Source organism: Poecilia mexicana, unplaced genomic scaffold, assembly GCF_051168715.1.
Source record: "Poecilia mexicana isolate PSO_F unplaced genomic scaffold, ASM5116871v1 scaffold_8, whole genome shotgun sequence".
NCBI classification, from domain to species: domain Eukaryota; kingdom Metazoa; phylum Chordata; class Actinopteri; order Cyprinodontiformes; family Poeciliidae; genus Poecilia; species Poecilia mexicana.
In genome coordinates, this window is record NW_028263377.1 from 2834647 (window position 1) to 2895594 (window position 60948).

Below are 60948 nucleotides of genomic sequence, written 5' to 3' on the forward strand. Positions count from 1 at the left end.
CACTCTAAATGGTACAGATGAAGAAGAGAAACGGACGGAGTGAAAGAAAAGAAAATGACGTGAGACATTAAAAGCAAGAGAAGGATGGAAGAAAATTCGTGCTCCAATGTGTTTGTTAGATGTGGACATTTTGTGAGCCCACCGCTCCATTCGTTTCTGTCTGACAGCTCAACCGTGTGGATCACAAAAAGGACCAAGATGCTTTAGTTTCTCTAAAATGAGTCACTAAACGTTGTATCAGTGAAAACAACGTTTTGACCCACTTTTGATTTGGAGCTGCTTCTTCTTCTTCTTCTTCTTCTTCTTCTTCTTCTTCTTCTTCTTCTTCTTCTTCTTCTTCTTCTTCTTCTGCTATACTTTAAAACAGAAAAAAAACACACTCTCCTAAATCCTACATATTTACTAAATGCTGAAACTTTAGGAGGGTAGGCAGAGTGGCAGCAATGAAAAGTAGATAATGCAATAAAGAAATAGAAATTGCCAGGGACGGCACATGAACGAACAATATATATATATATATATATATATATATATATATATATATATATATATATATATATATATATATATATATATATTTGTCGCTTCTGGCTCTCAGATCGCAGTGCTGATAAACGGTGGGTTATGGCGTGGATGGTGTCTCAAAAAAAAATAAATAAATAAAATAAATAAAAAAACGTGATTTGCAGCATTCCAAAAACTACCTAAGTTATAGAGATTTTTTATTTTTTATTTTTGTTTCGTTTTGTTTTGTTTTTATATCTGCCAGGCACTTGCTTTGAAGGAAACGCTTTCCGGTTGGTCCTTTTTTCTGTTGGCTGTTATACTGTGTGGTGTCTTCAGTTCAACCTGGGATTGTGTTCCACACGTACTAAAATCACGGAAAGGGAAAGGAGTGGATATATGTCATATGGTATTGTACATATTGTAGCTAAAGTATACAGATTTAGTCAAGGACATGTTCTTTTCGTATTGTGACAATTATTCAACTTGGAAGGTCTTAACGGTCGTTTTCAGTTATTATTTTTCCACTTGGTTGTACAAAAAGTGCGCGGAGGTGTTGACCTACTGATTTTTTTCTCCAAACTACCTAAACACCTTCAGGGAATTGTAAATTTGATTAAATTTGTTGCTTTCTGTTCGTTTTTTTGTCAAGTAAGTATACTACCTATGAGAAATTTACAATAAACTTTAAAGAAGTGCATACAATGTTTTTTTTTTTTTGAGTATAGGGATGCATGCTTGCAGATTTATTAACTAACTCTAACAAAGTACTTCCATACTGTAAGGTTGAAAATAGGTTTATTTCAAGATTTAGTGCTTTTTTTTATGTCGGAGACTAATAAACCTTTTAGCCTTTTTCATGTAGGCTAAGTGTGAAACATGCAACACATTTAAGGTGCGGGGGTAACGCTGGGAGTGGTGGTTCTATTGCCGGGGCTGGAGGTCCGAGGGTACTCTGTGCAGGGCCAGTTAGGTGAAGGGCTCTGCAGGAGAAGTGACGGCGGCGTGAACTAATTAATGAGCAGAGGCAGGCAGAGAAAGCTGACCTGTCCTTAAGCAGGCCAGCCAGACACATTGAACATATACACACACACTGCACCCAAACAAAGTGGACAATGTCCTGGTGACCTTTTCAACTGTGCGTGTCCCCAGAGTGACCGGCGAACGGACCTCCATTTGAGTTTTGCTGATGCAGCACATCGTCAGAAATAAAGCAAACACTTTCTGTCTTCATCTCATGTGACGCTTCAGCATGGCTGAACAGAATCACACAGATAATCAGTATGCATTCAGTTCCCAATTCCACTTTTCATTTTCTCTGACATAAGACTTTTTCATTGAATTATATAATAACAGTAGGATTATGCACATTTTTATTGCAATAGTCACATACCTAGATGAGAACAAATGAGTTAAAAAGTGTTTCACCTATTGCATTAACATGTTTTAACATGCAAAAATGTATTTGTTATGGTTCAGTTTTTATAAGTGTTTTTAAAATATTGTCATGTTTACTACAAAACATATTATAATAGCAATATCATATAATAAACATCACAGCTAAATAAAAGATGTTTCACTGTCTGTGAGAAGAATGCCAAAATTAATAGCCACAGATAGCTGCTGTGCCTCCCCCCTTTAGGATGAGAACTGGAATTTATTGCTGTTTAAATTCGACAATCCTTTTTAATCTTACTCATGCCATCTTTGACTTTGAAAGTGAACCATCTTAAGAGGTCCTCAAAAACAATAAGACAGCGAAAGACATCTGCCCGGTGTAAAACAGAAGCAAAACAATGTGAGTCAAATTAAGACATGCAAAGTACATCACCAGTTGGATGTTGAAAACAGGGTTTAGCATTGGCTTATTATAAATTTCTCCCATACCAAATTAAAAAAGAGTTTGTAGGAGTAAGCGTGTATCACAAAATGTTCATTAAGATTCAAAATTACAGTTGGAGTTAAAACAATTCTAAAATGGAATAGTTGTCAACATATAAGAATGTTACAGATGTGGAGTTTGTCTTCAGAGAAAAGTTGTCCCCAACTGGCAATGTGCCTAAGATATGGTGATATGTTGCTCTATGAAGATTCAGTAGAAGTGTTGGAAGACCTTCACAATTTGAGAAAGATTAAGAAATTAAAAGTGAGAATAACGTGTAATGGTAAAATTGTGTGAAATTGTGCTAAATCTGTTTTCAGCCTTTTTTTAACTGCCTGACCTGAAACTTCTCAACTTTGAATTCCTTCACTCTGTTGTCCAAAAAATATATAGATCAACTAAAAATAATTGATTTATTATTATTATTATTATTATTATTATTATTATTATTATTATTATTATTATTATTATTAAGCTTAGACAATAGTAATCATTCATCCATATTTACATTTTAACATTGTCTCAAAGCAGCTGGGTGGGTGTCTGGAGTGCAGCCTATGACTGTCTATAATACAGGATAAATTTTTGATTTCCATTCAAGCGGAAAAAAACTAGAATTTCTGATCTTCTCTACTCTAACCAGTGTGTCAGAGTTGCAAGAACGCATGAACACTGTGCATGCTGAGGCCAACTCAGACGCACACAGGCACTGTGGCCTGTAATACATCCTAACACAGGAATCAACAAATCATAAATCAGGAGATTTCTACCCGGTGTGGTGAGCAGAGATCAGGTTTAACATTCCACGACTGCAGCTGAGGAGAAAGCAGAGTAAAGCTTAGAAAGTAGGGCACCATATAAATGGTACTGGAAAGAAGGATGGAAAAAAAGATGACTAAAAAATATTTTATAAAGTTATGTGAATTACTATAGTGAATATGTTTTCCTGTACAAGTCATGGAAGAGATTGGTTTATTGCTCATGCACGACCTGATTCTCTGGTACACTAAACCATTTATGGTGTTTTTTGTTTGTTTGTTTGTTTTACTAAGAAAGATACATCATGAAAAAGTTATGAATACCGTGTGCAGCTGACCTACAGATGAGGAGAATGTTGCAATAATTCATAATAAAGGAACATGAACGTCCTGCATAAGTCACCTGCTGACTTACATGTTTATGTTACTTCAATAGTTTTCTAAATATTCATTATTATTATTATTATTATTATTATTATTATTATTATTATTATTATTATTATTATTATTATTATTATTATTATTATTATTATATGCACGTCATAGTAAAGCCACAGTTCTAGTCGTGTGACCTAAAAAACTGGTATTTCGATTAAGTATGCTGTTCGTGATTATTGTGATTATTCCGGTTGTTGTTGTTGTTATTATTATTATTATTATTATTATTATTATTATTATTATTATTATTATTATTATTAATACTAGACTGCAGCGTGTGGTCTTTGGTCCGTGTGTATATAACTTATTGAGTATTTTTGTTTCGTCTCGCCTCTAATTTGCTCCCTTTATAAAGGTCAGATAAGACTGGTGGAACTCGTTCGATGGTTTGTCAGTATGGTAAGATGAGGGTACCTGTAGAAGGAATTTGTAGTTTTATGATGGCCCAATATGACCCGTTTGAATGTACCTTTAGTTTTTCACTCTGCTCTTCTCCCAGTCCTCCCAATAAATGCAATAAATTATATTTGCAGTAGGTGGCGCTCTTAATTCACCCCAGCACCTCTTTTATCCGAAAAAAGGATGCGCGAAGAGGGAGAAAAGGAGCGACAGCTTTCCCCCGCCCAAGCCTTTATCATTAGAAACTTCAGAGCATGAATTACCTCTGCAAAGTCATCTGCGAGAATTTACGAGTGGTCTGCAAAATCACGTGACCACACCCCCTCCTTCTCTGTTTCTTTCTCTGACTCCTCCCTCACCTCACCCCTCACCTCCCCCATGACACACACACACACACACACACACACACACACACACACACACACACACACACACACACACATTTAGATCCAAGAAGCACACACAATCGCCACCCCACCCCCATATTTGGACGGCGCATAGCTAAAAACGAAGTACAGTGTAACGCCATAATTCACTAATACATCATAAATCGTTGAAAGTACCCGCGTTATAACGACCTAGAGAAATCTAACAAATCAAGCCCCCCTCTTTCTGACTTCTCAGTTGTTAGCCTCTACTCTGTAAAACAACTAAATGAGTTCTTACTTTGTAAACTCGTTCTCAGGGCGCTACCCGAATGGCCCCGACTATCAGCTGCTAAATTATGGAGCCAGCAACAGCGCAATGAACAGCGGGACGTACAGGGACTCCTCCTCTGCCACAATGCACCATGCGACTGGCTCTTATGGCTACAGCTACAATGGCATGGATCTGACCGTAACCAGCCGAGGAGGGGGGGGCAGCAGAGCCGCAAACACCGGAGAACACTTCGGTGGAGGCTCAGCGGTCGATGACTCCAGGGGCTTCGGCTTCAGACAGCCGGTCAGTTGTTCGCTTGCTTCCCCAGGAAATTCTCTCTTGGCAGGCGGTCGTGAGAACAGCAAACTGGGCACACAGAGATCGTCTCCCCCCTCAGAGCAACCAGGAAGAAGCAACCTCAGCTCTCCAAACCTGTCTTCATCCACGATGGCCGGCGGCGCGGCTCGGCGCTTCACAGAGATTGAAGACGCTTCACCAGACAGCGAGGACCTGCTCCTTCCTCGGGAAGCCAGTCATGGGAGTAATCCACGGCCCCAAACCGGGCACTCACAAGCTATTCAAAAACAGGAAGGCAGCCCGGCCGGATCAGCTGCTGGCAGTATGGGCAGCGACGCGCAGTCACCCCAGATTTTCCCTTGGATGAGAAAACTGCACATTAGCCATGGTACATTCTGACTCTTGGCTTTAAAGTTTATACTTTTTGTATATTAGAAGTTGACACTGAAACATTTGTTGAGAGCATGTAAAAGACGTGAAGTTAGATTCCAGCTTGTGGCGCTTATTTAAGGAGTCACTGTTTCTTTCCATCTACGCAAAATATTTAGCAAGAGAAAGCTTTCATATAATTTGAGTACAATGAAAATTATAAAATATTTGACAAGCAGCAAGACATTTAGACAACACATTTTGTCTGCGCCTGTAGGTATCTTGGGCCTACGCTGCGCGGAGAAAAAAAAAACAGTTATAAAATTACAAAACGGGCCACGGTTATTGGTGTCTTCATTTTGCAAGATTTCATTTTCCCGCTAACTGAATTCTAATTGAAAATTGCAGTCCAACTAACGAGGACGGGTTGCTTTATCAAACACAAAATTTTTGCATGTTGACCCAACTCCCTTTTACCATTGCACCTTGGAAGCTTTACTCGGACTATTGTTCCTTCTATCTTTTCGCCTTTTTTAAGTCTCACAAAAACGTCATAAATCTGTCAAATGTAAGTCGAGTGGGACTGCAAAGTTCAACATGCCGGGGAGCACACACAGTACCCGTTGAGGAAAAAAGCAGCAGGGAAACAAACAATGAGAATATGCTATGGCTGCCCTTTTAAAAAGTCGGCCTTTATTAGTGTGGAAACTTTATTAAAGAAGTGATGCAAAGGAAGAGGCAATAAAACCCTTAAGGGATCTGAGGGGAGTTGAAGGGAGGGACGTGTAAGGTGAGGGTAATGTTTAAAAAAGTAGGCAGATTTAAGGAAAAATTTAAGTGTGGAATAAATATACTTTAAATTGAATAAATAGAATTCATATGAAGGGAAGATCATTTTCCGGCTCTTATTTAGTGCGCTTTTTTAAATAACACTTTTGCCTGCACTTTTGTCTTTGCCTGCTGTGCTCTTACTGTTTAGTCCGCCTATGCACAATGATGCAGTGATGACCTGTAGCTACAATCGCAGATGCAGTTAAACAGACTTTTATGATTTAGGGCCACATCTTGTCTTTACAAAGCTGCTGTGTAAAACCAGAGTGAACCTGAAAAATTGTGCATCCAATAGGCTCTAAATGTTGCCTATTGCCCCTGACATGTTGTCTGACGATGCTCGTTTTGTGTTTCTTTTTTCTTTTTGTCACACGTGGGGCCCTCTGTCCTAACAGCGTTGTGTTCCTTCCAAACCCCTCAGATATGACGGGCCCGGACGGGAAACGGGCGCGGACAGCGTACACCCGCTATCAGACTCTGGAATTGGAGAAGGAATTCCACTTCAACCGGTACCTAACGCGGCGGCGGCGCATCGAGATTGCTCACGCACTCTGTCTCACGGAACGACAGATCAAGATCTGGTTTCAGAACCGGAGGATGAAGTGGAAGAAGGATAACAAGCTGAAAAGCATGACACTGACCACGGCTGGCAGCGCCTTCCAACCGTAGGAGTAAAATCCCTTTCAAAGAACCTGGTCATTCAGCTCGATGACTTGTTATCTAAGACTGGAGGGAGGCAAACAGGGCAAAAAGCGCAAAAACCCGAAAAGAACAACATAGAAATTAAAGAAGAAGGCTTACGGGACTGGAGTAAAAAAAAGGGCAATGAAGAAAATAGTCCAGGATAAACCGAGACGTTAACTTTTGATTTATAAAACAATGTTCTCAGATTAGAAGCTGTATACAGTACAGCAGCGCAGCACTTTTCATTCGAATGCTATAGCGGTGTTTCAAGGCCACAGGGGAATACTGACTGGTACTCTTATGAACTGGCAGCCAACACACAACTAATATATATATATATATATAAACATAATTTTGTGCGTGTGTGTGTGTGTGTGTGTGTGTGTGTGTGTGTGTGTGTGTGTGTGTGTGTGTGTGTGTGTGTGTGTGTGTGTGTGTGTAGGTGAGTGTCGTTATACAAAATACCAATTGCAATTGATCGACTTTAGGTCTTCTTTCCCAGCCGTACTTTCTGGCCATGGTGTGTCTGATATTATTTCATTTATCCTGTGGATTATGTTGGTAATGTGCTTTCTATTGCAACTTCAACTCTTGAATAGGTCCTCTAAGTTATTTCCTCCCACTGAAACTCAACCCCTACTTGTTTAAATCTGCATCCCCCTCCCGTCCACTCACCTTGCCACAGTGTTGTTACTACATCACTGACATCTGCACTCATATTTACTGTGGAAGAAGGAGAAATGTTTGCGCGATCGTGTTTGTGATTGAGAGTATGTGCATATGTGTATTTGTTTAACAAAATGGCATTCACGTCTCCATCCGTTCTTATTGCTGTATATATAATTGAAATAAGTACAACTGTGCCATACTGTTATTGTAATTTGTTGATTTGTTGGAAATGTCATATTTGATGTACACAGATATAGCGACATTTTGACTGTTTTACTGTTTGCGGTTACTTTATGTGAGTGCGTGGATGTGTAAAATCTGTGTGGTATTGTGTCCCTGTAAACTTTGTCAGTGAGGTTTTTGTAGTTATTTGTAACATTGAGTAAAACAATTATGAATAAAGTTTCTCACTGCAATCCAGATCGACAGCATAAGGCCTTGGTTCACAATGAAGAAAGGGAAATGTTATGCAGTATACTGTGGTTCCAAGCTCTCTCCGAAACTTTTTCACCCTACGTTATTTTTACACCAAAACGTCATGGTATTTTACATAATCGATGTCTGATATTTTGCGTTCTGCTAAAATATTATACCTTTACGTCGAATTCTCCTAACAGTCTTCTCTATTTTGCAGCCCTGTCTTGAACCCTGTGCCTAGAAAGTCCATGGAAGCATCCTCATGGCTAAAGGCGGTATTCTAGCACAAAGCTTCCCGGTTGCAGAAAATAAACAGCAAAACACACAACCAGCTGGTCAAAACGGGACAGTTTTCTTCTCTGTTGCCCTAAGCGGATACAATAACAAATGATCGGCGGTGGACAAATGCGTCACGTTTCAGCCTTTTCCGGCTTCAACGGATGCTGCTCCCAGAGAAATTAAGTTACCTTCTCCTGGTTTCCACTTGTAAACAACCGAATGAACTTTTAAACTCACCGACCGCTGGTGCAGTTCCCCTCCTTTTCTTTCTAACCTACTCGGTAGTCAAATGGATCCTTCTCCGAGGCTCATCAGGACACAGACTCCTGGCTCTTTTTCGTGTCTGTATGCGTTGGTGTATGAAGACATGCATGGATTTTTAAACTAACCCTTCCTGGTTTGGGTCACACTATAAAATGGAGGAAGGATTGACATTTACGTGTCAAACAGATGAGGGTTTTTATCTCCAAGTTAGATCGTAAAAGTCTGTTCTGATTCCTCTCACTGGCTCTCCTCTGGTCACGTGGGGTCCATAAAGTTAGTTTTATGGTTTAGGGGAGTTGACAATGTACCATGTATTTCACATTCTAGAAAGCAAGTGACGGTTTAACGGCTTTGTGTGGATCCTAAAGGGGTCACTAAAGTAGAGACAGAGGCAAAGAAGCAGTGTGTGTGTGTGTGTGTGTGTGTGTGTGTGTGTGTGTGTGTGTGTGTGTGTGTGTGTGTGTGTGTGTGTGTGTGTGTGAGTCTGTGACAGTGAAAAAGAGAGAGAAAGAAAGGGGGATAGAGAGAGAACAGGCCTCTATTAGCCGCAGCTGTTCTTGCTCTGGTTCACACTTGGAGCCCGGAGATCTCTGCTGTGGTCTGCTGTGGACTCTGGGAAAAGCTTGGGGAAGGGGAGTCAGGACGCACAGTGAACGCCTCCCGGTAAGTGGGAGCTAAGTAGAGAGAGGGGTGTGTTTGGTAAAGTGGGAGATGGGGCTGTGTAATTAACGTGTCACTCACTGTGAGCAGTAGTCCTGTTTGGCGCGGCCACCAGCTCCGGTGGATTTCAGGTACATATGACACCTTCTGATGAGGCTGGTGGTGGAAAGATCCTGAGGATACAGATAGAGAAAAACTGAAATTGTTTGAGCACTGTTATCCGAAGTCACAGACTCATGTGTCGCTTTAACTTGTATCTATAGCCCTGGTCTGTAAATGCAGCCACCTGTTTGAGGTTTTAGACATGTATTATTTTTTTTCTTTCTTCAATTTGTAATGAAATATTCGGAGATCTAGTTCAAAGTATTCGTTTAAAGGAAATAAAGTTAAACAGAACAAAAGCGTAAGAAGATGATCACATTTTTGGTGGCACAAAACAAATATTCTGATCCCTATCTTCTTCTTGCCCAACCTGATCAACAGTTTTTTTATGCACAATCATCTTGTGCGGTAAACTGTTTCAGATAAGAATGGAGAATTGCAAAAGCATTCACATCTTCATAAAGATCACACTATGTAGTGACATGCCTCAAAGGGTAGAAGCGAACCTGTGTATGACATCACTCTGGTGTTTTCCAGGCAGTCTGGGTGGAAAATAATAATAATAAAAAGAGAACTGGACTTAAACATTTCAAAGTTCTCCATCTGAAAACTACGTTTCTTTCATTCTGAACGGATGAACACATTCTAAGCCACAGTAACACAAACCTAAACACACATCCGCAAATACAACTCTAAACCTGGCATTATTTTTGTCTTTATTACAAAAACAAAAAGTAGAAAATAAAAATTAATGATGTTAAATTCTTCTTCATTTGTACAGCCGGGATTTCAACCGCATTTAATGTCAAACTTAAAGGAATAGTGAGAACTTGAAGAACTGCAGTAAAAATAGACTGAGTTAATTTCATGTATTTACCAGCAACATGTGTTTCCATTATATCAATTGCAGATATCAATACTTCAAAAACATTGATAAAATGTTATCTCACATTTAAGCACGTTTGCGAATGAAATTGATCCTGCCTTGGCGCACAAGCTCCAGAACTTCAGCAAATCTCCTGCTTTTAGCAGCAATAATTTAATTTCTCTACACCTGACAAGTTAATTGATGATCATTAAGTAAAGACGATTAATATAACCGTGTGTGTGTGTGTGTGTGTGTGTGTGTGTGTGTGTGTGTGTGTGTGTGTGTGTGTGTGTGTTACTGTTGCTAAAGTAACACACGCTTTATAGATAGATAGATAGATAGATAGATAGATAGATAGATAGATAGATAGATAGATAGATAGATAGATAGATAGATAGATAGATAGATAGATAGATAGATAGATAGATAGATAGATAGATAGATAGATAGATAGATAGATAGCTGATTGCTTCAACAAGGACTGAAAGGTGTTAAATCCTTTGTATTTAACACAATTGTTGCGGCACCAAACATACTTTTTTGGGGGGTTAAGTTACTTTAGTTACATTATTTTTTCCTGTTGTTACTTTTTGATCACTACTCTGCTTCTGTTGGCCTTTGGATATAAAACAGAAGGTCCTTTGTTTATAATGGCAAAATTAAGTTGTAGATTCTGGACATACAATTATTGCAATTCAATTGCAGTTATTATAATTATTGAGAATAATATATTAATGTTAATATAAACTAACGGGTTATGAAATAAATTAAATGAAATGAAATAAATTCATGATACAATATTTAGTTTTGTATGTATGCAATCTAAAATAGGACTTTTGATTTCCATGTAAAAATGTTTGAGACTCTTTGAGTTGGCCCTTAAGTACGTAGCGCGTTTTGGGGCTGGCCTGGGTCCTTGAGGAAGTTTCAGTGCAGTAAACAGGAAGCCAAAAAAACCTCCCTATTTCATTTTTCATCAGCTTCCTCCCTTTAATGATGATACAGGACCGCGGTCCGCGGCCTCCAGCCCCTGCCGCTTTCCTCCCACACAGCTCTCCTCACACTTACAGTTCCCCGCGGCGCTCAGGCTGGTAGAAACATACATATCTCTCCATTCCGGGAGACTTAGGGAAGTTTTGGAATGGACAGGGAGAACTGTGAGCTCCTTTTTCCTTTTTTAATTTTTTCTTTTGCTCTGTGTGTGATCAGTTTGTCGTTTATGTACATAGGGCAGTTCCACTCAAAAGAGCCGCTTTTAACTGTTGTGCATTATGTACATTATGCGTATGGGCTTGCTGCTTGTTTGAAGCTGTCAGACGGGCTGGGTTTGTGTTGGTGATGAAGAGTGGAGTTAGGAACTAATGAAACTGACCTTTTATTGCCAGGCTTTGCAGAAGGCGTGTGTTTGGTGTGTTAGGGAGAGTTGTGGGCTTCCTGTGGGATGCATCTTGTTGCGTTTAACTGCTTTAGGGCTTCAGATGAAGTGAAACAGGTAAATGACCGGGATTTGTCATTCGCTTTGTGTTTTACAAAAAGCGTACTCTCTTCAAGAAATCTTTTGAATATAAGAAGTACTTTCGTTCATTTTGGATACAGATGTCTGCTTCACTGCAGACAAAGGAAGTTCAACGATTAGAGATTGGTCAGTAGTCCCCTTTTTACCTCACCCTCCCATTCTCCTTCTTTGCTGCTGTCTGTCTCCTGGGTCAGAATCTCTTGTCACTGTTTCAGCCCTGCGTTTCATCTGGCATTTAACAATATTCTGTTGATTCCGAAACGTCACAGTTCGCGTGCTCAGAGACCCATACGTCAGGCGTGATGGCCTTTGGACACTGATAGGGGTGAAAAGTTCGGTCAAGACTCATGAATAATGAACGAGACGGAGTCACCGCGAGGTCAACAGACAGGCTCGAGCTGAGCAAGACAACGAAGACTCCTGCGCAGGCGCAAAGTCGAGAGAAAACTTCTCTCGACATGGGGGAAAGGTATTAACAATTGGCTGCTTTCAGAAGTGCCCTCTATTTCCGAATCAGATGTCAGGAGGGTGTGAGACAAATAACAAACTTCCTCTTGTTTGGCTGAGTAAACATTGTCAACAACGACTCAATCAGGTCTGATAGTAAATAAAAAGGCTTTTGATCTATTTTTGTGACAATTTAATGAGCCATATTTTAAGTCGATAGATTTAATTTTTGCATAAGCTTCAGAAAGAATACATGTTCTTTCGTTCTCAGAGGTTGGGTTGACAACGATATGTAGTCCCTTGTCTCATATATATATATATATATATATATATATATATATATATATATATATATATATATATGCATCTTGTGTTCTTACAAGATGCAGCTCTTCTTCACCGCCACCAGAGCTCGCTTCAGACCACGAGGACAGATGGAAGCAGCCCAACCAGCTCTGCACCACCTTCACAAGGCGCCACCCCACCCCACCCAACCCCACCCCTCCAATCCCTCGGACACCACCATACCTTTAAGCCACCCACTGGCATTAACTTTAAGCTCCGTCCGGTCTTTCTGCACCGTTTATTATTATTTTTATACTGCTTACCGATTCATTGCGAAGTCCAACGGTAGTGTTTCTCTAATGCCATCAATTAGAAGGGAAAAAAGTCGCATAAGCTGGTGAATAGTGTGTTTCATGTTGATCAATCTGAATCTGCTGAGAATTTTTTAGAGATATGTGCATGTGGATGTCTGTCCTTTACTATCACTGTTTCCTCTCTATTCCCTTCTTCCTGCCCATGGTAAAAAAAAAAAGGGGGGAGCTGTTATCAGCAGGGCTACATGACTCGCTGCTGGGGCTACCAGCAAAAAGTTCAAAGTTGAAGGGTCAAAAGTTCGCCATAATGCGGTAGTTCCACCCTCACCACTCTAACTGGCTCCACTCTCCACCACTCGCACTATGTCAAAGGCAAAAACAGGAGGAGGGGGAGTCAAGGAAGCTGAAGTATACCTCCGCTCCCCTGACTCCCCCTCACTATAGTGAGGGTTTACTCATGACAGAAATAATAGCGGGAGGCGAAGTAGAGGTGAAGGCCTGACCTTTCATTCCTTACCAACATAGTGACAAAAGCAGAACCGCTCCTCTTGATGCAGTTAAGACAGGAAAGACAGAGCGAGACAGGCTGGTGGAGGGAGGGTATTCAGTGACATGCAAGCAGGTACAGGTGTTAGGCTACATGTCCTGTTCACACTGTCCAACATTTGTTTTATATCCACTCAAACTAGAATCGGGTGATTCCCAATTTTCAAGACATGGTCCTTAGAAACATGTATAGATATACTCAATGTTTTTATTTTATTATGCATGATCAAGCCACTGCTCTGATGTACTATGCATATTTATATTCTAAAGAATCCCAGCACTTTTCCCTTTCCTCCACCCCAAATTTACTCACCTTGTATCACCTGAAAGCATTTTCAGGCATAGAGGACTAATGTCTCAGCAAGATCTAGAGAAACTCATCAAAGCGTGTATCTTTAGTCGCATTTATACCTGCAGCAGCGTCTTCACAGGTCTGACTAACAAATCAATCCTCCAGCTGCAGCTGATCCAGAACATTGCTGCTTGAGTTCTTATTAAAACCAAGAAGATAGAGAACATCACCCAGTCCTACAGTCCTTCACAGAAAGAAAAAAAATTAAGATAATGTTAGTTTATAAACCACTGAACGTTTTAGCACCACAGTACATTAAAGTTCTGCTGTTGTTGTATCAACCTTACAGACCTCTCAGATCTTCTGGTTCTGCTTCTACTTTACTTCCATGGAGAAGCAGCATTCAGCTTCTATGCACCACACATCTGGGACAAACTTCCAGAAGATTACGAAACAGCTGAAACACTGAGTTCCTTTAAATCTAGAATAAAAATCAACGCAATATATTTGATGTGTATTTTCTTGACAATTTTGATGATGATCTCTCTCACTCATACATTTAATTATTTCATATTTCAGCAGTTATTTTATATATATATATATATATATATATATATATATATATATATATATATATATATATATATATATATATATATATATATATATATATATATTAGAGGATTTTTAAATTGATCAGAGAGCTACAGGTTCTCACACCATTAGAAACAAGTTCCACTACTTAGCAGCCTTTATAGAATGAAGAGATTGTAGGCAGAATGGTATAGTACAATCTCTTGCAAGCAAAAGCAGCTATTCCACTGTTGTACTGCAGTGAATATGTATAGCCAATTTCATATTTGTTGCTCTCACTATTATTATTATTATTATTATTATTATTATTATTATTATTATTATTATTATTATTATTATTATTGAGAAGTCCAGCCAAAGTTTTCAATCTGATCGTCCTGGAACTAAATGCTACAATTTAGCACTGAATTCCAAGACTGTTGTTTAGGTCTTCACAGTTACTCTTGACCCCTGACCACGTGACTGCTTGGATGAAATTTGAACAATGTTGCACTTACACCAGTCACTGCAAAAGATGAATCCGAAATTCAGAAACGTGCATAAAGCTCGTTGGTGACGAATAAGATTATTTAATTACTGTAATGTGAAAACTGTTGCAATCAATGCATTTCCATAGATTGTTTAAAAGGGGATGAATAATTTTTAAAGGCAATGTTTTGTTAAAATATTTCTGAAATGTATGATGTTGGAAAATTAAAGATTATACCCCTTTTACATCATTTTGTTAAAATGTGGGTGCTGCTTATTCCTGTTAGTAACTTGGTGTTTTATTAGTTTGTTTTTGGCTAAAATAATGGTGAAATGTGAAGTTTAAAGCAATACTAATAGAATTATGTAAATATTGTGGACAAATGTTTCCAGTTACCCCGACAATATTTTTTACATTTTAGACAATATAGCAAATCAGGGCTCTGTGCATTGTCGGCATGGAGTTCACTACTGATGATATACAAACTCTAAAGTCCTATAACAGATTGATTTGTTATAGCCTACTCCCGAGTCTTTCGATTCGTTCACGTATTACCGTTCATGGGTGAGTGATTTATATTTATACAACAAAAGTAAAAGGACAAATGATTGTGGAAGAAAAGAATAAAACCTGTGAAAAAAAGACCTTCACTTCCATGGGTCATTTTTCTTGGAGTAATGACTCCAACTCAATTTGGTATGGCAGAGAAAGCGGGAGAGGGAAGGTCTGGAAGCAAATGACAGAAAGACAGGATGAGGGACAGAAGGGAGTGCAGAGAGGTGGACGTGTCAAAGAAAGGGTGTGGAAAAAAGAGAGGAGGTGAGTGAGGCACAAGGAAAGGGGAGAGGCTGGCTCTGCTCAGGGTGAACGGGAGGTCATCTCGTCTCACCAACATTAAAATGTGGATCAGGGACGCGGGGCGTCACGCCTCGCGCGTTAAACAAAGAGTGTGCCAAACTGGCAGATTAATTTGAAAACTTGAGTTCGTACACTTAATGCCTTAAAGAGACCACAGTCTTCACAGCAACCCCGCTCTGCTCTGTCTACCTCTGTCCCAAAGCCTCCACTTTCCACCAGGCGCTGATCTCTGCGGATCCTCCCGCACCGACGGCGTGGGACGGTAGCGATTGTGTCCGGTTGTGCGGGTTCCTTCCTCCCTCTGGAAGATTCTCGTTAAATCAGTTAAATTTGACAAGAATCGCACTTAGAGGACCGTGTGAAGCATGCTACCGAAGAGTCATATTTTCGTTTTCCAAGTCGGCTGAAAGCGTGCGTGAAGGAGCTAATCTTCGGAAATGGCAGCCTCCTAGTTATGACCTATTACTCCTTTAGAAGCTGCAAAACACACCGAAAAACCCAGTGCTGGAAGATCAGAGCGGGGAAGCGCGGATTTAAGTCGTGACAACTGAAGGAAAACGAGCCTTGTTATGCAGAAAATACATGACGGCGTCCAGGATTGTGTTGATGGTGTAAATTAACACAAAAAAGAACTGATATGACATGGTGGAATCAGGATCAGAAACATGGATCAATTCGGTGGCAGCGACGGAGGAAAGCCAGGTGAGCTTCCCCGGAGTGAGTAGCCTGCAAGGAGCAAAAATACGCTGCATGAAAGAAGGAGATGCTTCGTTTGCATTTCGCTTTGTGTGTGTGTGTGTGTGTGTGTGTGTGTGTGTGTGTGTGTGTGTGTGTGTGTGTGTGTGTGTGTGTGTGTGTGTGTGTGTGTGTGTGTGTGTAGCAGGTGCGTTGCTCATGCTGAGAGGAAGAGGAAGATCACGTGGAGATCCCACCTCCCCTCCTCCTCGGTCTGTTTTTAGTACAGTTCCCTTTTTATTGATTCATCTTTTCATTGATCAGCGTCGCTGTCTTATCGGCTGAGTGGAATTTGCTTTCTGTTTTCCAGTACCATTTCCGCTTTAGTGCCCCATGTCTGCGTTAATTATTTACTTCAACTCAGTCAGGAGACTGTGCTGCAGATAGATAGATAGATAGATAGATAGATAGATAGATAGATAGATAGATAGATAGATAGATAGATAGATAGATAGATAGATAGATAGATAGATAGATAGATAGATAGATAGATAGATAGATAGATAGATAGATAGATAGATAGATAGATAGATAGATAGATAGATAGATAGATAGATAGATAGATAGATAGATAGATAGATAGATAGATAGATAGATAGATAGATGTGAAAACGAAAGTTCGATCATTGAATAGCGGTTTGTTCTTTCTTTCTCCTCTTGGGAGCAGTGATGATGGTCGGAGTTTCTGGACTGGGAGTTTGACATTGCAGGTTCAGCTCCACAGCTTCGAACTCTGAATGCAGCACAAGCAGTGTCAGACGTCGGCGGCTCTTCATTTTTCTCCCTGTTCTTATTTTACATAACAATAACCGCCGAGCTGAGCAGGGTTTAGTTTTTCAAACTGCACAATGGGAGAAAGTAACATTTCTCCTCTTCTTCATTGTTTCTGCAGCTTTTTCACATTCGTAATATTTCAAATCATTGACAAGACCGCTGGCTGTAGATAATGGCTTCTTTAACCCTTCAATATGCTCTGTTTCATTTTCATCTCGTTGCGGCCCTCAACAATATCTTAAAATTCCTTCGTTTATATATTTACGTTTTTTTTTAAAGAAACACCTTATTAAATGGGTTTTTCTTTGCTTTGCTATTATTTTCAGTGTTTTGTTCTGGCCTTTTATTAAAAGGCATGTACATTTTGGAAATATTGCACTTTGCTTTGTCCCGAAGAAATATCGACGTTCTTCTTGAATTACACAATTTAACTACAGTATAGATTATTTTTTTTATCACTCATGATGGACAAAGTACTGACTATGAAAATAAATGCTCCCGTGAACAATGATATATATATATACACACAAACATTTTTATAGATTTTGTTTGCCTGAGGTTTCTTCTAAGTGTTGTCCTGTTTGACTGCATATTTCTGGGTACTTTGACCTCTACAAATTGCGGGGGAAACAATGAATCTGCCATTGGACTGAAAGGTTTGTGCTGACAAACTTGACAGAGAGAAAAACGAGTCCTGTGGTTAGATTCAACATAACTTGATCGATACCTGGAATGACCCCCAACTGAGGGTCAAGGTAACAGGAATATGAGCACATATAATATAATAGAATAGAATAGAATAGAATAGAATAGAATAGAATAGAATAGAATAGAATAGAATAGAATAGAATAGAATAGAATAGAATAGAATAGAAAGCAGCAGATTTTACTCCTTCTCATTTCAACAATCCACGTGTTGTTTGTTCTTTTGAGGAAACATCGAGCTTAATGTATGAAATTCACTGCGTTCCTCTTACATAAATAAATAACACTTGGACTAAATATTATCATCAACAAGGCACAGTGTTATTTAATACAACTGAAAGAAAGAAAGAAAGAAACAAAGAAACAAAGAAAGAAAGAAAGAAAAAAAGAAAAAAGAAAGAAAGAAAACTATGCCATTATGCATTACATGCCTTTTTTTAAGAACGAATCCTAAAATCACTGTTTAATTCAGTTACATCAGAGTTTGCAAGACAGACAACTATGCATTTACTGCGCCGAAGCGGTATTTATCCATTCATTCTCTGCTCCATCCATTCTCCAGGCCGATCTCTCAGGACAATTTTGATAGGACAGGCAGGGTCTCTTCGTGCCAAGTGATTTGTCTTTTCTTTCAAGAAAATGCGTTCATTCTTTAAAAGCGGCCGCTATTGCAGGAGCCAAGATATTATTTTCTGACTCAGCAATTTTTGATTCGTTACAGATGTAACCTTAACCAAATTACTGTATAATTTGATTAGGATTAGCCTGAAGAAATGTACATTATATTTGTTTCACATTACATTTTTAATGGAAAAAATACATCCTATGTATTAGGTACGTAAATAAGTAGTATATTTTGAAAAGAAAACAAACAAAAAACAAAACCAGACTGATAAAGGCCTAAATTTCCCTCCATCGTGGACAGATTCAAATTATCAATATTGTTCAAATAGCAACGTCTCGAAGTATATATGAAATACATATTTAATAATCCTGTCATGTCATGTGCTAAACATATTTTACATATGTACATGGAATTTAAACAATGAAACATTTCGTCATGCTTTTCTTAATCCATTCGTTTGAACAATTAATAACATATCGTTAAATAAATAACACATAATTCCAGTTAAATAACCAGTTTAAGAAATCCTATAATACCTTCCCACCAAATTAAATATATTCGTGTGAGTTATATTTATAGCTTTGGAAAATACGTAGAAAATTGTATAAAGTATTTCTGAAGCATTTTGTGCAGCCTACTCTCCTTCTCTTCTCAAAAGAGCAAAGAAACAAAAGGAACATGTTCAATAGCTGCTCGCTTTTATTGTGAGGCATCGACCTGCAGGAAGTTAGAATAGCGTTAAAATTCCACCAGATCTATCACGTGGTCCGGTGTCAATGACAGATTTAGAGAAGAGAAATCAGAAATTATAAAAACAATACAAGTTTCACCTTTACAGAGTCGATGTCTTCTATATCTACCCTGTAGATCCGGATTTGTGTCAAAATGTCTAAAAGGATCACAAATTCGCTTCTAGGGGAGTATATAGTGGATTTACACACGACGGATTCACCATTGCTACCTTGACCCTGGACGACCAGCAAGCGGCTGCTTCCTGTTCGAAATTGTTTGAAAAATTAAAATGTGATTTTAATTTTGCATATATATATATATATATATATATATATATATATATATATATATATATATATATATATATATATATATATATATATATATATATATATATATATATATATATATATATATATATATATATATATATATGTATGATTTATTAAAATATACAGCAGCTGTTTGGTTCTGTTTACTTAATGTTTAAAAGTATGACATTTTTATGTGAAAAGTATGATGACGGGATAATTTGCTATTCTCTCACTCTCTTTCTCAGATTTTCTTTTGAATGTTTTTTAATTAATTAATTAATTAATTATGTCATTTTATTTTATTTTTTAGAAGCAAATTGTTTTATATGGGCTATGGGTGTTTATGTGTGTCCACTCAGCGTCCTCATTTTGATCGGCAGCATGTTGTGTACACATATTTAACTTTAATAAATAGCAATTGTGATTTAAAATGAGCTATAGTTAATTTCTATTTATTGTGTGTGTGTTTGGTGGGGTGTTGTACTGGGCTGATGTGGCAGGCTGTTGACACCGGAAGGGAGAAAACTAAACCTTGACCGTCTCTTGATTGTGTAAGGCTGATAAAAACACGTGGAGGTTTATATATATATATATATATATATATATATATATATATATATATATATATATATATATATATATATATATATATATATATATATATATATATATGTGTGTGTGTGTGTCGGAGCATATATATATATATATATATATATATATATATATATATATATATATATATATATATATTATATATATATATATATATATATATATATATATATATATATATATATATATATATATATATATATATATATATCCGACTGAATCAGTAAGCGAGGGTTGGCTGATTGTTGGCTAGGTGCCTGGTGGAACCGCGTTTTAAAAGAATGACACCGATGCGTTCCTCATGCAAAGGTTTTCTGGTGATTTAGGAGGCCGCTGAACCTGAATTACTTGATGAATTTTCTATCGATCCTAAACACGCCAGATTAATCTCTGACACTGCTACTGGGTGGCGGTGCAGGAGCCGGCCAGGCCACTCTCCCAGTCCCCGGTATTAGCGCAGAATGAGAAGAATAAGGGGGAAGAAAGTTGGCAAACAGCCTCTGCACACACCCTGTATGTACATAGAGGGAGGTGCAGGCGCCATTAACTCCCCAGAGTACTTTCTTCCTCTACTTATTTTATTTAATTTTATTTTATTTTATTTTATTTTATGCTTGAACTGCTTAGTCAGGCACTTAAAAGAAGAAAAAGCGATAGAAGATCACTGCAAAGAATAAGATGTCGCTCATTTTTATTGTTGTAAGAATATCAGTGTTTGTTTTTTTTTTTTTGTCTGAGATTCTTCCTCTTTTACAAGCTCCGGGTCTGGTAATAAGAGCAGTCCGATACGCAGAGCCAACAGGGGAAATGATTGAGGCTTAAAGTGAGAGCATCTAATCAAAACCTGAGGTCATATGATCCTGCGCGTGCGAGAACGGAGTGTATGTTTAATTCCATTTCCTTATCCGGGGGTCCGTCTAAGAGGCGTGCAATTGGCTGCTTTCAGTCACGTGGAATCCCAACTTTGTTCACTTGACAGAAAAGAAGGAGGGTTTAAGTGAACAGGAATAACCGAAGACTAAAGGGATGACATATAAATTTTAGTTATATTTCTTTTCAAGCCGGTGCAATTTAAGAAAAAGACTGAAATTAATGACCATGAGCTCCTATTTGATCAACTCCAACTATGTGGATCCGAAGTTTCCACCTTGCGAGGAATACTCACAAAGCGACTATTTGCCCAGTCACTCCCCGGACTATTACGGCTCCCAGAGGCAGGACCCTGCTGCTTTCCGGCCAGTCTCTGTCTACCACAATGAGCACAACCCGGCTCATCACCAACACCGACTCGAGCCGCCGTACACGCCGTGCCAGCGTGCACCTCAACCTGCTTCAGAAGTGACGTCCCCCCAGGGTCACGCTATTCTCCCCACCGGGCTGCACACCACCCCTGTGTCGGAGCAAAGCCACCGCTGTGACTCGGTAACACCGAGCCCTCCTCCCCCTCCACCCTGCGGTCAAACACCTCGCAGCCAAAGCGTTTCTTCCCCCGCCAGCAGCCGAACGGACCCAGTAGTGTATCCGTGGATGAAGAAGGTGCATGTAAACATAGGTAAGAGCTGCATGGGAACTTTATCCCCTCTCTCTTCCACTGTCTGCAGCTGAGGTCTGGCTATGCGTAAAGCTTGGTGTCCACAGTCTGAACCCATGTTGCGTTAGCAGCAGAAGAGAGGGCTCGCTGCAGGGTTGAGATTTACGGTTGTCTGTTTGCAGGGTCAATATAATTACACCCTCCATAAATTTTTATTACACCTCTCAGCTGTGGTGTCTTTTGAAGTCTGATCTCAGGCTGCTCTGCCTTATGACAACTCAGAGCGAGCCCATAAGTTAGCTTTTATGCGCTGGTAATTCGACTTTAAGTGGTGCGGCTTTATAAACGGTGGACTCCAGCCTTCCGTTCCTCTCGTTGTTCCAAGGAAAGGGAAGTTTTATGACAGATGAAATATTCATGTTTATAGAGTCGGTCGTAAAACACTAATGTGAAAGCGAATAGCTCCAGTCTGGTGTGGATTCTCTCTACAGGCTTGCAGCCTATTGCATTGCAACCGAAGCCTTCATCAGCCTTAATATCAGCTTTGCAAAGTCACAAGAATGAGCTCACTCGTTATATTTGCGATGAACGAACGACCTTTGCTTCGTTTTTTATTTTTTGTTGTCCTACAAATGATCGATTCCGGTTTTACAGTCAGAACGACCGAAATCCGCCGCGTCATATTGTATACAGATGTCTGTAGTTTTTCAAATTTGTCGAATCATTACTTAGTCATTCTGTGTCATCATGCCTGCTGCTCCACCACTCCTCTCCCCGCCTCCGCCAAAACCACCGCCTTTGTTTTTCACTAGCTAGAAAACAAAGAGAAGAACAGTATCCATACTTCCAGTTAGTGCCATTTGCTCACGAAATCACCGAAAATAATGTGCTCTGGATGACTGATTTATGTTGCAGACAAAGTTATTTTATTTTTTAAACAAGTCGACACAAAATACTATTGCGTCTGCGCGCAAGACAGGCGCTCACACAACGCCATCTGGATGTGGAGTGTCACTGCCTCGGGCCCGGCGCGTCTCCTGGCAACATCTGCATGTCTCTCAGCATGTGGGCAACCAGATCATGTGAAACAACACAAACCACAAATAAATGAATAAATAAATAAATAAATAAATAAATAAATAAATAAATAAATAAATCACATCTTCAATCATTACATGGACGTATCACTGTTGTTTTCTTGCTGTCTCTTAGACCACTGAGATGAGAGACTTATTCGCGTTCTCGAATTTTTTAAACAATACTCCAGTTAAATATTACTGCAACAGTCTTGTTCATTTCTCAACAATTTACGTATGTCTGGTTTGTTTACTATCTTCTTACTTTATTTATTTATTTATTTATTTATTTATTTATTTATTTATTTATTTATTTATTTATTTATTTATTCATTTATTTTTGACTTTTTAATGCCTCGTCCCTTTGTTTTTCCACAGTAAATTCCAGCTACTCTGGTGGAGAACCTAAACGCTCTCGGACGGCCTATACCCGCCAACAGGTTCTGGAGCTGGAGAAGGAGTTCCACTACAACCGCTATCTGACACGCAGGCGTAGAGTGGAGATCGCGCACACTTTGTGTCTGTCAGAGCGGCAGATAAAGATCTGGTTCCAGAACCGGAGGATGAAATGGAAGAAGGACCACAAGCTGCCCAACACGAAAGTCCGCTCCGGGACTAACAGCATCTCAAGCTCTCAGACTGTGTCCGCGTCTCAGAACCGCTCTTCCGGACCTCTATAGCACGGTTCTTTGAGTTGTGGCAATGTGGTGCCCGTCCGTATTCTCCCGTTTTCAGATTGGAAACTGAAGATGTGGTGAAGCAAACCCTCCGGAATGTGCACTTTGGACCAGAGTAGAAACTTAACGCTTAAAAAGCGGACCAACTCCACTCGTGGCAGACTCCAGGGCCCGGACTGTTCCGTTACAAATCTATGACTTTGTGAATGGGGGTTTTGTGGGAGGACTTGTAAAATCTGACTTAAAGAATCCAAAAGGGAGGCATGTGTTAGAATTAAAAACACAGAGCTACACAGTTCGTCGAATAGATTTCCGTGAATCCTAACATTTCTGTACTTCTTCTCCTCTTTAAATGTTCTTCTGCTGTCTAGACAGAGCCTCTCACTTACCATATTTTACTTATAGTGGTGTGTGTGTGTGTGTGTGTGTGTGTGTGTGTGTGTGTGTGTGTGTGTGTGTGTGTGTGCGTGCGTGCGTGTGTGTGTTTTAACACAATTTCCTTTAGCTGTTTTTTATTATTTTGAGAACATCCTAGCTTCTATGTTTAATCACACCAAACCTGAGAGCCATTATTTATGTCTTCTGTATGGGGTACAAAGCAAAGGAGTGAACCGCGCGGCTCTGCCCATAACCCCGCCCTCTCAGACCACTACCCCCCTCACACACTTCTAAAAAATTGAACAGTCGTGTCCTCCATAGCCCCCACTCCACCTCCACACAAGCGCGCGCGCGCACGCACACACACACACACACACACACACACACACACACACACACACACACACTGCATACTGCATAAAAAACAGTAGAAAGCATCATGTAGCCACGCTCGTACCGCAGCACTCAAACAGAACATATACCCGCAGGTCGAACCCAGCAGGCGGTCTGATTGTTAGCTGTTATTGTTTGAACTCGGCTTTCCTTTTGTTCTTGATGGCAGAATAAAGCTTTTGAATATGCTATTAGAGCTATTTTTGAAGTCAGTATTGATTGTAAAGCCGTACTCTGCGTTGACATTGCTGAGAGTGAAGCGGAAGGTTTATGTGGTCCACTGACTGCTCATGTTCGTATGTCATAAAGGCTGCAGAGATATACAATTATTTTCCAGCACTTATGAATCGTGGATGCGGTAAAACGTTTCCCACTGGACATTAATAATCACACCAAAATCGTACAAATAGTACAAAACACAGCACTAAATAATGTATTTCTTATTACCTCACGTGTATATATATATGAATATAAATATGTTTTATGACATCCTGTTGTCGCTTGCTCGTTGATGAAGTGACAGGTTTTCAAGCTTTTACTGACATGAAGAGGTATATTTTTTCTTCCAACAAAAGCTCTATTCTTTTGTTCTATGTTGGAATGAAATCGTTTGCAAATGATAGAGGTTTTAGGATACAAGGTGTTTACGGACCAAGAAAAAATTATTTCTCTTCCTTTTTTTCGTCATTTCATGTTTTTCTGTACATTGAATCAGAGCACGTTCCTTTTTCTCAAGTGTCTGATTTTTTTTATTTATCCGTTCTGAATTTGCAAGATTTTTTTATGATATTGTTTTCGTTATAATCCAAGTGCCACAGCCGCAATGATAGTATTTGTTGAACCTGTGTTACCTCCCAGAAATCTATATGTTCCTCATTTTCCATAGTGTCAATTTTTTTTTTTTTTTTAGATAGCCCAAAAATATAAATAAATGACTGAACGTGTAATATTTCCAGTGTTATCCTATTTTATTTTTTTATTAAATATTGTTTCCACCTGTTTTTACATAAAGACGTGAACAATTAATGTATTTTTAAGGTTTCTTCTCATTGTCAAATTGGACTTAAAATATTCTTTCTCTAACTCTTTTGGAAAATTATAATGTCTTCTTTCATTTTACTTTGTGGTGTCTGTAGATTTGTCTCCCCCATCGGGATTTACCGCTGGAAGAAATATTTGACACACAATAAATAATAACATATTATCTCGGTGTTGGTTTTGCCTACAAAGCCACGGTAAGCTGTCTTCAGAAATCACGAGGCTGCGATGATTAATCTGTCCCGGCCAGGAATGATCCTGGTACATTACATCCTGTAATCTCGTTTTAAATCACAAGCCGTCCTTCCGTTTCTCTCCCTTTCTCTCCTTAATTTAACGGCAGCTCAGATGCGCTGCTTGCATCGGTCCTATAAAGATTGTGCAGCTCCCTCCCCCATTCACCCCATCTCCTAAAGACCCCCAGTTTTAAAGATAAAAAATCTGATACTTTAACCCTGAAACAAGTTTAAATTTCATACATTTTTCTCGCCAATCTATATTTTGACCAGCATTATGTGCACATGTGTTTTCTTTCTTTCTTTCCTTCTTTCTTTTAGATATTACGGAAAGGGAGTGGGCCGGCGCAATAGCTCAAGCCTTGACAACCAAATAGATAATCAACAAGACGAATGGCTTCTTTTGGGAGGTGCGGCTCTCGTATTAATTTTCATTTTCTTTTCTTTGAGCAGGTATCGAAAAATAGGGAACAAGAAGAGGGGAACTAGAAATAGCATTCCTCTCGATAAACTTTAAACTAAAAACTGTGCCCCCCAAATTGGTCCATTCTTGCACAAAGAAGACTCCACGATACTCTATTTGTTGGCTTATTTCTCCCCGGACAACTTGTCATATAAATCCCTATGTTTTATATATATATATATATATATATATATATATATATATATATATATATATATATATATATATATATATATATATATATATATATATATATATATAATAAACCGTTATGAGGGACTTTGCAATTTGCTATGTCTCTGAATGGAAATAGTGGATGCCCCCCCCCCCCCACACACACACACACACACACACACACACACACACACACACCATCTGTAAGATCGTCTCTTGCCATTATGTACTGGCCAAGGCAGGAGGGACAGTTCCGCAAGAAAAATGCAAAAATTATTCAAGAACAAATCATTAATCACTTGCTCTTCTTTAAACGCGCCTTCTTTTTCTATTGTCATTCAGCAGTTCCAAACAAGACCCCTTACTCCAGGAGTGAGGGAGGGCAAAGAGCACATAGACACAGGAAAAAAAGGAGACGTCTTGCAAGACACATGGAGGATCGCCACCCCCACCCTCTTCACAGCTCTTTCCCCTGCACACACAAGCGCGCGTGTACTCATGCATGCGCAAAAACACACAAACACCTCCTCTTGCCAATCATCAGCAAACTATTTTTACATCCCACAAATGGCCTGTCTTCCTATAAAATGATACAAACTGTTTTGTTCCTTAGTGCTAAGAACTCAAGCGCCGAAAGGAAACAGTCAGGAGTCCTCACAGCACACTGAAGATGGCCTTGAGTTTACTGGAAGTTGTGACAAAGGTAAGAGGCATTGGGGGTGTTCACTGAGACTTTTCTGTCTCTGGGCATCCCGCTTCTCCGAGTCTGAGGCGCTTTCCAGTTTCAATGTCCTGTGAGCGTTTGGTGAAATCAGAATGCCACTCAGCCCTGGAGAGCCTTTGATTTGTGGCGCAATGTTTATGTATATATGAGTCGGGGGTACATGGGTTGGTGGTTTTGTGTGGGTGTGTGTGTGTGTGCCAATCAGAGCTTGCGCACACTTCTATGCGTTATGTATTTTTACCCATGAGGCTGTTTATGTGATTCGTCTGTCATTTATTTCTTCGCGTTTGTTTATATGAATAGTCCATCGTTAGGAATTGTTCATATTCATTTGAACCAAGAGCCGTTATTTTGTTCGTGAAGGTTGTTGAATGTGAAAAAAAAACTCACTTAAAACTGCTACCAGAATAAGTCACAGAGACATTCTAAGCCTTGTGTAGCTGTTTGGGTTTCTCTAGAACCCACACGACCCTGCTGCTTAAAGTATTATTTCATAGTTGTGTATTTTTAGTTTGCTTTTTACCCCAACAGGTGCAAACAGGTCCCCGATTTGTTGAGTTTATAAAAATGTTCAGTCGGATAAAGGCTAAAATGGGAAGCGCGACATTTAAAGTAATGCAGCGAGCTCTGTTAATGGTAACTCGTATGGCTGCACGTTAAAACCAATCTAGCTAGATAACAAAGGATCTATAAGCCTTCCCAAATGATTTGACTGCTGTGAGCTTTCAGGCCTTCTGTTTATCTGCTGATCCGAGCAGCAGCCTCGGGAAGCACACTCACTGCTGCCTGACCTCTTCACAAATCAATCTTAGTGGAATGAAAAACCAAGGCAAAACGGTTCTCTGCTGGAGCTCACAGGTGATGCTACACATCGAAAAGAGAAACAAACTGTAGAAATATCAGTGGTGATTGCCAAACAGAAGAAGATCGTGAAAACTTGAGCTATGGGAAGAAAAACATCAATGATCGTGCAGTGACAGTAACGGCGGTTCACCCAGGGGACACGTTTTCCTGACCGATGAGGTCCAAGAGCTCTGAAGCCAGTGGCTGACCTGTCCCATTCCTACCTTACCTCCCCCTCACGCATAGCGTACCTACCTCCGCCTCTCCTGGTCCCCCTTGACCTCATCAGACTGTTGGACCATCCGCAACCTCGGACATTCCCAGACCTCTGGAGCCATAGGGCCAGTTTGTCATAACAGGCAAAGTTCAGAGCACTGGAACTCAGGCTGACCGTGGCATCTTTCCGCCCACACACAAGAAGAAAGACAGACAGACAGACACACAGACAGACGGACTACATTCACATGGATGAGACACTGTAAATGCATTCTATAAGTTTCAGATAATCACTTAGAAGACTGAGGATAACAGATTCGCAGGAGGAAGAGTCTCTCTCTCTCTCTCTCTCTCTCTCTCTCTCTCTCTCTCTCTATATATATATATATATATATATATATATATATATATATATATATATATATATATATATATATATATATATATATATATATATATATGCCTCGTTATATATATATATAACGAGGCAGAAAGTCAGCTAACAGGTGATGGGAGTGCGCTCTCCGTCTGTTCGGATGATCTGGTCCAAATGACGGGACTGACGTTTCAAGGGACAGCTTTTCGAAATAAGCTGCAGACCACAGGAACTCACAGGACGCACACCAATTGTCCTAAGAGTAATGAGAACATAGCAATAGGGAATACATCGGGGTCTAGGTAGGCATTATGAATTCAAGGCTGGGACAAACACTGATCTTTGGCCCAGAGAGTCTCGTAGTGGTTTGCTAATTATCAGACAAATCGCCCACACATTTTTTTTCACTTTGGCTCGTTGCATCCGCGGTGTCAGAGAAATTTATTATTCTAGAGAGCGCGGAGAGATGTGGAGGTCACAGTACAGGCACGCGTGCTGCAGGAGGAGGTCTACACTTGAGATATGTGGCAACAACAGTGTAGTGTGTGTGCGGGGGGGGGGAGAGGGGGGGAGCGAATCTGTGTGTACCATTCATTAAGTATTTAAAAGCCAGAGCCAGATAATGGCTGCCAAGTGCAGCATGCGCGTGCACAGTTTCTTTGAAGTGAACCCGCTGTTGAGCGTTCCTTATATATTTGTCAATATTTCTAAGTGATTAAAGAGAGTTTAAAAGGTCAGCTGATATAACTAAGTAATTCCACAACAGATCCCCGTATATAACTGAAGACTGCATACTTTTTAACTTTCCTGTGTTTTAGCATGAAGCACTTTTTAATCCTGCTGGTCTGCTGTTACCTTCTAGAACCTGCGCTGTTTTTATGTCATGTACACATGAAATAAATACAATACAATGCAGTACAATACAATAAAGTGAAATTTCCAGATCAGGGTCATTAATGCGGTATTTTAGAGAACTTTGGGGCACAATCAGGAACTAACTACTCTAAAATAACCCAAAATAGCTGAAAAATATACCCTAATTAAATCACAACAGCTAATTTCAGTTAGGTATAATTTCCATACGTTTATTGTGATTTTGGTGTGGCCCGTTAGCGGGTTAGTATTTACATTTCACCTCATTACTTTCTCGTAATAATATTCTTCACGCAATCCACGAGAATAGTCATATTGATGCTGGGACGTGAAATTGCAATTTGACGATGGGCGTAGAGCGGTTGGAAGTGAGTTCTGTTGTTCTCTGCTGAGGCCTTTATTATTAATAGTGGACCATTAGGCCTCTACAAGAGTCCTGGTGAAAAACCATCTCTTCCACTCATTCCATCCATTGTCTGACTGAAATGATGTTGTCTTTATTAGATTGTCTTTGGGTAAACATTGTGGTGTTTTGTGATGCATTGTCTTTACCATGACTTTTTAATTATAATGAATAAGTTTGAGCATGGGCTGCACAGTGGAGAAGTTGGTAGAGCTGTTGCCTTACAGCAAGAAGGTTCTTGGTTTAATTCCCGGCCCGGTGTGCATGGTTGTTTGCCCTGTCTGTCTCTATGCCCCTGCGACAGACTGGTGACTTGTCCAGGGTGACCCCGCCTCTCGCCCGGAACGTTAGCTGGAGATAGGCACCAGCAACCCTCCCGACCCCACTAGGGGACAAGGGTGTATGGATGGATGGAAGTTTGAGCATGGGGACCTCATAAAGGTGTGCCTTTTTTACAGCTGTTAAGAAATTCTAATATATAATATTCTAATACACACACACACACAAACGCACACACACACACACACACACACACACACACACACACACACACACACACACACACATATATATTGTATTAGAATATTATATTTTATGTTCCTCAGTTACTGACCCGCAAAACAGGATTTACACCGCTGTTTACATCAGGACTTTGAAAAACACCGACCTTCCTATTTGAAAAGCGGTTAAACGGCCGCCCTTATGAGGCATTTCAACCGTTTCTCACGTTTTTCCTCCTCATGATAGATTTAAAAGGAATCTGTCTTACATAGCAAATTATCTCAGTAATAAACCCCGAAAGAAAGAAAGAAAGAAAGAAAGAAAGAAAGAAAGAAAGAAACAAAGAAAGAAAGAAAGAAAGAAAGAAACAAAGAAAGAAAGAAAGAAAGAAAGAAAGAAAGAAAGAAAGAAAGAAAGAAAGAAAGAAAGAAAGAAAGAAAGAAAGAAAGAAAGAAAAGCACTGTAATCGTTAGGAAATGTTAGTCTTAAGCAATGTATAAAATCTATTAATGATAGATAGATAGATAGATAGATAGATAGATAGATAGATAGATAGATAGATAGATAGATAGATAGATAGATAGATAGATAGATAGATAGATAGATAGATAGATAGATAGATAGATAGATAGATAGATAGATAGATAGATAGATAGATAGATAGATAGATAGATAGATAGATAGATAGATAGATAGATAGATAGATAGATAGATAGATAGATAGATAGATAGATAGATAGATAGATAGATAGATAGATTACCAATGTGATTGCCATAACTTATGTCCACCATTAAAATGACATCATAGCGGCTCTTTGTTTCATTATTACATCAAATATAACACTAAAAATCATATGAGCATGTTAGCCTAGAATTACTCTTTCTGTTTTCATTCTTTTTCATTTTCCACAACTTGATCAATGTGCAGATATGTAAAATATTTACACAAGGCAGAAGATCAAATCTAAAAGAACAGCATTTTTTCTTCATCAGTGTTAGCCTTCATTGTTCACGTGGCTCATATTTGGTTCACTACACGCAGGGCTAACTTAGGATGACCGAAGCAGAATCGCATGACACTGTTAGATTTTCAGTTCTTATAATTTTCCGTTGCTTTGACCTTGAACGGTTTGTTACTCTACAACCAGCACAGGCTCACATGTTGAACCTCTCAGTGACGACATTTTTTCTTTGCGCTCTATTGTTCCGCTCTCGGTGGCTTCAGCGCCAGAAGGAATCCAAGGTTCTATTGTTGGCGCCCCACACGGCCTCTGGGTCTCCTTGACTCCTCGGTGTCCCTCTCTCTGTGTTAATCTGACAATATGTCTTTGTTTCACTTTCTCCTCGGCTGAACTGCTGCTTTTTGCAGCTCTCTAGCTGCCCGCTACCTGCCCGACCCTCTGTCTTCTCTCCCAAAACACGCACCTCTGTAGGAATTATTCTTATTGGAAACTCGATCTTGTGGGATATTTTCTTTCAAACAAGGAAGTGTGATTTATTTCAACATATAACATCAAATTATGAACATGCCGAATTTCCTAATAACAATTAAAGGTAATGTTATTTTTGGTTTGGAAAATTAGACCGTTATTTTCTTCCCGCAGCTCTTGTCAGGTCCTGATGGCTCAAGTTATTATAGACTTTGATGTGATTTGTTTGAGTTTATGTTCTGAAAGGTTTTTCGTTTTCTTGAACATTTTAGCAATAAAAAATATTTGGTTTCGAAAAAAAAAAAAAAAAGAAAGAAAGGAAAAGGACCAATCTCCTGCCGAGAAGCCCAGCAGCTTATTGTTGCTGGAAACATCCATTAAATTGGGCTCTGACGGGACGATCTCTGGATTCTCCTGCTCGGCTGCAAGATGGTGAGCTGAAAAAGATGACAGTGAAGATTGTGATGCCTGCACTTATCTTTACAAACGAACACAGCATTGAGAATTTCCTTTTTCATTTGTTGTCACTTTCTGTGTGTATGGGCCTGGTCCTGCTGGTCTTTATTGAACTAACTCCTGAAATGAGGAACCAAAAAGTCAGCTCAGCGACCTGCTATTGTTTTTTCGTCATTTTTGTTCCAAGCTAAACGCACGGGCCCGCGTGGGTCCCAGAACTCATGGTTGCCCCCCTCAAACAAGCACCCCCACCCAGACCCCCGTCACGGCCAAAGCGTCACGTGCTTCATTAAATAATTAATGCAGGGGTTGCAGAACCGATATGGATTCGTCAGAAATATAACGGACAGAACGTCGCTCTTCTCCAAGTGTGCGTGTGTGTCTGACGTGGAAAAGTCAACTGTCCTTTAAAAAAGCCCCTTGTATCAGCAGAGAGTGGAGAGAAAGGAAAGAAGAGAGAGAGAGGGCGAGAGAGAGAGGGCGAGAGAGAGAGAGAGAGGACACCGGGAAACGCCAACAGACTGAGAGAGAGAGAGAGAGAGAGAGAGAGAGAACAGGAGAAAAGAGAGAAGGAGGCTGCAATAAAACAAATTTGGACGGGTGTGTGTCTTACGGGTCGCTGTGGACGCCGTGAGTATTGCGGAAGGAAGGGGACTGCATGGGGGGAAAGCCCACTTCTTCCTCCTATACGCCGCGCCGCCTACGCCCGCTTCCCACTCAGTGAATCACAGGCTGTTTTAACACCGTGGTAAATATGCCCCCAAATCCTCATCTTTCGCCGTGTTTTCTCATGGTGCATGTGGCTGTCGTGTTGTTTACACATCACGCCCCCCACCCATCATCATCAGCCATTGTTTATAGGTTGGAGAGATACAGCCGTGCAGCGTACAATGAGGGAGGGAAGTGGGAACAACTGCGATGTTAGCCGATGGCTGTTTCTATCTTCAGAAGCACTTGAATGTTCTCCATCTTTCTCCCATCAACTCCTGTTTGCGTCTACATCTCTTTATCCGCTTGAATTTGTCCACTCCCTCTCCCTCTCCTCTCTCTCATTTTTTTCCCTCCCAGCCAGCTACTTCTCCTGATTTATAGTGAGGCAGGGTGTCAGCGTGCGGCTGCCATTATGATTTTGTGAAGGAGTTCTGCTGTTTATGGCACCAGCCCCGATAAATCATGTGTCCCAACGCTGTGGGAAGAAGGTGAGGGAAAATGACGGCCGATGGAAAGATGATACAGCAGACTGAGGCGGAAGAAGACAGGATGAAGTGCTGCTGCTTCCACCGACACCTCTTTTACCTTACCTCTGTTCCTCCACAGTTATTCCTGTGTTACTGACATCCCCTTCACCCCCGCCATTATTCACACAGTTCTTTTTTTAATCTTTTCTCCCTACTCCTGATTAATACTCGTGGTCTTTCCTATTTCCGACTTGCTCCGCTTACTTAATCACCTCTTGTTCGTGAATTACTGTGGTGACCTATTAAAGTAAGATTTGTTGAAATTTAGCGCACCGCGAAGCCCTCACCAGTAATGAAATCTCACGCAAAGGATCTGTTGGCAAAAGAAAAACTCTGTATTTAGCTCAGACTGAACAAACCTATCAAACTGGACAAGAATGACTTTACTGATAATAGTGCTTTGAGTCACACGTTCACGAGCACAGGAAGGCCCCTGACTTTAGATGAAATGTGTCCTGCGTCGGCCTGTCCAGGAACAATTAGTGTGACTTTGATTTTTCAGACATTTTGCTTAATTTCTTCGCACTGGTGATTTAATTTCATTAAATTACGTTTGCTTCTTCTTTGTGCCATCCCAACTAACTACTACTATAGTTTTATTCTTCTTTTTTTCTCACCATGCATTTTTCCTTGGATGCTTCCTTCAATGGAGCTTGCCGTCCTTATTCGTTTCAACATCCAGTATCTCTGGTTCTGTTCATCTTCGCCTTTAATCAGAACTTTTTCCCCCTTGGCTTTTAAATTGAAGACATGTGTGAGGTTCCATTTTCAGCCTGCCAGCAGAGTGAGATGTGGGCGGGAGCAAACATAATTTACTCACCATAATTCACCGTGGTGTGTGATGTTTGGGTTTAAAAGTAGCTGGTGCGAAGAGAATAGCACAGGATGCTGAACACTAGATCATATGCTCTTATTGTGAAAAAAAAATCCCAGGCAGACAAGTCAGAATATTTATTTATTTATTTATTTATTTATTTATTTATTTATTTATTTATTTATTTATTATTATTATTATTATTATTATTATTAGTAGTAGTAGTAGTAGTAGTAGTAGTAGTAGTAGTAGTACTGTAACTGTAACTGTTAATGTTTAGGATGGATGGATGGATGGATGGATGGATGGATGGATGGATGGATGGATGGATGGATGGATGGATGGATGGATGGATGGATGGATGGATGGATGGATGGATGGATGGATGGATGGATGGATGGATGGATGGATGGATGGTCATATTTGTAAGGCAGACATCCCCGTCTGTCTCCTCGCCCACAGCATCAGTGTAAACCGAAGTATTACCAGATTAGCTCGACTCATCCCATAATAATGACAGCAGCAGAAAAGAGGGCAGAGCTTCGTGTTCTTGCTCTTCACTGTGGTGTCAGAAATAATATTTTGGCTCATTTCCATGGACTGAGTAGGACTAGGTGGCGCTGGTGTTTTAATCATACATATTACTCTACGGTAGTATTTCCCCACACTGTGGTCCATAACATTCGATTAAAATCTTTTTTACCCCTTCCTGTGAAATGACTGCTCTAATATTTATGGTCGTTAGAAGAAACATATTTTCTCACAAATAATATTGATCAATCGCTATCAAATACTAAAATTGCGAAATTTTAGTGTCGAACTTTGTTGTGGATTTTGATGTTTGCTCTTCAGGACTGGCAATCACATGATTGCGGAAACTGAGCTTTGATTCATAAAGCTGCAGCACGTAAATGAGCAGCGAAGACAATTGTTTTCTTTTTCTTTTCTTTCTTTCTTTTTTTTACCCATTGCCTGTGTCAGTTTCTAAATAGTATATTCTTACATGGTAGTTGTTTGTCAAAGAGTTGGTGTAAAAACCTCGAATAATTGCAAGCGACTGGGATGCAGGTACTGTGTTTCTGAAGCTCGGAACATAGGATGATCGGTGAGCTCCGTGAGAGTAGGTTGCGAGAGGCCTCGCTGTATTCATGTTACACTCTGTGTAAAATAACTCTGAGAAAATATCCAACGTCCAAATTCTCCTCAGGTAACTTGCGGAGAGTCGTGTGCTTCTGATGCGCTGTGGTGCGCTGTTCCGCACCTTATATCTTCACATATTATATCACATATTGGTGGTTTCACTGCTACTTTGCGCAGGCGGCAAAAATGAACGTTATAACTTACTTTTCTTAAATTAGATAACGTCTATTTGCTATACATGGGATGCCGTTTAAGTATTTGGACAATTGAAATTATATCCAGGTAAATAACCAATATTTACACAAAAGAATAGAGTACATGTCAAGTTTTTGTAATAACTGCCGACGAACAAAGCAGGTTTGCAAAAGGTTTATGCAAAAATTGTTTGACAGTATTTGGGACGTTAAGGTTTTCGACTGCGCCTGTCTGCATGTTATGGTCAACTCAAAGAAATACTTATAAACTAGGATATATTTCATTCACAAAACAACAAAAATACAGTCAGAGGATGTAGAGCATTCAAACTGTAGTGCAGCAAAATTAATCTAAAACACAAAAGTCCAATAAAAGTAATCGGAATGGTGTTAAATGTCTGCCAAGCCTTCTGCTGCAGACAAAACTAGTTTAACTGAGTCTAGAATCAACAACAAAGATATAAAATAATATAGTAATAGAAATTATAGAAAGTCTTAAAACATAAAATCACAATGCGCTTCGGTTCTAAATCTGCAGCCCTCTGAATAAAAAAAAAGGATATTTAAGATGGAGCACAGGTTATCATGGTCCAACATGCCTTTGTTATTATTTTTAATTCGTATTATACTTAATAATAATAATAATAATAATAATAATAATAATAATAATAATAATAATAATAATAATAATAATAATAATAGTAATTATTATTATTATTATTATTATTATTATTATTATTATTATTATTATTAATAATAGTAATTATTATTATTATTATTATTATTATTATTATTATTATTATTATTATTATCCAGTCCTTTACTCCACGCGCCAGTAGGCTACCTCCCCTAATTCTCCTTTGCGAGGAAAAAACTCTCCCTTTCGAAATGAATCAAAATGAAGCTTCTCTGGTAATTTATAATCTTCTTAGCGACGGCACTGACTCAGAGCTCGTAAAACCAAAGCAACGGGGCTGAATGAAGAGCCATACAGAAAACCCCTTTTATCGGTCCCAGTCTGAGAAAGCCTGGGAATCACGAACTGGAGCCATTTGATCCGGAAATGTTTCCAATAGGAGGGTAACATGCCAGGGCTGTATCTTTCTTTCTTTCTTTCTTTCTTTCTTTCTTTCTTTCTTTCTTTCTTTCTTTCTTTCTTTCTTTCTTTCTTTCTTTCTTTCTTTCTTTCTTTCTTTCTTTCTTTTCCTTTACACAATGTCTTTTGTCCTTTCACTTTCTCCTACTTCTGCCATCCTCTCTAGATTTTCTGTGTAGGTGTGTGTCGCTGTGCGAGCGTGTCAGACGGCATGGCAAAAGGCCTGCCAGTACGCGTGGGCAGATATTAACACAAGCAAAAGGACGCATTGGGAATTCAAAGCCAAGTCCACGTCGTAAAGATTCAGTTGATCTACAAATATTTGCTATTAACAGCAGCATGACACCGTCCGCTCAAACCCACATAGAGATAACCTTTAATTTAAACAAAATAAAAAAGTAAAAAATAAGTGAAAATTGTAATGAAATTTAAACTGAAGCTCTTTATTTACGCAATTTGTGGTTTTAACTGTAATTTTTCGGTACCCAGTGCGCCTGGAAGACATGTTTACAGGAAGTACAAAAGCTGAACCCATTGAAACAAACATCTGCCTAAAAAGGTTGATGGTTTTTTCCGTCTTGGGTCTTGTCTCAACCATCTTTCCCTGTGATCGGGCTCAATTTGCCGCCATATAGCAGCAGTTTTCCGGGGGTCTTTGTGCAGATGGACACGCAGCTTGCCATGAACCATCCTAACATCAGAGGAGCACCTCCACTACCCCTCCAGAATCTTCATTCTCTCTCTCCTGCTCTAGGAGTCCTCGTCAGGATCACTTCACGCTGCCGAGCCGCCAGTAGCGAATCATACAAAGGGAAAAACGAACATGTTTTGTGGTTTCCTCAGATAGCTGGACAGAAGACAGGGGAACAGTACCAGAAAGGATAGCGCGATTGTACGTCACTCATCTGGGAAACAATACAGACTGATCACTGATCACCGGAGGCTCCTCTTGCGTCACTCTCCAATATCGCTCGCTGTCATTTAGTGTGGGTCCTTCTAGGGTCGCTCTGCACCTCGAACCCTTGCCGTTGGATCGTCAATACTGTAATCAAAGAAAAAAGACTAAAGAAAATGAAAAGGTTCGTCACTGGTCGCTGTGCTGGTCAGGCACCGAGCCGAATATGTGGAGCATTCTGCAGCACACTGATAAGTGGGGGTGGGGAGAGACCGCGCGCCATGTCTCTATTTTTCTTTATTTTTCTTAGGTAAGGAAGTACCACATATCGAACAGTTCTCATGAGCTTGTGTGCCGCTGGTACGCTCCGATGTTGCGAATTTATTGGAAGCCTTGCGAATTAATGTCTCCTCCCAAACACTGCAGGCAAAAAATAACTTCTTGAGACTTGAGAGAGAGGTGCTTTAGTGTCTGTAACGGACGATGGTACGGCTGGAAATCAGGTTTAACTGCTAATTGTCTGATTGTGATAAGCAGCGAGCAAAAAGCAAAGTTTGCGTAAATACGCACCAGCGGTTTGGGGGGAAAAAATGCTACGTCCAAGTAAAAGAAAGATTGATTGTTCATCGTAGCTGGAGTGGATGTTGTCCACTGGTGTCCAAAGCGGTTGTTTTCCAGAGGGGTAAGGCATCAGCAGAAGATCCGGTAGGACACAAACAGACATAAAGCAGGTAAGATCTGCTACAACCTTTCTTCCGTTCTGTGTCCTCATCCCACGCTCCGTAGCCCGTCACATCATGGATTATCTGTTGTGTAAACGTGAATAGTGTTTCTCCCTGTTCGAGATATTCATGGACTGCACTTGCTTGCAGACCAGGACGGAAAAATGTGTGTGTGTGTGTGTGTGTGTGTGTGTGTGTGTGTGTGTGTGTGTGTGTGTGTGTGTGTGTGTGTGTGTGGGTGGGAGGGTGTGTGTGTGTGTGTAGGTGTGTGTGTGTGTGTGTGTCTAGGTGGGTGGGTGTGCGAGAGCACATGTGCCTCAGAATGGGAAGACTAACAGACAGGGAGTCAAAAAAGGGCGCCACACATTGCTCCCTTTGCTTCCTTCCTCATTTTAAAAGGAGGTTACTGCAGTACGACGAAAGCTTTGGACAGGGAGGTGCTGTGGTATGTGTGGGAGCTTGTGAAAGAGAGTGACTGAGATGAAAAGGATAGGGACCTGATGGCTCAGTGCAATGAAAGAAGATGCATGTTTGGCCAGTTGTGATTTATGATAGTGTGAATGGATTGCTCACTCAACAAGCCTCCCCCTTAGCCCCCAGCTCATTCTTTCTTGCTTTTCTTACTCACATGTCCTTTCCTGATCCCAACAAATGGCAAATTCAAGAAAAAGAAACTCCACTAATTTCCCGTTGAATATGACCTAAGATGAACAAATTGTAGAATAAAATAGTAATGGATAATACAATGCAAGATAAGATTTTTGTGAAATACTTTAAGGTTGTTCCGTAACAACTTACCCCTTCATGTACTTGTTGTGGTCAGACCCATCAGTCCCCAGGGTTGTTCATATTGTTCCACCAACTCACTACCAGGTTATGATTAGTTTATAATATTCTGTCAAAGCTGGACATTTCAATGTTGAATTTTCTTTTTATTGAAATAAGTAGATGTAGGTTGAAGTTAGATACCTTCAAGCAGTAATTATGCAGCTTCTACAAATACAAATATATAGAAAAGCAACCAATTATGATGCTTTTGAACTTTACAATTTTCAATAGATTCTGAATGAATCTATTGGTATGAATCTCTTCATACCAGGAAGAAGTGGCTGATGTTTGTAATTGAAGCAATTCAATTACAAACATCAGCCACTTCTGATGTTTGTAAAACACATTTGTGTTTTATGACAGGGACAGCGATTTGAAAAAAGAAGAGAATTTTTGTCTGAAATTGTAAATGTTGAAATGTCAAACAGTATGGAAAACATTTAGTCTGATCTTGTATGATCTGTGGAACATGCTATTCTACAAAGAGGTAAAAAAAATATTCAGAGAAGGATTACGCTTTATTTGACAGTCTTGACTTTCAGAGAGGACTAGACATTTAAAGCAATTAAAATCTATGCCCTTTACCACTATAGCTAGTTGTGACTTTGTAATTATTTCTGATTAAACTGGTCAAAAACAAAGAATAGTTAAGAACAATTGCTAAATATGGTTTCCATCATCTTAAGTAGCTTTTGTACATCTGATCTGCCAACCTGCTTGACCTCGGTGGGTTCTACTCGATGTCACATAGAAATTTTAAAATCTTAAACAAGCCACAGCAACTCCTTGAATTTTGTGATTTAATTGATTTTTCATACATCACTGACAAACTATTGGCAAAACATAATCAGAGTAAAATTGAGACAAGGACGCCTGACACTATTGCGCTGTGTGATAGCTGACAGGTCTGCCTGGGATCCATACAGCTTCTGTCTTCTGCAGTAACAAACTGAATAGTAGACTGGTTTGATTCTGGGACAAGGACCCTGATTATGTTTCAGAAGCTTGAAAGAGGAGAACCTGACAGGATCCAGGCTCTTCAATAACAAGCCAAGAAAATCCAGGTTTAGGTCACTTAGATCTGTTCTGCAAGAGAAATGATACAATAAGGCAAAACATTATTTCCAGGAGCCTATTGCTTCTAAAAAGCCACATGTCCAAAATGGTCATTTAAGCACATACATTAAACAAGTTTTATAACTATTATGCCTGAAAGATGTCAAAGCTTTAGAGACAACTAGATGCATGCAACACAGTGAGACTCTTTTTATTATTAACAGGATCAGGAGTCACAGTTTGGATGCAGAACTCACTCTGTCACATCCTTCTTCCCTTATAAGGTTAGACTATTTAACGGAATGACCAAAGTTAGCAAAATCTCCTTTCAAATATCCTATTAATTATTTTTTTTACAGTAATATTAGAAAATTGGAAAATAATAATAACTCTTCTCTCCACCACAAAACACACATGGATAAGCAAGCAGTCACATTTATTGCTGTCGATTCTGTGTTCAACAGAATTGTTTTGCTTGGCACTTTTTTGGCCCAGGAGCAAAAAGTGCAATTTGACCCCTGGACAAATCCCCTTCCCCCTCTGATGATGTCCAGCTTCCTTTGAGATTGTAGTTAAAGATTAGCATCTCTTATAAAGATTAACTCTCTGTCATGCTGACAGCATGAGTTTTTGGTTCAGGACTGTTTTACCTAAGGCCAAGCTCTCAGTGAACAGAGGAAACCAGGAACACAGAAAGGTTCCACATGGGTGGATAATCAGAAATAAGATGGAAGATAATGAAACAAAATGGCTCAGATACTTCTTGGAGAATGAGGCTTTTAAAGAGTAGAGCTGCTGTAAACTATGAACAAACAGAAAAAAATTGAAAAGGAAAAAGTTTTTATCAGACATATGACAAAGGAATAAAGCAAAAGCATCTGTAGAATACAAACAAATTCCCAGAATAAATAAATATATATATATATTTTTTTTTTTTTTTTTTTTTTTTTACTGGTATGTGTTTATTTTGATGTGAATAAAGAGTTGTAATCAATCCATCCATCCATTATCCAACACGTTTATCCCTAGTGGGGTGGAGAGGCCTGCTGGTGCCCATCTCCAGCGGTTACCAGGCGAGAGGTGGGTTGCCCTGACAGGTCACCAGTCCATTTCTCACCACCAAATACATGTGTTTTTCAAAACATTTTAAAAGTTTAAATGTATTTTTTAAAAATCTGTAGACAACTTTAGCTTAAAAAATATTTCAAAGTAGATTTTTACTCACAATAAATGTAGTCCCGTGACAACTGATGGCCACAGTAAAACAGAAGGTGAATCCTTTTGGCAGAATCTAAGTACGCAACCCCCCCACTCACCTCTCAAGATGGAGGAAAATGATTGATTTAAAATTAATTTGTTTTCTTGTTCTACAAGTTTAAAAAAGTCTGAAAACATAAGGAGTGAATGTAGATTAATTTGAATGCAGTCTCTTTTCAGAGCAGATGCTGCTATTGAAAAGTAGAGCTGATGTTGAAATGTCATCCACCTGAAGCTGGTTGGGGGGCAGAAACTACACTGCAGTGTTAAACATGTCGAAGCTTGTCCATTTGGTGTTGATGATGATGAGGCTGCATAACAAACAGACCTTTTTCCACTTTAAACAACACAAATCATGCTGTTTGAAGTGTTTGTAAAATGTAGGGGTTTTAGAATGTCTGCTGGTGAATGGTAGTTGGTCTTAAAGACTTCAAAGATCAGGTCCACCTTCATTAAACTGTGATGTAATATCAGATTAGGCACATTTGGATACAGGACGTTTGTAAACTCTCCAGAAAAACCCTTCTATAAGAGGGATTATTTATTTGTAAATCAGACAAACATATACATGGTCAACAATAAGGACAGCAGAAAAGGGTTTCCCTAAAATATAAAGTTTTATTAAAAAAAAAAAAACAAAGCAAGGAAAGAAAGATAGAAACATAATTCATATTTAGCGTGCAAAGGACAAATAAAATTATTATTAGTTTGTTAAACTACAATAAAGATGTAGCTGCATCCATCAAGGCAGGTGATGAACTAAGCCTTCAAAAATGAAAAATGCAGCGGATTGAACAGGAGGCGCTAAAAATAAAACCTCTGATAGCTGCGGACGCAGCAAAGCTGTTTTGCGGGAGTTGGGCGGGGCGAAGATAGTTAGTCTGCTGTCTGCCAGTTGTAAATGATTTTATTAGCCTACATGTAAATAGTTTAGAGCAGTGGTTCCCAAACTTTTTCACCTGGGCCCCCCCAGGTTGTTACCAAACATTTTCTGCCCTCCCCCCTCCATGGATTACAAATAGCTGCCTTTTTGAACGACGTTTGTGGGGGGTGGGGGGAATGTACGTAGCCGAACATTGACAACAACATCAGTAGCCTAAAGGCTACTTGTTAAGCTTAAGGTGATGTGATATTATGATATTAGCTAGTCATCTTTTAGCTAGCTACCTTTCCACCTGCATCCAACAGCTTTACTCAACTCAGTCGGTTAGTTTGGGGGAAAAACTGTGAAAGGTTTTTTGCGTTTTGCTGCCATGATTCTAACACACCTGCGTAGCTCTGCACAGCAGCAGCAGGTCTCCTTCACTGCCGCATAGGTGTAAACCCAGCGCGAGAGTCTTCTTCTTCTTCTTCTTCTTCTTCTTCTTCTTCTTCTTCTTCTTCGGTTGGCAAACAACTTATAGGTGCATTACCGCCACCTTCCAGACTGGAGTATAGATGAGATATCCTACCACTATAATCTGCCCATAATACCCGACTTCCTAAGAAAACTAAAAATGCTGTTAAATTCCTCAGACGATTTTTGCAGCAAATTTTTAATATCTAATTTATTTTTATTTCTATTTAACTCTCTGATTAACACCCCTCTTTCCCAAATATACTTATTACATTCTAGAAAAATATGCTGCACTGTCTCTGACTCTCCACAATAACTACACAAACATGTACTATGTTTATTAATTATTTTCAAAGTACTATTTAGCCCCGTATGTCCAAACCTTAATCTGGATATAACATCCTCTTCTTTTTTATTCCTATTACCTTCCCTACATTCCCCTTCTTTTTTTGAATGCTATAAAATCTTGCTTTTTCTTCTCTATCCCATAGTTCCTGCCATTTCTTTTTAATATATATATTTTACTTATACTTTTGACCTCATTTTTGCTTATTTTGATATTAACCTCAACATTATCCCTTTTTGCTGCACTCTTAGCAAATTTATCCGCCAACTCATTTTCTACTATTCCATTGTGAGCAGGAATCCAAATTAACTTAACCTGGGATCCATATTTTTTATTTCTAAAAATTTATTGATTAATATCCAATATGATATCTTGTATTATTTCTGAATTCTGTTCTAAAATACTTATTAATGCACTACTTGAATCTGAACAAATCAATATTTCATTCTTTCTTGTTTCCTCACTCCATTCTAGAGCCATTAATAGCTCACCCGTGTAAACTGTCAATCTATCTGTTACTCTTTTATTTTTCATAATATTTAAGTCCGGAATTATAAATGCTATTCCAATTTTATCATTTAACAATTTAGAAGCATCTGTACATACTTGTAAATACTCAGCATATTCTTTATTTATATACCTTTCCACCTCTTTTTTTTCTATTTGTCTGCCTTTTCCCAATAAGCTTAAATCATCTTCAGCTTTTCCACTTAACCAAGGTGGAGTATCAGGAATACTCACCACAGGACTAATTAAATAATGATTTATTCCTATCTCACTTATCTCATTATTAATAATCCATCCAAATACTATTCATTTTTTTATTTTTAACTTTTTCTTGACAAGGTTGTAACATAACATTTGGAGGATAATTTTCCTTATGTCCTTTAACATTTGCCCAATAATTTATGGCTAGTTGTTTTCTTCTGAACTCTAGTGGCATCTCACCCATTTCAACTTGTAAAGGTGATACTGGGGTTGTTTTCATTGCTCCGCAACGAATTCTTAAAGCCTGATGCTCGAGCGTCGTAGCGCTCATGTTGCGTTTAAAGGCGGCTCTGAAAAACAAGTTACCACATGTTAACAACGGATTAAACAGTTTTAACTGCTGATAAAAGTGACAGAGGGCACAGATATGGGAAGTGCAGAAGCACCTACTGTATCAAATTGACATAGGAATAACAGAGAGTTGGCCATTCTAAGGTAATTCATTCAGAAGGCTTCTCGCCCCCGCCCCCCACCCTGCAATGGCACGGCGTCCTCCCTAGGGGGCGCCCCCCACAGTTTGGGAACCTCTGGCTTAGAGGAAGCTAGAATAATGTATTCTTGCCTACGTTGTCAAGGTGACATGCGCAGTAGAGTGGCTGCTGACGCAGCGTGACGTCGACTGATAATCCCTCTATATCGATAATGATTATTATTGTTTTAATTTGAAAACAAATGCTACAGAAATAGCTTCTCATTTGTAGCTACATAAAGTTTAACTTCATTTACAATTCTGTTTCTCAGAAAGCATAGAGACAACTGTGTTGATATTCTGATGTTGTTTTCATCTGGTCACTGATATGTGAACTGTATGATGCATGATGTATTTATTGTCTTATCTGCCATTGCAGGGGGCGGGGGGAAGCCGTCTGAATGAATTACCTTAGATTAAAATAGTTTACACTTTTAAACTAGAATAGCACTCTGTTGCTCAACAGAACAAATTCAATGACAGTTTTCAGAATGACAGATTTGGTCTACTTAGGCTGTGTGAGCATTATGATATATTTTAAGGTCACTCTAAGGTCACTCTATTTAACTGAAAACTAAAAGTTATTTATATGTAACTAAAAAAACAAGGCCATGAAATGTAAGTCAACAGTCAAGATGATTACCTGATTTGTGCCAAACAAAGACTATGAAGAAATCTAACAGCTATTTGCTACCATCCCATGAGTTATGCACAGAGAGTTACGTTGTGCTAGTAGCAAGAAAGGCCAACTGTTGGTGTCCATAAAACATGCTTTCAACAGCTTCACAGGGACAGAGTGAGTATTAAGAAGAGGATGGACAAACAACAGTAACAACTTGCATTTCATCACAAATCTCACTTTAAGGATAACACAGAGGTCTACTTTGAAACTTAAACATTTTATTTTCAAAACGTCACGTACTAAAATTTCAAATAAGCAGATGGCTAGTGGATGTCAACATGGCTGCCTCAGCTTTCTTTCCTATTTTACTACATCAACTCAGTCAGTCAAGACCTATAAAGTATTTTCCTTTCTTTTTCTGAATAAACAATAATAGCAAACATTAAGGAAATTGCAAGAATTTTTTTTATTTAGATTTTTTAAAAAACTTTTCTGAAAATGGATTTGATCATTGGATTTACTAATGGTGCTCTTTGTCAATTATCTGGTAGCTAAATAAATACTTCAGCATGGGAATGATAACTTTCTATGTTGAGTAATCTGTTTGCTACATGACACTAATGCTGTGAGCCACTGACTGTAGGTTTAGTTCATTTTAATTTATGTATATACCAGCAGTTCACACAAAGCCTGTTTTCCCTATGAACAGGTTCAATTTTCAGTTCAATTCAATTTTATGTATATAGCACCGATCCAAGACAAATATCAAGTCACATGTCTCAGGTCCAATTCATATCCAGTTCTACACAATTCAGATCTGGTTACAATTAATTTTAATAAAGTGAAAATAAGAGCTATTCAAATTCAAATACAGATTCATTAACAAGAGGAGTCTGTATATTATGAAATATTTATCAGTCAAAACAGTTTTCAATTTCTAAAAAAATGAAAAGTTTTGAATTAGTATTAGACTTTTAGATAGTGAAACAAGAATTCAGCCTTTGCCATGGAAACATTGCTTGAGGATAAGTTTTATATATGTTTTGATGAGACATGTGGACTGAAATAATTGGAATATAGTTTGCTTAAGGGAGGAAAACGTGTCCACCTCTCTAATGAAACTGACAGAAGATACAATAGATAAAACAGCAGAGTCTACTATGGTCACAATTGCAAAAGAAATAATGATTAAAAATGCTTTTTTGTTTTTAATAGTTTAATGCTGTGACATAGTTTGAGATTTCCCATAAATTTCACTGCAATCTAATCCTGCTGTGCTCTCATTTAATCAACAAACCTTGGTGTTGTGATACACCTGCAGACTCTCCTTGTTAAACCTTTAGCTCTTTTGACCTGTGAACTGCACCTTGTTACAGCCTATCTGAAAATCTCACACACTCTTCCCAGGAGCTTCTTCTTGAGCTCAAATTTTCACTCCTCGGCAGTTCTGGGGGGCCCTCATTGTCTCAGCCTGCAAGCTAGCTGGCTAAGCTTGTCAGTCCCTGCATCAGTTTCTGGGCAACTTTAGACTAGTTCACTCTTGCTCAGTAGCTCCAGAGAGGCTGAGAGGAGGGGGAACACCTACTGCTGGTGCTGAGATGGGGATGGACCTCAGCCAGTGCTGTATGTGAGTGCCTGCATGGAAACCATTTGAAAGCAGCAGAGGCAGCAGAGCTGGTAGTGTTGCTGGAGTATACTGGTTCAGAGGTTGGGGGATTTTTTGCTTTTGATTTATGTTTGGTAAAAGTTGACAGGAGTAGAAACAAAAACAAAATAATTTAATATCATGAGCTGTATGGAGCTCTTCCATGTGGTTATGGATGTTTTTATTTGCTTTTGTGTGTGTGTGTGTGTGTGTGTGTGTGTGTGTGTGTGTGTGTGTGTGTGTGTGTGTAGGTGTGTGTGTGTGAGTAGAGTGCTTATGAAACCTACAGGACTTACATGCAACAGCTAATACAACACTAAGTTCTGTTGTTGTTGTCTATGACTGAAGCTGCAGTTATTTATGGGCTGCAGAGTAGAAACAGTTGCTTAATATTTGTACTGTTGCTTTTCCAGACAGTTTGTGCTCTCAGTAAAAGAGATATTTTATGCCATGAATCTTAAAGTTTTCATTACATTTCTTTCTTTCTTTCTTTCTTTCTTTCTTTCTTTCTTTCTTTCTTTCTTTCTTTCTTTCTTTCTTTCTTTCTTTCTTTCTTTCTTTCTTTCTTTCTTTCCATTTCTAACTAAATTAAGGTAACTTGGCTCTATTTTCGTTTTTTGTATTTGGGATTTGAAATTCGGCTATATTCTATTAGGCCGGTTTAAAACGAGAGGGAAGCGCCTTGAATATAATAGGATGTGTAAAATGATTACCAGGATCAATAGCAGCTCATATAACTCCCAGCCAAGCTTCATCCTCCCCTCTGCCGCTCTTTGCTTTTATTCCGGGAGTAATTTAAAGGTCAGTAGCCTACCTGTCTGGGGTGTTTCTGTTCCAAACATTCGATCGACTACATGAGGTCAGTGCTAAAGATCGGATTTTACAGACTTTTTAACTGCATATTTTCCCTTTCCCCCTTCTATTACGGCTCCATCCTCTTTCTCCTCAGTCTCCTCAACTTTTGTTCCTCGAAGCTTTCTGGGAGTGATTTTCTCGATTAAAATATCAAAATAAAGGAATCGTCCGGTGAGTGCAGATGTTTTCAATTATTTATATGGGGGAAGAGGAGAACTTATTTGTTTTCTTTGACCTGAGGGTCACAGAAAAAAGAATTATTAATAAAGAATCATTATTATTATTATTATTATTATTATTATTATTATTATTATTATTATTATTATTATTATTATTATTATTATCAAATATTATTAACGTAGTTATTTCGAAAAATATGTTTTATAATTATTATTATTATTATTATTATTATTATTAAAAAGGGGGCTTTGGGGGCACAGCTGATAGCATGTGAACGAATTGTAATAGTGATCCAGCTAAAAGAAGGTCAGGCAACCGCGGGTCCAGGGAGCAGGAAACAGTCAGCTCCTCATGTGACAGACGGTTATAAAATATGTCTTTCATAAATGCTGGATGCACTGTAACAATGCGTAAAATCACCTTTCTCCACGCCCAGCTTGTTCTTTTCTTTTTGTTTCCGAAAACGAATGAAAATAGAACAAGAAAAGAAGTAAAAATGTTATTTAGAAACTCTGCACAGACTTGCATAAAAACAGACTGAAAGTCACAATAAAAGTATGAGTGTTTATGACCAGAAGAGTCAGAGTAATTTCCTGTGACCCACATGAGTGGGATCCCATGCAGTCGGATGAAAAATGTCGATTTCCACAAGGAACTGACTAGCGGTTCTGGAAGCCAAGATTCAGGACTCCATCCTAAACACAACCCGTTGACACATGTCTGCCATCGACAGGAAAATAAAAAATAAAAAATCACGGACTGCATTTTACAAGTAAATGCAGTCAACTTGTAATCCGATAAGCTAATTTCCCCATATATTGCAGTCTTCCCACACCACTCAGACACTGAAATAAAAAATAGCTTACTAAGGACTTGGTAAATGAATAACTCGTTTCTTCCCCCAGTCGTAGTGAGCAGGTCCTTGAGTCCATGGAAATGCTGCTTTAAAAGAAAAGTTGCAAACGGGCACATTCCAAGCTCCTACCTTCTACCCACACCGAGCCCGTCCTCTCATTTAAGCAGCCAGCAGCCGCTGCTATCTGTTTTAAAGTCGGGCCGTTTACACACAAGCAAACACGCACACACTCTGTTGGGTGCGAGGGACCTCATAAATCTTACGTAGCTATAAACGACAGCGGTAGCGTCCTGAATAATACAAATAGAGAGCAGGCAAGTTGAGGGAGAGAGATGGAGCTGCTGCTGGGCTGGGAAAAAAGATCGCAGAAGACTTTGTTTTCGTTCGGTTTGAACGTCTTCACCTCCATACAGACGTGTGTTTTTTTTTCTTTTCTTGTAAAATCACAATTTCAGGGTGATATTTAAAATACATCTATCTGTATGCTTGGAACGAACAATTTCAGTTTGTTGGTTTGTTGAGTCGAGCTTGAAGGAAGATTATCTGGATATAAATTGGATATTGTGCCGTGAAAAATGTTTTAGGATAAGCGACCAAGAATTCCTAAATGTTTTGGTGATTTAAGAACAATTTGAATTACTTTTCTTTACTTTTCACAATTATTGTGTTAACTTTACTTTTCTCGTTCTACTTGTATTGCTTATGTATAAGTTATGGTACGGTAGCACTATTTTTTATTTTCAGTACAACTTTGTGACTCATCATAACACTAAAAGGTTACAAAGTAGAGCATCATGTGCCACATATTTCCAGGTCATTGCGCACTGAAACTGAGCTCACCAAGCGATCTAAGAGATTCTGATAGTAGGGTTGTAGTAGGGCCTACTACAGTAATGAAAATGAATGAAATCATATCATTATTATGTAATTGTTCTCGGGTAATCCTAGGTGATGACCAAGTTTGAAACATGACTGAGTGGCGGCAGGGGAAAGTTTGTTTTAAACCGGCTGTTAAGAGATGCTACGGGAAAGTAAAAATGATTAATTTCCGAGTCGTGTGCCAGAGTCACAACTGTGTAACTGTCAGCTGTAACGTGTGTAAATTGTAAAACGTCATCAGAAGTTATGGTGCCGACAAGAAAGTAACCCAAGCAAGGAAGTGTGGTTAGAGAGGCAGCATCTAAATGCGCGTATTCTTTCCATGCAGCTCGTTAGCATAATTTGTGACTGACGTTTGATGAGGGAGTCATTGCGCCCATGCGTCCAAGTCCCTTTATTTTGTTTCTGTCTTGAGTGTTGTTGGTGCCTATTCGTGCGTTTTGTTAACACAAAACTAAAACATCAGAATGCATGAAGAATCAGGAGCAATAGCTCTGTTTGAAGGCTGTGTTGGCTCATGCTCTTAGCCGTGTACACCAGACATCCCTGCTGCCTACCGGAGACCGACGCCGTAAAACCCAGAAAAGGACGTTTAAAGAAGGAGAGACTTCAAGATCAAAGAGATAAACGAGTGGAACAAAATATAAAGAACGCAGATAAACACCCAAAATGCCATGGGGTAACAATGTGTTTCTCAGAGGTTGTATTGCTGGTTGACTGACTGACTGACTGACTGACTGTCTGGTTCGCTGGCTGGCTGCTTGTACAGAGGCTAAGAAGAGAGAAATTTGAGGCCATTGTTTTCAGCTCGAAGCGGTGAAGGTAGCGTTGGTGCCGGGGCGGAGGGTGGCGGTGGAGGGGGCGGGGGGCGCGAGCAGGCAGCAGTAGACTCCCGGTAAGCTCGATCAGCTCATGGGCTAGCTAACCCGAACATAGCCTGCAAATTGCGAGTGTTCATAAATCCTCTTCACCGCCCATTGACGACTCGAAGCCAGTTGTCGCTCCCACTTGACAGCCGCTCGGGGTGCCCGATCTGCCTGACGCGTTGTGCTGCTGCCGCTGGTCCAGGAGACTGTGTTGTTGTGGCGAGAGGCTGCGCTAGTTTGCAGCCTGCACCGGAGAAGTCGCGGGTTGGGGAGAGGAGGCAGGCATGAGGACAGCAAAGCTACCGGCTTTATAGTTAATTCGATTATTTCTTATTGATACTGATCAAATGGAATCTTTGTGAGGACGTATGATGCGGCGTTGCTGTGTCCGTTCCGGAATGGACCGGGACTGCCGGTGCTAAGGAAGGTAAGATACATCACTGGCAGTCCGTCATACATAAAGTGAACCCAAACTGAAAATCTAGCAGTTGAATTTAGGCTATCTTTCCCGGCTGTTGGCTTTGTGAGCGGCGGGTGGCTGGCTCAGTGATTTATGGGCCGTATGACTTGAATCCTGGTTCAAGAAGAGTTCACAATGCTTTTAGCTGCTGGACCTAGCAATCCCCTTCTTCACTCGGTCGTCCATCTCTGTCCTCTCTTCTGCTTCTCCTTTTTATTTTGTGGAGCTAACCCATATATTTATGCAAAGCAATGTAGACCATTTTTCTGTTCTTACTTCATGCTTTGTCCGTCAGCATTAATGTGATCATCACCATGCTAATAGGCCTGTTGTTTATTTATATATATATATATATATATATATATATATATATATATATATATATATATATATATATATATATGTGTGTGTGTGTGTGTGTGTGTGTGTGTGTGTGTGTGTGTGTGTGTGTGTGTGTGTGTGTGTGTGTGTGTGTGAGTGTCTGTGTTTACCAACAATATCACTTTAGTCGTTTATAAATGCTTTGTGGATATATCTAAATTCTTAACAATAATGACTCTTATGAGGCCAGTTGTTTCGTGTTCTTGTTTTCCTCTGTCCCCCTGTGTCTCTGTTAATGGAGTAAAGAAAAAGCAACGTGGACTGTCCAAGTTAATGGATTCTCTTTCTGTCTCCCACCCTGCATGGCTCTTCGTGGCAGGCGCCATTTGTAATTTTATATCCCGGGATAAAACACAGACACTGGACACCAAGGCCGACTTCCACCTTCTCTGCCTCTTTCTCTTTCTTCAGTTGTTGTTTCGGAGGCTGTGTCAGGAGCCTGTAGATCGATTATTCAGAGAGACATCTGGCAAAGTTAGTGATTGTATTAAGCTGTAGTCCTACATGCCAAGGGCAGAGGCATTACGTGTCGAGTTAATGGCGAAACACCGTTATGATTTAATAACATATTCCTCCCACACTGTTTGCCACGGCCTCTCTCTGCATCTATTCCCCTCTCTCTCTCCTAGGGACTATTCCTCAGAGTAAATAATTAGGATTCCAGCTTGTCTGCTTGAAAGATAAATGGCTGACATGTGTGATGTACTGAGAACTGGAGGACGGCTGGAAAAGAAAGAAAACAAAGATGAGCCTAATTTCAAGAAAATATTACAGTATTTACAATAATTACAGTAGATATTTTAGGTAGGACAGCTGATAGGTTTACAAAAGCGTACCGATGTTAGATTTAGTCAGGCTTTCTCCGGTTTGATTTTTGAGACATTTAGCACGATGTGGAAATTCGAGGACATAGTTTGTCAAATGCTTATTCACTACTTATTTGATAAATAAGTAGTGCAGTTCATATATATATATATATATATATATATATATATATATATATATATATATATATATATATATATATATATATATATATATATATATATATATATATATACACATTATTATAGTACATACGTTTAAAAATAGTTATTATTATTATTATTATTATTATTATTATTATTATTATTATTATTATTATATACTTATTATTGTATAATTAAATCACTTAAAAAAACATGAAATCTCAAAGACAAAAAAGGAAAATTACGGAAATGCCCTGACTGAGTTGTTGAGCCTCTTTGCTTTATCATTTCCCCTGTAGACGTTTCATCTCATGGGAAGTAATGAACGCCAGCTGCTCTGTCCCGCTTGACGAGCAACTTCTGTATATTCTGGCCTTTTCAGCCATGAGCGCAGAGAGTTCATCCTGCTGTTGTTTCACCTCAAACATTATTTGAGACCAACATCTATCTATCTATCTATCTATCTATCTATCTATCTATCTATCTATCTATCTATCTATCTATCTATCTATCTATCTATCTATCTATCTATCTATCTATCTATCTATCTATCTATCTATCTATCTATCTATCTGTCTGTCTGTCTGTCTGTCTGTCTGTCTGTCTGTCTGTCTGTCTGTCTGTCTGTCTGTCTGTCTGTCTGTCTGTCTGTCTGTCTGTCTAAAATAAAATTTGTTAAAATAAAACAAACAAACAAACAAACAAACAAAACATTTCCGGGCGTGAATTAACATATATGCAATTTTTAAATTTGGTACCGTCCGTATTTTCACTATCTGCACAAGAAAATAAAATACAATTATAAAAATCATAAAAAAATAAATTATCTGTGAATAATAAAGATTTTATTTACCCTACACATCTTCCCTGCTCTGGTATAAAAAGCAAAACTATTATCGACGAAAAAAATCTTGATTGTTATTGGACTTCAACGTTCGCTTGTACAGAAAAAAACGCGGCGAGTGATGATGAGCGGAATCAGAGGCGCGGGCAGAATTCAGTAAATCACACATGGAAGGCCAACACAGACAGGCTCGGGCAGGCGGGGTTGACAGAAGTAGGCTGCCTTCATCAGTCATAAAACATAATGTACATACAGGCTAACGCTCTACATTCAGTGAAACGTTCTGGATTCAGTTTTTAATAAAAAAATAATGTAGACAGAAATAACAATTAATATGGTAATTTTCGCACATTCCAGTGAGGATTTGGATTTGATTTCTAAATTTGGAGGCATCGCCAATGTTTCTGAATTACATAATTAAATTATAAAATAAGAAAATGAGTAATGTATAAATGGTAACAACACGTTTTTTCTGTACCCATGCTAGAAAACCATATTACAATTTGTGAATAAGTTAAAGCTGAAATTCTAATGACTCCAGTGAGTAAAATTTCTGTTCAAAGTAAACATTAGCGTAGGTGTGTGTGTGTGTGGGGGGGGGGTGTGTGTGTGTGTGTGTGTGTGTACAGAGAGAGAGCGTACACACAGTTTGCCCTCTTCGTGCCCCCTCCTCGAGAGCATCTGCTGGCTGTGAACTGGGCTCAGAAAGGGTGGGGGAGGGTCAGGTGATGAGGAGAGAAAGGCAGTGGTTTCTATTCATGTCATGCTGCCTTTTATTGGAGGAAGATGGATTTAACTCTGTCATTTCTTTATTCTGTCTTTGCTAACCTTTCAGGTCAGGTTGCAGGGGACCATTGGAGAGACACCGTCACGTGACCCCCGGTACCAAATGGTCTTCCGGCAGTGGTTTTCATTAAGGACCGGAGCAAAAGAAGACGCTGCCATCTCTCTCAGAAATGCAGAAGACAACATACTACGACAACTCCGCAACGCTTTTTGGTGGCTACTCTACCTACCAGGTGCAAGGAACAGCAGCAGCCAATGGCTTTGGGGGCTACGATGCCCCGGTCACAGTGTCCCACCACCAACCTCCTTTCCAGTCCCCAACCCATCTGGATGTGGATTCGTACCAACGCTCCGCCTGCTCTTTGCAGTCACTAGGCAATAATAGTGGCCACCAGCAGCAGCAGCTAGCCAAGACCAAGGAGCTGAATGGCAGCTGCATGCGGCCCAGTTTGCCGCCTGAGCACCACCCAGCCTCCCAGGTGTCCCCTCCACTGCCCCCCAAATCCAGCAATGGTAATGTCACCACTCAGCAGCTGGGGGGCAGTGCTGGGTCTTCTACAGTCTCTAAATCAGGCCCTAATAAGTCATCAAACTCTTCCTCCTCCACATCTTCTTCTACATCATCCAGCTCCTCTTCACTGCCGTCCAACCCAACGCTAGCCAAGCAGATCTTTCCCTGGATGAAGGAGTGTCGGCAAACAACCAAGCAGAAAAACTGTTCACCCAGCAACAACTCCGGCAACGGTGTGTCAGATTATACTTTTTGCTGTCTTTATCGTTTTCCTTTGCCTGATCCAACAAAGTAAATGTAACAGAAACAACATAGTCCACCTTATTTCTGCTATTTATCACCTCTTTCTTTATATCTGTCACTCATCTGTTTATTTGTGTTCCAACTTTCCTCATTCATTAGAATCCTTTTGGCTTCTATCATGTTCTTGTCTTCCCTCTCACCACCCCACTCTTTCAACACCTTGCTTATCAACCTTTTTACCAAGGCTAAAACTCTACAGAATTAAGACAATTTATTGTCTAAATTGAGTTTCTGCATGACAGTTTCTATGGAAACCTCTTTCAGACAGACTCTATGAAACTAATCTGGCAGGGTTTTGTCTGTTGAGTGTTATCTGTAAGGCTACTGTGGGACGTATATACCAGTATAATGTAGCAAATTGTGTGCTGTGTGAATTGATGGGGTAGGGTTAGGGTTAGTCCTTGTCAAAGCATGTTGTTGTTAATGCTAAAAAATGCATTTAAAGCAGTTTTTTCTTAGACATCCCCTTCCAGGTAACCTGATCTCATTCTTTTAACCAAAACAAAAACAATGTTCCACTTCATAAAATTACTGAAAAAGAGTTTATGCCAAATGTACAGTCGTCCAAAAATAATAAATATTATTAGATCTTGAGGACAATTTAAGCAGCTACATAAAATTGTTTTTTTTGCATTTGTTATAAGATGAAGAACATCATATAGCTGAAAGTACTTAATTTATTTTGATGGTGAATAACAGAAAGTTGGGATCACTGGTTAATCAGATCTTGTGTTAAAGTTTTCTTTATTTTTATTAGAGTTGAACATTTTAGAGACTTTTGTTTGTATCACAGAGGAGCTTAATTTATTTGACCAAACAAATGTAAAAGAAATAGATTTTTACTTAGCCTATAACCATTTCAAATAGTTTTTATATAATTTCTGTGGGCAGTTGTGTAAAATTCTAGAGTAGACATAGTTCTGTTATTAAAGTAGAAATACAACTACAGTATGTGGGGGTCAATGTATGTTCGCTAAGTAAAATGCTGCTCAAAAGAAACTTTAATGTTTTTATGTTTGATGCAACATTGCAGTCCAGGTCAGCAGCAGAATAGATTACTTAATAAAAGGCATCTATTTGGTGATTATTTGGAGAGAACAATTAAGACGAAAAGTTTTGTTGTTGAGTTTGTTCTTGTTTTCTTGTCTTTGTTTTTCACCTCCAACAATGGTCACTGAATAAAGATATATTAGTGAAGGCAATGTAAGACTCATTTTTTTGTTTTACAGAAATATAAAATATCTGGAATTTGAAATGCAAGGCCTTATCAAAGGGGAATAATATGAAGTGACTTTGACATCTCTGAAAATATTTGAAACTTAAACTGTTAATGTCATTTAGTTTAGAAAACTAAATGACATAATCAAAATGTGTTTATTCCCCTTAAAAATGACTTATGTTGAATATACTGTTGCATCATGACTGCTGAGACAGTTTATTCTGTCTATTGGTTTTAATAAACTATGCAGTCAATTCAGAGTCAACAGGCAGGAATAGGTTTCATAGGAAGTAAAGAACCAACAGTGTTCAAAGCATGAACTGAGATCCTATTTCTATATGTGTATCATTTTTATTCTCTGCAGGTTTATAGAGTATACCTTTCAAACTGAAACATCCACTTGAATGGTAAAATCAGTAAGAAACTAAATTATGAGTTTAGAAAATAAAAGTAGCCAAAATACTAAAATATAAAAAAAAAACATGAACTCACTTATATGATTTGCTTCTTTCTGCTTGAATATTACGTTTTGCTTTAATGTTTTAGTAATATTATTATTCCAAATCCTCATTTTCAAATGACATCAGTAAGAATAGTTTAAACTGTCCAGTTAAATTTACCAGTAGTTTTAAATGCTACATTGTACTTTTTACATTTACTCAACAGAGCTTGATTGTAGAACTCAATTACACATCTTTTGTTGGAACATCTTGAATTTTAGATTGTAAAGTACTTGTGCAGAAAGGTTCTTAATAAATATTTCTTTTAAGTAAGTTAACTTTAATCTTTTAGTAAAACTCTGTTTACAGGACTGATGAATGAGACCAAATGACAAATCCTCACTAAATCTTTTCAGTAGATCTGTGTTCCGTGTGAAACAGTTAGTCACAGGACTTTAGACACCAACACCGTGTCGTGACACCAGGGGGTACCGGGGGTGTCCCCTGGTACCTGGTGTCCCCAGGTCCCCAAACTTCTGCCTTCAAACAGAAGTTTGAACTGCCTTCTGTTCAGTTCAAACAGAAGGCAATTTTACAATATGGAACACAGAGACTAACATCAAACAATAGTTTGAGTTACACGAGTTACCTGAAACAGAGTTTAGATTTTTTTTTGTCGAGTCCACCTAAGTGTACCAGTTCCCTCTGCTGCAGCTGTTGTTGCTGAGGGGGTTTGTCTCTCCAGCCAAGATGCAATTTAGGTGTTCTCGGCCAGCACCAGCGCTTTCATCTTTTAATAACTGTCACTGTTATGAAGTGTTGACAACTAATATGAAGGGATAATTCAGGCCGCCTGCCCAGACCCCCCTCTGCTTTATTAAGACTCTGGATGCTTCCAATTTCCTCTGGCATGCAGCCTGGATTTATTCTATTATCTTTACATTTACACACTCTTAATTTTTTTTAACTATTACATTTTATAATCCATTGAATTTACTTCCTTTTTCATTTCTCCCTGATAATACATATTTATTTTCAAAAATGTTAATGAACTCTTTTTAATGTGATTTTACACTTCTCAGACCAGCCCAGTGAGTTTAATATGTTTTTCTTTCTGTAGCATCAGGGGGTACTGAGAGCGGCAGCAGTGGGGAGAAGAGTCCTTCTGGAGGTTCGTCTGCATCATCCAAGCGTGCTCGTACAGCGTACACCAGCGCTCAGCTGGTTGAGCTGGAGAAGGAGTTCCACTTCAACAGGTACCTGTGCCGACCCAGGCGTGTGGAGATGGCAAACCTGCTCAATTTGTCCGAACGCCAGATTAAGATCTGGTTCCAGAATCGACGCATGAAGTACAAGAAGGACCAGAAGTCCAAAGGCTTGAGCTCCAGCTCTGGAGGACCATCTCCGGCAGGTTCCCCTCCTCTCACCATGCAGTCCTCTGCCAGCTTCCTGAACTCAATGCATCCAATGGGAGGGGGAGGAGGAGGCCCTACTTATGAGACCCCCTCTTCACCATCCTTTGGAAAGCTCCACCAGGGAGTGTCTTATTCTATGTCCACTGCCTATTCCAATGTTCCTATGAAGGGCTGCCCTCCTCAGAAATACGGTGCCCCAGATCCAGACTATGGTGATCCCCACCACAGCCTAGTACAGGCCAACAATGCTGGCTATGGGACGCCAACAAACATGCAGCCCAGTCCAGTCTACGTTGGGGGTGGCAGCTATGTGGAGCCCATGGCTGGCTCCGGGCCCTCCATGTATGGCCTAAACCACCTGGGCCCTACGCCGCCCCACCACCAATCCATAGACTACAATGGCGCAGGGCCCATGTCAACTACCAACCAGCACCATGTGGGTGGAGGTGGCCCTCAGGGTCCCTGTGACCCACCCACACACCCAACTTACACCGAGCTGTCAGCACACCACACTTCAACTCAGGGCAGAATCCAAGAAGCACCCAAACTCACCCACCTGTAGCAAGTTTGGAACAAAATGACAATGTAGGAATTAGAAAATAACAGAAAATGTAACATGTCATGACTCACTAAAAGACAAACCAAAATGTGGGGACTACACCGCTGCAGTGGGACAATGGGAGGGGTGAAGCAGGACAGAAAGGTGCCATCCAGTGGTTTGTGAAATGCCCTAATATGCAAGAAACAGTGTTAAATGTCACTACCTTCATTACAACAGCATCAAATCTGTTATATTAAGGAGAAACATTCCTTAATGTTTTTGAAAGAACTGTTTGTTTTATTGTAGAAACATAAAACTAAAGGTAAATAAAAATAAAAAAAAAATCAGAGATTTAACTAAGCTTTGGCTGAACATCACTGTGACAATTGGAACCTCATAATATTTTACAGTAAATTGGGAAACAAAACCTATAGTGTTTATTATGTCATCTGGCTTCATATTCAGCATTGAATTAAAATTTTCAATATATTATCTTACCTCTTAAGAATGAGCGTTTACCATCGCAAGAAATATTTCAATATTTCAGTCAGTTATGTTGAGTGTATAAATAAACATCCATGTTCATAGATTTATGATAGGCACTAGTAGATATTTGTAGCAAATTGCAACAATAGTGTAGTGAGCATGGAGTTTAAAAAAGCCTATAATGACAATTTAAGAGGTACACCATGGTTTCAAATTTTCTTTTAATGGCAAAATATCCCCCTAAGAAACATATATACACACAGCTCTCCTGTCTGGTAGATGAAATGGTTGAGATTTTAATGAGCTGTTAATGAGGTGGTTAGATTTATTATGCTGACTTCTCTCCCCTGCAGGCAACACATGTTGTCAGCAGAGCTGAGCTATGTGCTGGGATCTGTCTCTCCATCAGTTAGAACATGAGGCAGAGAAAAATATATGGCTCAAGCTGGCAGCACAGAGCTTCCTTTTAGCCTCTTGTTTTATGAAGCACATCACAACCACTGGACAGCTTTCCAGTCACTGTCTTTTCCCCCTGCAGTACCCATCTCTGTCTGTCTAGACCCAATCATTACTAACCCAATCTCACCTGCTTCCCCCACCCGACATTCCCAGCACACACAAACACATATGCACACATACATATTCATCCATCCTATCACTGTAACAGGGTTAAAGATGAGAGCTTAAAGGCTGAACTAGCTTGAACAGGCACACTCTTGTTCTAAACTACCTTTTGATACAGTCATGTCGGCATACAAACACAGCAACACTAAGCTAACTTCCTCTCACTGACACATGTCCAGAAGCAGCTTTCCAGCTGCTGACATCTCTAGACAAATACAAGAGGGCACATAATCTACAATTCTAGTGTCCTTACTTAGCACATCATTGAGACAGGGTAAAAAAGAAGAGTGGAGAGAACTATTTATTTATGTTTAAAAAAAGTCATTGACATTACCCACCTCACCCACAAACTCCCATCCCACTACATACTTTGGTGGATACCAGTGTGTGAAACCCCATTTCCTCTTGTTTTATTTTGTTCCCACATGTCTTGACTTTTAACATGGAAACAGGGTATATATTTGAACAAAAAAAATGCATGTCCCACATTTCTGAGCATATGTGTAAAACTTATTTTTAAAACAACTGGATTTATTTTTTCATCTGTCAGTGAGTAGATTTTAGAAAATACATGTCAGACACTTCCAACTGTTTAACTCAGTCTCTCCAGTGACTGGGCACTGTGGAATGGTTGAGCCATCCACACTCACTGATAATCAGGAAATAAATCCATCAAGTTGTTTTTAAAAGCTCAAGATTTACTCAAATGCTGTTTTACAGCTGGGCATCATTGTTGCACTTAGAGTTTACATTTTGATGGTTAATGGTTAAAAAAAATAGATAAAATCTTATTTTGAAGACGGAAGGCCGTCCAATCAAAGCGTCTGTCGCTAATGTGTGTTCAATTGAACATTCACATATAAATATTTATTTGTTATAGCCAGTTTAAAAAGAGTTTCTTTTTGTAATAATATTATTTATCCTTTGTGTATTTATATTGAGGAAGAAAATCCTGTAATTTTTTAGTATTTACCTGTAATAAAAAGCAACATTGTGTTTCCTCTTGTCCATGTACTGAAGTTACAATTTCAGTTCTTGTATTTTAGAAGAAAATAGGTAGTTTTTTGTTACTATTACCCTTTTTATGTTATTATCCTTGTACATAAATGTCTTGGCTTGTACAGGGAAAGACAAGTGTTGGGTTTGGATATCCACTCATAGTCTGAAAATAGAAACAACCTATTAGCAGGAAAGACAAAAAAATTCCTTTTGGAGGAAACATTTTTCTGTCCTTTGTAGTTTCTATTTTTATTTCACTGTTGATAAAGTTGTCTGTCAAACAATTCTTTAATAAAATTTTATGTTACACAGAGCGGTCATTATTTTTTAAGCTAGGTAAAAAAAGAAACTATTGATTCATTAAGCTGATTATATAATCATTAGCAAATCAGAACACCAATGACGTTCAAACAAGTGGTGTGTTCTTAAGAAACTGCCAAACCCCAACTGCTAAGGCAACATGCAAGCACTTTTTACTGAACTGCAAATGTACCATATATGTGAATTCATAATGTACTACTATATGGTGGAACCTAATCCAATTTAAAGGTAAATGCATGCTTCAAAGTGAGAGTATGTGTAACAAGAGTATAATCTTCTGCAAAAGTTTTTTAGCATGTTTTTCTGAGCACTGCAAAGCAGGAAAAAGGTGTTAGTAAAATAAAAGTTCAGGTTTGCCTCCTTAAAGTGTAAGAAGACATTAAGTAAACCTTGATAAAGTTTTGGTAAGCTCAGAGCTTATCAATCAGCAGTTTAGTGGGACTTATATTATTTGTGGTATCTGTGGTTGACAACCTTCCAGGGTCTCCCGCTCCCTGCTCTGTTATTCTATAGAAAATTAGTGGAGGGTGTTCCTTGGTCTTGCAGGCTAGCTCAGACAGGCATCCTACAGCTAACTTGGGGCCATGTGATTTGTTTATATCCTCTCTTCTGTCTCTCTCACCCACACAAGAAAAGCCTTGAGGCCCACGCCTCGTCAAGCCACGTGATTTCTCACTCTAACCTCTTTGGCCATCTTTTTTTTTTCCTTATCACGTGTTCAGAAGCCTGAGACCGGCATAAAAACTTAGGACGTAAATCAAAATCCCATAAATAATGACTATGCTTCCCTTTACATCTCCTCTGGACTAACAGACAATAAAAACACCAATAAGCAGAGATTGGCTCTAATTTATTGCCTCGTAAAACCAGATGGAGAGCCGAGTCTCTCCTCAGCTCACACATTGCTGGGAACAGCGGGGCT

At 39.2% G+C, this 60948-nt stretch overlaps 4 protein-coding genes and 1 long non-coding RNA gene across 6 annotated transcripts in view; 4 read left to right on the forward strand and 1 right to left on the reverse strand.

Moving 5' to 3' along the window:
- The window catches only part of LOC106934364 (homeobox protein Hox-B6a-like), a 6478-nt gene extending 5801 nt beyond the window's left edge, over positions 1–677 (forward strand). Inside the window, exon 2 of the mRNA XM_015014198.2 lies at positions 1–677. This exon is cut by the window's left edge and continues 238 nt beyond it. Within this exon, the coding sequence (XP_014869684.1) occupies positions 1–43 (43 nt within the window). The 3' untranslated portion in view covers positions 44–677.
- Positions 678–4369: 3692 nt separating this feature from the next.
- hoxb5a (homeobox B5a) lies at positions 4370–7892 on the forward strand. The gene is made up of 2 exons (XM_015014188.2): positions 4370–5305; positions 6539–7892. The coding sequence occupies exons 1-2, from the start codon at positions 4636–4638 to the stop codon at positions 6784–6786; spliced, it is 918 nt and encodes a 305-aa protein (XP_014869674.1). The 5' UTR covers positions 4370–4635; the 3' UTR covers positions 6787–7892.
- Positions 7893–20121: 12229 nt separating this feature from the next.
- On the forward strand, positions 20122–25137 carry hoxb4a (homeobox B4a). The gene is made up of 2 exons (XM_015014199.2): positions 20122–21430; positions 22864–25137. Exons 1-2 carry the CDS (start codon positions 20971–20973, stop codon positions 23163–23165), a joined length of 762 nt encoding a protein of 253 aa, XP_014869685.1. The 5' UTR covers positions 20122–20970; the 3' UTR covers positions 23166–25137.
- An 11433-nt stretch (positions 25138–36570) lies between these two features.
- On the reverse strand, positions 36571–37749 carry LOC106934366 (uncharacterized). Its single transcript, XR_015764056.1, has 2 exons — positions 37614–37749; positions 36571–37190 (listed from the first exon to the last, which is right to left on the reverse strand). It is a non-coding gene; the product is annotated as an uncharacterized LOC106934366 (long non-coding RNA).
- hoxb3a (homeobox B3a) lies at positions 37655–60016 on the forward strand. Of its 2 annotated transcripts, none has more exons than XM_015014196.2 (3): positions 37655–37774; positions 53217–53911; positions 56761–60016. In XM_015014196.2, the coding sequence occupies exons 2-3, from the start codon at positions 53338–53340 to the stop codon at positions 57615–57617; spliced, it is 1431 nt and encodes a 476-aa protein (XP_014869682.1). In that variant the 5' UTR covers positions 37655–37774; positions 53217–53337; the 3' UTR covers positions 57618–60016. The 2 variants fall into 2 exon arrangements, with proteins under 2 accessions (XP_014869682.1, XP_014869679.1); XM_015014193.2 differs by lacking the exon at positions 37655–37774 and adding an exon at positions 49187–50155.
- The last annotated feature ends 932 nt before the right edge of the window (positions 60017–60948 follow it).

Excerpts from the sequence above, each read along its gene's own strand:
- hoxb5a (XM_015014188.2), top strand. The coding sequence starts at position 4,636 with ATGAGTTCTTACTTTGTAAACTCGTTCTCAGGGCGCTACCCGAATGGC. Across the intron at positions 5,306-6,538 it reads AAAACTGCACATTAGCCATG|ATATGACGGGCCCGGACGGG; the intron begins GTACATTCTGAC and ends CAAACCCCTCAG.
- hoxb4a (XM_015014199.2), top strand. The coding sequence starts at position 20,971 with ATGACCATGAGCTCCTATTTGATCAACTCCAACTATGTGGATCCGAAG. Across the intron at positions 21,431-22,863 it reads GAAGGTGCATGTAAACATAG|TAAATTCCAGCTACTCTGGT; the intron begins GTAAGAGCTGCA and ends GTTTTTCCACAG.
- hoxb3a (XM_015014196.2), top strand. The coding sequence starts at position 53,338 with ATGCAGAAGACAACATACTACGACAACTCCGCAACGCTTTTTGGTGGC. Across the intron at positions 53,912-56,760 it reads CAGCAACAACTCCGGCAACG|CATCAGGGGGTACTGAGAGC; the intron begins GTGTGTCAGATT and ends TTCTTTCTGTAG.